We start from the raw sequence: 72,089 nt of genomic DNA on the forward strand, positions 1-72,089 counted from the left end.
ATATAAACTATTTTACTACTGCTTACTTCTAAACATAATTTCTTGTTATCGCTTCTGATTTATAAATAACTAGATATAACCCCTCGATGTCGTTTGGACATTATAACGGCATATAAAATAGGTCGATAATATTTTATTACTACATATTTTCATGTGGGCATTATTATGACATTTAATTAATGTCTTAAATATATATAAATCAGAACAAACATTATAATAGCATTAATATGCTAAAAGTGTAATATTCTTTTTATGAAAATAACAATCACAATTCCATTAATAGAAATAATGTCCATAGTATTTTTAAAATATACGAGGGGCATAACGACATAGCAATAAAATAATTCTTATTTTATCCTTCCAAAAAATTGGGCAGAATAATGGCATTTTATATCAAATACCTAATAATATATTAAAATATTTGGGCGGCGTAATAGCGATTTTGTAAAATGTTCATTTTTACTCAGGCATCATAACGGCGTGTTTTATTAATTAAATAAGCCACTTGAAAAGCCCTATTTAAAACACAGTACCAAACATTAAAATAATATAATAACTTATAAAATGAAAGCTATAAAAGTATTAATCACAAGTACTGTAAACCGAGTTTTAAGAAGCTTACTAAAATATCCCAAATGAGAAGAGATATCAAGCTCCCTATATGGTCCGGCCAAGAGAGTGAGAAAGAGGAACTTCTTATTTTTCTGTTTCTGCTGAGGGGGTAAGAAGAGTTTTCTTCTTCTATTGCTCCGATAGAAAGAGAGGAAAGTCCTGTTTCTTTTGTAACAATCCCTCTGCTGGCCGAACAAGTGACAGAGAGAAAGAGAGAGTTTTATTTCCTTTTTAGAGCTACTGACCGTGACAGGGGAAGATAACTGTCTTCTGTTTTCTTTTTTCCTTTCTCTTTGCCGAGAAGAAGAAAGAAGAAGGGATACTACTATAAACAGAGAAGAAAGAGAGCTACTGGTGTTAGTCTAAACTGAGAAAGAGAAGAGAAGAGAAAAGAGAGAGAGTTGTTGTCATTCTTTTTTCTGCTGTTTTGTTTCTCTAAGAGCAACATGAATTACTGTCCAAAGAAAGAATCAGAAAGAGGAAAAGTGTGAGAGAAATCACAGAGAAAAAGAAGGAAGAGGGTTGTGCGTGAACCGAAGGGGGTGCTCCTCTATTTATTCACAAATGGAGGGTTGAGATCAATTGGATCAAAATTGATCCAATGGCTGGGGAAGCAACGTCGGTAGCAAGTGTTGTGCTAGAGGGGGTGAGTCATGAGAGAAATCATGACTTCAGAAAATATCAGGGATAGCTGGTGCATGAATCTACTCTCTACAAAACAATGGCGATTAAGCGGCAGGTTAATCAAGCGTCAGTTTTGACGATCGAGCTCCAGGTCGATTGATCATTAGATGGCAAGGATCGATCGTCGCGTAGACCGAGCATCGGACAATAAGTATCAATCAATAAGTCGATCGATCGTCTATTTGTGGGGATCGATCGCACTCGCAGTTATTTCTAAATCTGACCCTCTATAGTTTTAGAGTCCCATAATCTAATTTAGTCAATTAAAACTATAAATGTGTCTCGATTGTTAACAAATATTTATTCTCATAAATATTCATAAATTCATATATATCATTTTGCCTTATTATTCAGTCTTAAATTTATATTTAAAACGTTATATTTTATGTCTGAAAATATGGGGCGCTACACCTTTACTCAGCATAGTTCTTTCATTCTCAAGATGATAAGTACTTATTACCGAAAATTCTCCACTGATGTACCCACCCAAATTAATTTTTCTTGTTATTGATTGGAACTTATTACCAAACTGCATATGCTCATGACTTCATATTCATTAAATATCTCTTCTTATAGAGGAACATTCCACAACTTTGTATATTCGTCAATTAATTCCTTAACACTTGCTTTCCTCTCAAGAACCCTTTTTGATGACTGAATAGCATAAGTTATGGGAGTCAATAGCCATTTGTCTTTCCAGATTTTTATAGAAGCCCCCTCCTCTACTCTCCACACTGATTTCACTTTTAAAAGGTCTTTGGAACACCATATACTTTTCCAAGCATAAGATGGGTGATAACCCAATTTAGACTTCATAAAAGAATGCTGCATATAGTATTTCTCCTTGTATATTCGCTTCACCAAAGTATCAGAATTTCGAATTAGACTCTATCATTGCTTTGCTAGCAATGCCAAATTAAAGCATTCGAACTAAATCTTGGAAACCAATCCACCCCTAGCCTTCCATCGTCCCATTTTGGACCAATTCATTCATGCAACCTTTGATTCATTTTTTTATGGCCCCACCAAAAGATAAGCATCATGAAATTTATTTCTTTGCAGAAAGACTTTGGCCTTTGAAAAAAGGCTCATACTGTATGTGGGTATGGCTTGAATGATTGCTTTTAGAAGAATTTTCTTACCTGATTGAGAAATTTTTTTTTACTTAAGCCATTAAGTCTACTCCATATCTCCTCCTTTATGTTCTTAATTAAATGCTCTTGTTTTTTTACTTTCCTACTAACTCCAGCAACTCCAAATACCCCTCAAAACACTGAGTCAATTGCACCCTTGCCATGGAGATAATGTAATCTTGTACCTCCTTTCTTGTATTTTTGTTGAAAAAATAGAGGTATTTTCTTTGTTAATTTTTTTGCCCCGAAGCGTTTCCATAGATGTTCCCAAACTTAATTTATGTGCCTAAAATGATATATCTGGCCATAACAATATTGCTCTTTATCAATTTGTCTCATCAAGCCAAAATAATCCCAACGAAACACAATTTAATGCTTTTTTTTTTTTTTTTTAATGAAACATCATATATCATACCCTAAGATACTCAAAGAATAATGCTCCACGAAATAAAAATCACTTATCCCAATCATATCTCTTCTCATAAGGGTCAACCTCTTTTATACATATATAAAAGGACAGAATTAAAAATTTAATTTAAGAACGTGCACGGACAACATTGCAAAGTAAAAAATATACACTTAAAAAACTTTGTTTAATAAATTTTTGAAGAGGTTGAGGGGCCGAGGTCATGATCCCTTAATTGATATATATACACACACAAAAACAATATATCATTTGCAAGGGGTAAACACGTTCATTTCAACCTAAAATTTCCATTTAAAATCAACTGATATTGAAGGACAAGACATGAATAACGAGGTGGTAATTAGAATATATTCAAAATATATTTTAAATAGATTTCGATATTTGTCTTATTTGTCCAATAGGTTATTATTATTATTACTATTATTATTTTTGTAGAGGGTGATTTTATTCGTTAATATTATCCATTATTTTCTTGATTATATTTCTAATTTTAATTACCTTATTCAACTATAAATAGGCTTTCAGTACACACCTTGTACACAGTTTAAAACACACAGAAATACAGTATTCAGTTCATACTTATTTTCTCTAATTATTTTAACATATTTTTAATACTATTTTAAATTATTACTTATTCCAATGTAATCGAAAAATGGGTATTGGGGCCATAAGTCAAGATTGCCGGGGCGAGTTTTGGTTAGTTTGACTGCTCCGAAGGACTATATTACTGAAGCCACAACTGCTTGGAAATGCACTATATTTTGTAGTGAGTTGTGGCACTAATGGGTGAAGTTGGAAGGTGACGCTCTTCGAGTAGAGTAGGCTCTACGGAAGGAAGATAGTAATTTGAGTAAATATGACCATCTTATTAAGGAGGCTCGCGGGGTCTTAAGCTGTCTCCAACAGTGGAAGATCACTTATGTCAGGCAAATTGCCAATATCGCTGCTCACCGTTTTGCGAAGGAAGCCTTTTTTTTTTTTAAACAAGGAACGAGTTTTCTTTGAATAAGTTTCCCATTGTGTTGTTGCTGTTACTTTTGTAGAGCGTTGTACTTAATTTGCTTTCATTAAAATATTATGCTCAACCACTACCAAAAAAGAAAAAAAAATCATCAATTATCTTAAAAAATTAAATTTAAATAAACAATAAAAAAATTAATCTGTTGGAGAAATAATTAGCTCCAAAGACATGTGGGCCAAGCCCATCGGGTCGGCCCAGCAAGATTAGACCCAATTTATAAGACCATTCGTTATTTCCAAAAAGACGTATATCCCGAGTATATCAAGATAGACTTCTATCCCATCAAATATGGGATAAGGTACCTAATAGAATGACATTAGCTAAAGAGAGTGTCATATCCAGTTTGGACTCTACTACCCAATTTGAATTCTATGAAGATAAGACTCAAGACTATGTGATCTAGGACTCAGACTCCTAATTAGAAAGATAAAATTAAAGACTATGTGATCTAGGACTCATACTCCTAATCAGATTATGCTCCAAGTATTTTAGCAGTTTTATAACTGTGAGCCTATAAATAAGACTACTACGCCAGGTATTAAAAAGCAGATTCTCTGAACTCTTGAGATTACTGATATTTTCCAGAAAATAAGTTTGAACTGACTTAGGCATCGGAGTGGGGGTCCGGTCGGCACCCCCGACGAGCCGTTTGTTATTTTGCAGATTACGAGGAGAACGAACATCGAGGAAGGCAACAAATCACAAGGCGACACGTCACCGTACCGGAAACTGTACCAACAGTTTGGCGCCGTCTGTGGGAACGATGAATCGTTCTTACGAAAAAATAAATCCGCAACGGTGACTGCGCGATCAAGTCAAGTTTGAAATCACGGATCGGAACCTAATTGCTCGGTGATGATGGATTCAGCTTATTTTTGAAACAACAAAAAAGTACAAAATTCACAATGATGACTTCACGACAATTCATGGCTGAAACCGGCCGATGGTTTCCTTCATGAAGACCCCCAATCTGCGTCCACCGACACAAAATCAAAACTCTTCACTGCGGATGCGCAAGATAAGTCCATACCTTTCTTTTCATTATGATTTGTTAAATTGTGGAAAGAAATTCATTGTGTGGATAACTATATGTGCTATGATGAAATCCAATGATGAGAAATTTTGGAGTGTCAGATCTGAAACTCTCTTCAACAAGAGGCAAAGATCAATAATTATTGTGCTCTTGTCCGTTTACAAGCGCTTCGTAAAAAAAAAAAATGAAGCCTTTCAACTATACTATGAGTTTTGGTTGGAATGGTGCTTCTCTTCTAATACTTGTTGATTTTTGATATTTTTTATTGGCACTACAAGACAGATAATTGGGTTTATAAAAGAAGAAAAAGATTATTGTGATGATAAATCGGAATTTAAATCACACCAAATCGGTGTTGAGAATATACTAAATCTACGCACAGACATAACGAATTACACAGGTGTACAGTTGTAAATTCGTATGACTTGCTTCATGATGGGTTTGATTTGTTTCAGAAAAACAAGGTTAGAAAAAGTGGCTACATCAACAAGAAGATATTCGGGCCCCTTCTTTCTGGACTGTAAAGTCCAGACCCAACTCAAATGGACCAGCAACCTGACAGCATTTTGGAACCGAGCTCTAGCTGTGACCCGCCGAAGCCTGAACCAGATCTGGAACCAAGCTCTAGCTGTGACCCGCCGAAGCCTGAACCAGATCTGGAACCGGGCACCATAGACAAAGTTTGATCCGAACCCGAGACCACCTCAGTGACCCAGACACCCGAGACAATGGTGAAAGAGCGACTCCACTTCTAAACCTCCGGGACAGCAGCAACATGGAAGACACACACCTACTTCCCTCTTCCATCAGCCCCTCCCAAAACGAACCCAGAGAGAACGTGTTCAGATTGGGCTCCATGTGACGCGGGTCGGTATTGAACACAGGATGTCCTTGAGCGCCGACCTGTCATGAATCCACAAAAATCTCTCTACCTTGTAGAGAAAGACCTGAAAAGGTAAGAAGAGAGGAGTCGGCACAAAAAGGAGAAGCCAACCAGATCCAAATTCTGGCTTCTTCTCCGGATCTCCACCAAAGAGGAGAAGACCAGATGGAGACCCTCGGCTCATCTCAATTCAAGTTCAGACCCTCGCCGGTGATGCGTGAAGAAGGATCTGCCACCGCAAAGGTCCAGCTCTAGATCCACTACCACCGACTCCGAAACCATCAAGAGCCCCAGTGACACGAACCACATGATGCCAAAGATCGCGACCCTTGTCTTTCCAGGCTACTGAGCCGTAGCTCCTGACCTCCAAGGCAGCGGTGACACAGTGTAATCTAAGACTCCACTCAGAATCCACCGAGTCGTGTTTTCTATGCGTGAAGATCAGAGAAATTGAAGGTGGCCAGTGCCCAAAAACTCAGTTTATGAGGGTCGGATTGGACCGGAATGGCCCAATCGGGGCAGTCCCAGGACCTGCAATCGCAATCGGAGATCAAGATCTGCGTGGACTATGCTTAAAAGAGCCCGCAGTGGGCATCGGCGTCTCCATGTGCTCAGAGCGCTCCGAAAAGTACCGCGGTCTCGATGTCCTCCTTCATCCAATATGTTGTCGTGGACTCATGGTTCAAAAAAAAAAAAAAAAAAAAAAAAAAAAAAAAAAAAAAAAGAGATAGACTTGGGGCCCAACCGATCCGGATCCTCCCCTCCGAACCTGAGAGCACCTTCGTGAACCTCTAAGGTAGCAGTGAAGGAGAGACTCCACCTTTGAACCTCCGAGGCAGCGGCGACAGGAAGATCCAAACCGAGTCACCTCGGTTCAAACAAGATCCACACAGGTGACGCCGAGTCAGGTGACGAAGGACCCACAACCGAGAAGGTCCAGCTCGGGATCCTCCCCTCTGACTCCGAGACCATCGACCAGCGCCGTGACCACCAGATTTGTTGCGGGTAGACTGCACATCGGATCTCCCCGAACAGGTGATATCGAGAGCCGCAACGATGCGATCCATAGGACATCAAAACAGAAATCCCGGGGCTCTGTTTTTCGTAGCTTAGATACCGTGAACTTTCGAGGCTCCCAGAGTTCCGACGCGACGGGGAAGAAGAAATTCGAGTCTCTGTGATGGAGGGACATCGTTAGATATGGTTCCCTCTCTGTCAGTTTCAATTAGATTTTCGGAGCTCGGCAGTACAATCATCTACTGTGGCTGTTGAACAAGCACACAGGGAAGAGGACGCTTCGGGTTTTGCCTAGTGAGACGTCGGAGCCCCGAGCGGAGAGGCTGTCTTTTTCAAGAATTGGACCACCGAGGCGCCACCGAAACTCCATTCCACCCAGAACCTACCGAGAATCTGTAAACAAGAAAAACAAATCGACAGGTATGTCCAACCCATTCCGGTTCTGATTTCTTCCCCGAAGAACGTATGGAAGAACCCTCGGCTGGTCGGCTCCAGAAGTGCTACCCGATCTGGATTCAACGTGATGCACTGCAGATAAGAGGGCTTTGTAGAGGTCTTCACAGTGCGCATTGGGCAGTTTGATCCTCACTAAAAGATGCAGACCCACTACCGATTGCATATAGAGCCCATGAACAGGTGATGAGTACATGAAGTGGGTTGAGGATTGCTTTGCTAGAAATACCTGCAGGTTCACCGAGACACACTGGTACGTGTTTTGCTTCCTCGGATGATCTTTGGGTCGCCCATCACCAAAATTTTCCAAAGTCCTGGGTTCGATCTCGAGGATGAAAAGAATGGAAGGAGATGTGGACACCGAGGCCCATTACAGGTTCTTAAAGTTTTTGCTTTTCAAAAAACTGGATCACGCCCAATGATCGGTACTGTGGCTGGGTTCCTCTGTTTAGTGTTGTTCCAGATGTTTTTAAAAGGTTCTTCGGTACCAAAGGGAATTGAAAAGGATGTGGAACAGAATTAGGGTGACGTCAAGCTTTTGAAAGAGGTGCCAGAAAAGTTGAAAACGCTGTTGTAGCCACAGTCATTGGATCCGTTCAGTGCAAATCCACGATACTTCGGGTTTCACCCACTGAGACGTTGGAGCCCCAAACGATCTAGAGATTTTCAGTCAAGGACGACGTTGCTGGTGATGAAGGATCCGAGCGGTTCGGCCTTGACTCGGTCAGAAGAAAGAAGAGAGATTTTGGCTAATTTCAAAGCGAAGTTCAGTTGTCTGTGGACCTCACATAAGCTACTTAATGAGATTCCCCAACCAGACATGGTTTTATTGAAATATATTGCTTACGGATTATTCTTCAAAAGGGCTTAATTAATGAAGGAAGCCCTTGGGATTTCCAGACAGATTCTCGTGATGGGTTTGAAGCCCAATTTTTTAGGTGTAGGCTATGTCAACAATATAGTTGGCACGGCCTCAGCAGTGGGTATGATCTATTTGACCACCGAGCCTGAAAACCTGTATGCCAAATATGGATTTACTAAGACTGCAAGCAAGACTCTTAGTACCGATCTGGTTGTTTGAGGCGAGATTTGCTAGTTCGGTCATTCTCTTATTCAAAAGCCGGTTAATCCAATCCTATTTATGATGTTCTCTGTGTTCAATATCTGAATTCTAGAAATGTCAAAAAAGAAAAAAGAAAAAAGAGAGGAATATGAGGAAAGTTAGATCCGAGGTGTTTTATTGAGGCTGAAAGTTAAATCCGAGGTGATTTATTGAGGCTGAAAGTTAAATCCGAGGTGATTTATTGAGGCTGAAAGTTAGATCCGAGGTGTTTTATTGAGGCGAAAAGTTAGATCCGAGGTGATATACCGAGAAGAAAGTATAATCCGAGAAGTTTGATCCGAGGGTATTCTACCGAGGCGAAAAGTATGTACCGAGATAACACATACCGAGAGTATTATTCCGAGGGTACTATCCCGAGGAGACTATGCCCGAGCTCCTAGTTCCAAATAGCACACTTTGAGGACCCCTCCAAATTTGCCATCCTCTGAAGTGCACAGTCACATGCCGAGGGACCGATCCGAACTGGAGGTCCAGCTTGAGGAACTCTCCCAAAAAGCCCCATATCGAGTGGCGTGCAAGATAAGGAACTCCAAGTAAGACGGTTCATCTTCATTGAATTCACCAGATAAGTTCATACTCTTCTTTTACAACTATGATTTATGGATAAATGTTGGTTTTTACCAACCAGGAAAAAATATATATATGCATGCACTTGTACACTGTGCCGAAATGTATATATATTTTGATAAAATAGACTCATATGTTGAGGCTTCACTCCTGTCGTGAGTGAAAGGATCACAAAATCATCCCGACGGATGAAAAGAATATATGGTGCTACTGTGCATTCTGCTATTTTGTTTTAGTATATGCAGTGCTTCGTTAACCCTTTTTGCAGAAAAGATACGGGGAGACAACCCCTACAACAAATTAAACAAAGAAAGTCTCTCGGTCAGTCAACACCGAGAGCAGGAAAAGTCTCTCGGTCATTCAACACCGAGAGCAGGAAAAGTCTCTCGGTCATTCAACACCGAGAGCAGGAAAAGTCTTTCGGTTATTCAACACCGAGAGCAGGAAAAGTCTCTCGGTCATTCAACACCGAGAGCAGGAAAAGTCTCTCGGTCAGTCAACACCGAGAGCAGGAAAAGTCTCTCGGTCAGTCAACACCGAGAGCAGGAAAAGTCTCTCGGTCAGTCAACACCGAGAGCAGGAAAAGTCTCTCGGTCATTCAACATCGAGAGCAGGAAAAGTCTCTCGGTCACTCAACACCGAGAGCAGGAAAAGTCTCTCGGTCACTCAACACCGAGAGCAAGAAAAATCTCTCGGTTTGTTAACACCGAGAGCAGGAAAAGTCTCTCGGTCACTCAACACCGAGAGCAGGAAAAGTCTCTCGGTCATTCAACACCGAGAGCAGGAAAAGTCTCTCGGTCATTCAACACCGAGAGCAGGAAAAGTCTCTCGGTTTGTCAACACCGAGAGCAGGAAAAGTCTCTCGGTCATTCAACACCGAGAGTAGGAAAAGTCTCTCGGTTTGTCAACACCGAGAGCAGAAAAAGAAAAAGCCTCTCGGTTAGTCCAACACCGAGAGCAAGAAAAACCTAACGGTTAGTCCAACAAAGGATACAACGGCAGGATTGCAGGTTTTCGGAAGGACAAGAACATCCAAGATAGAATTGGCCCGAGTCCTTTCCTCGAACAACCCGAAATGGTTATGGAAAGGACACCAAGACAAGAAAACCTCTCGGTTGGAGGTCTCCAGACGTTAAAAGATTGGAGCGTTCGGAGATAAAGAAATTAAAAGGGTACAAAGATTTCCGAAAAGAAAGGTAAAGCTCAGCGACCTGACTACCCACCTCGAACGACTTAACCTGCTGTCGCAGACTAAAGTTATGGGGGGTAGCTCATTAAGACAAACATGAAGGTAAAGGTTTAGAAAGACAGAGTTTCAGGAATGAAAAGCTTCAGGAAGGTATGAGGATAAAACCTCTTTAAAAAATCATCAATTCAAGTATTTACAGGTTGAAGCCCTGAGACTCACTCCGAACTCCGAGATCTCTTTTACACCATCGTCCAGGATACTAAGAGGACTTGACTATCCGCCTCGAACGACTTAGCCCGCGGTCGCGGACTAAAGTTATGGGGGGTAGCTCAACAAAGTTAAAGCTTCTACAAAGGCAAAATCACCGAAGCTACACCAAACTCTCAAATTAAGATCTCTCAGGAGCAACTCGAACAAAGATACGGGGAGACAACCCCTATAACAAACCATACGGGGATATCACCTCTACAAAAAATAACCAAGTAAGTTCATCACTTCTAAAAGATTTTTTCATATCCTCCTCGGAGTTAACTTACGCAAACCGATTGTTTGTTCAAGTTATTAGAGGATAAGTGAGAATTGATTTGTCATGGAAAGTTTTTCCATAACAAAGAATTCAAACATTACAAAGTTCGAAAATAAAGATATTCACAGGTGAGACCAAGTTAGATGGTATTCAGATTAGAAGATTCAGTACGCCAAGCACAAAACCTCGGGCCACCAGAAGCCCCTAGTCGTTATAAGTCTCGGACAACCAAAGCCTCAGTGCTAGTCTGGGCCTCCGAAGCCCCCAAGAGAGATTTTTGTGGAAGCGGTCTACGAAGCGCTGCCAATGAAGAAGCTTCGGGTATGTTAAGCCTTTTCTTCAACGGTTTACCATTTTTGTCAGACAGAACCTTGATCTCAGGAAAGTCGTACGCAAAGTGTTATCTCAGAGTGGCATTTCACCACAATCTTGGTGAAATCAACTACATTAGTCCGACCCATCTCCTACCGAGAGTAGAAGATCATCTTCACAACTTTGGCCTGACCGACAATATTATGTGGAGGCATTTATGAAGAAGATATCTATGAGAAGTTGCTATTAGTACTATGACAGATTACAAGTTGGATCCACTCAACCCGATCCAAGGAGGAGATAAACATTTAGCAACTACTTTAGGGAAATCAGGTATTAGTTATCCCTGGTAGAATTGGGATAGGACTTATGGTCCAATCAGATAAGAAGAATGATCAGATCAGAAGTCTAAGAAGATATCAGATTAGAAGTCTAATAAAGGGTCAGAGTCCAATTAGAACTTTGACAGCAGTTCTAGATCGACAAGGAGCAGGAATTCTAATCCTTCCAGAGATTCGAGGCATTATTCGTCATAATTACTTTGAAAGAGGCGGCAATTGTCAGATACAGATTATGGAAGATCCAGATTCAGAAACTGAGGTATTTAATTCTCTTACATTCTAAATTCAAATAAGAGAATTAGGGGGGTAACTGTTGGAGAAATAATTAGCTCCAAAGACATGTGGGCCAAGCCCATCGGGTCGGCCCAGCAAGATTAGACCCAATTTATAAGACCATTCGTTATTTCCAAAAAGACGTATATCCCGAGTATATCAAGATAGACTTCTATCCCATCAAATATGGGATAAGGTACCTAATAGAATGACATTAGCTAAAGAGAGTGTCATATCCAGTTTGGACTCTACTACCCAATTTGAATTCTATGAAGATAAGACTCAAGACTATGTGATCTAGGACTCAGACTCCTAATTAGAAAGATAAAATTAAAGACTATGTGATCTAGGACTCATACTCCTAATCAGATTATGCTCCAAGTATTTTAGCAGTTTTATAACTGTGAGCCTATAAATAAGACTACTACGCCAGGTATTAAAAAGCAGATTCTCTGAACTCTTGAGATTACTGATATTTTCCAGAAAATAAGTTTGAACTGACTTAGGCATCGGAGTGGGGGTCCGGTCGGCACCCCCGACGAGCCGTTTGTTATTTTGCAGATTACGAGGAGAACGAACATCGAGGAAGGCAACAAATCACAAGGCGACACGTCACCGTACCGGAAACTGTACCAACATAATCGTTTAATTTATATTCTGACTGTGATTTCGGATACTTGGGAATGGAACATCTCGTCTTTGCACTTTTTTAGTCACAACTTAGGCCTCATTTTGGTATGCAAAATGGGTATTCCATTAAAAAAAAAAGAATAGTTATTACTGGAATGAAGAAGGTCGTTGTAATCGAATAATTATTCTAATTCTTTAGTTTGGTGACAACACATATACCACAATTGGAATTGAACCAAAATTACTAAAAAAACCCTACATAATTTCTTATTTTTCTAAAAAACTCAAATCTTTTCAAAAATAAAAATTGAAGATGCTCAATCTGTGGGTGGCCGACCACCCAAAGCAAACCCCAAGGGTGGTGCGGTCACTCCCGGTGCCATCGGGGGTGGCCAAGACCATCCCTGACAAGCATCAAGAGTGGCTGCGACCACCCCCGATGCAGATCAGGTGCAGTCTTAGCCACTCTCAATGGCACTGGGGGTGGCCGCACCACCCCTGGAAAGCCTCATAGCTCCACCACGAGGCACTCTAGAGATGGTGCAACCACCCTCAACCCAGTAGGCGTGGACGGAAGGGGAGTCGAGAGGGGGCAACCCCTCCCCCCCTAATATTTTTTTTTAATTCCTAAGAAAAGTTCTTCAGATGTCTTGTTTAATTTGCCCACCCTCAGCCACTTTATTAGGGGCATCGGCATTACCAAGGAATTCTTTTCGGATGAAGATGACGCCGTCATACGAGAGTTTTTGTATTTTTCTTGTTTTACAATTACTGTTCCAAACATTTAAGTTAAAAGAAGAAAACACGGCGTGTAAGTGGTTTTTGTATAGTATTTAAATGATGCCGACGTTTTAACTTTGACTTTCTTTTAAATTAACTAACGGCGACTTAAATACCTGTTGGCTGAGGTGCCACGTGCCAGGATGGTGATTTCTTCTTTTTGCATTGATGAAGGCCAACGGTCCCCACCCCAATTTCTCAATGACTGGAAAGCAAAGTTGTGGGTCCGATTCTTATTATGGGACATTTTCTAATGCAATGTAGGGTGCTATTAAGATAAGATGTCTAAGAAATTAAATCTAGGATATGAATTCATTCCACACTTTTCCTTCCCACTGAATCTACATATAAAGAAACATATTGAGTTCCTAATGTTGCCCCGGGTCTAAAGCTTTATTATAATGTTATAGACATGCAAATTCAAAAACTTAATAGTTGTTTTGATAAGGTAAATTTCAAATTATTACTATGTTTTGCGTGCTTGAATCAGATGACTTATTTGCCGCTTTTAACAAGGAGAAATTACTTCACTTTTTTATCTGAATTATTTTTCACCAGGAGAATGACTTGAGACATACATCATTGACATGTGTACCCATTGGTTTATTAATTGTGACATTGTTATTGATTTTGTCAGTTGCAGCAACTATTGTAGAAAGAGCCGTTTCAACAATTAATATCTTTCAAAATCGTTAACATGGCTGAATGTGATTAATGGATGCATGATTTTTTGGTTACATACATTGAGAAAGATATATTCAAGACTATCATAAATGAAGAAATCATGCAACAATTTTAAAATATGAAAACACATCGAGGACAATTGAACAAATTAACACGACGTGAAAAAATAAATTGTAAGTTACATTTATATGTTTTAAACAATAATTATTTTATTATTGAATTATTTTAGTTAATTCAATAGCCACATTTTTTAATTAACTTTTGTTCATCTTTATTTTTTAATTTTATTTCATCTGAAATTCTAGCTTCGTCTTCCAAAATTTGCTGCGGTAGCCGGCCTCCCATTTAGGGTGGTCAGCCGCCCACAAATCTAAAAAGATTAAAATAACGACAAAATTGAAAAAGGAAAAAGATTGAGATTGGACATGATATTTTAAATCATTGATGATTGATATGAATGTTCGTTGTCACGTGTACAAGTGCTGACAGCGTGCCAATTTAGTTAAGCCAAATATATATATATAAATAATAAGATTTGGATGAGGTGGTGGATCCAATGCGGACAAAAATGACCCATTCTCTAAACGGATTCACCCACATCTTAATTTAAATATAGTATCCCTCCCTTTTATTGTTTAATAAAAGATAATTTAGTTAACAATCGTGTCTTTTTCCAAGGTTACATGATTTAATGATTTTAAATTCAGTTTGGACATTCTTGAATTCATATGAAGATTTCAAATTTTCGACACCCATTGATTTAATTTTCTAAAAAACTAAACTAAAAAAACCTATAACTTTGAAGTTGAGTTGAGATTTTAAAAAAGAGTTACATAATTGGTGATAGTAAAGTGATACAAAGGTCTATTTAAAATGAAACTATAAATTCAATAGCTAAATTTAAGTCAAATGAAAACTTAAAGGATTTAATATGATTTTTCCCTAAATAATTCAATAAAAAGATTTAAACATAAATTGTCATATTATTTAGGTAAACTAAAACTAATTTACATCTAAATTACTTTTTATTTTATTTTATTTTATTTTGAAACCGACTAGTCCAATCTAGGATCGTATGGACCGAATTCGGATTGAAATGCCTATTGTGATTTGACCCGACAAGAGTCGGATTTTTGGCTTCCGATGTCAACTTGTGCCACATGTTTTTCGGAATTCGGCTTAGGTGCTATTTAAAAAATTCAACATGTGTTGTTTCAACTTTCCAAACTTCTTCTCTCAATGAGGATAGAAGTTCGAATTGGAGGTATGAATTTTACTGCAAGGTAGAGATCAGAGAGGGAGGTGTGGCTGAGAGCAGAAGCTAAGGGACAAAGAGAAAGATCAACTCACAGATTGCAATTGTGGTTATTTCCTTATAACCGTAACAGCACCAGGGTATCTGGTTATTCTCATTTAAATAACCGCAACCGCAATTGGTACCCGTTGCAATTATTACCAATCGATGGTTCTCTGGTTATTAACCAGGTAATCGATTCTCATGCATTATTGTTTTTTTTTTTTTTTTTAATTCAATATCCAACCATTCAATATTCAATGATAAATAATAAATAAATACTGCTAGACGTGCATAATTTCATTTACTATTCATATTCACCATTCATTCATCTTAATGAGCTCATAACCAAGTCCATAGATTAAATAAAATGAGTGCAAAAAAAGCCAAGCAAACAAACAACATTACAAACTCAAAATCAATCTAAGATTAGTTTCCTCTATTAGGAATTAAAAAAAGTACAAATCCAAAACATTAAAAAAAAAAAAAAATACAAAACAAAACAAAAGGTTTAAATGGATGGCTAGCCACGGCCCACGGGCCACCAATTCCCATTTATGTGATAATAGGATTTTTGTTTATGTTCTCCAAAGCGATAGTTTAGAATAGGCATGCATCAAGCAGTGATGTATTAATGCACAAGAATGGGACTTCAAGAGACACTTCCAAAAATAAGTGGTAATGAAATAAAATTGGAGAGGAATTTTTTTTAACCACAAACCATTCTCCATTGGAGGACAGAAAGTAAACATAATCCAAAGTAGTGATGAACTTCTTCACAAGCACGAAGTGCTTACGCTGGCATGACATCCTCCACTGTTGATGTAATTGGTCCAAGAATTTCTACAATCCCATAATCCCGTATTCCACTTTTCATTAAGAGTGAAACATGTTTAGGATGGATATAAGAATTCATTCAATTTTTTGCTGACGTTGCTTGTTTGGGTGTTGGGATATTCATTCATTCAATAGATTTTTTTTTTTTTTTTTTTTAAATTATTGTTTTTATAAAAATATATAAACTGGTTACCAGTTATCTAGTTATTAACCGGTTTTCTAAGACTCTATATTTGAAAATTGCAACCGAAGTACCTGGTTTTTCAGTTAGCGGTTGTTGACAATTATTCACAGTTATCGATTATTAACAATTAATAACTGTGCCACTTGTACACTCTTATATGTAACCGCTATAATAAAAATTGTGAAATGTAGGACTTAAAGTGATGATGATGAAATATGCGCAACCAAAATTCTATGATGAGGAGGACTTGTAGACTTAGGGTCTGTTTGGGTTTGCGATTTCAAAAAGTGCGATTTAAAATAACGATTTTAAAATGTGCGATTTGAAAAAAGTGATTTTTAAAAACGCAGTTAAGCGTTTGGCAAAATCACAGTTTAGCCTTTAAAATCGCAAATTTACCTTTTAAAATTCTGCGTTTTCAAAAAAGTACCATCTTATCTGCGATTTGAAAAAGCAGATTTTCTGCGTTTTCAAATCGCAATTTTTAAAAACACAGTTCCCAAACGATCTATGTTCTGCGATTTGGTTTAAAATCGCACTTATTGTCTATGAAATCGCAATCCCAAACGCACCTTTATAGTCATTGAAAAGATTGGCTTAAAGGCCTACTGAGGTAAGCCGGTAAAAGATATCTTCTATGCCTAAGTCAATTGAGATCTTAAGAAAAAAACCCTTCTTCCATAAGAGAAAAAGATTATGGAATTAGTTTGTGTTTTTTTATTGAATAAATAAAGTGCTTATCTTCTCTTTTGAACCATGTTCCTTCCAGTCGAAAGAAACTCATCCCTCATATGACCCTGCCATGTGTCACCTTCTGATTGGGTTGTGTGTGATTCGTCCATGAATCAAGATCATCAACTCTGACAAGGGGTGTCCTTAATAACCCATCCTTTGTCACATGCCAAGTGGCATTAAATGGCAACTGCTCCAGCGATTGGAGGAGAATAGTACTCCCATACTATCTCCGACATGGGTTCTTCAGGAAAGCTACTGATTCATCGAAGTTTGAACCATTTTATGTGAGGGGAGCGAGTGGGTACAACAACAAGGCTATTAACTATAATTCTACAGCCATTTTATTTGAACTGATTTATATGAAAAATGATAGAAATTATAATTCTATTTCGACATTCATCCAACAAGGCTAATCTAACACTTCCAACTAACCCTTAGATTAATTATTATTAAATTAAAAAAATCAAGAATTAATTTGAAGTACCATATCAACATTATTAGACAATTATAAAATAAAAATAAAAATGCTCTTACAATCCGAAGCATTCAAAGAAGAGGAACGCTAGACGTCAAAATACTTTTTTTTATAATTTATTTTCAATTTGATGTGTAACAATTAGGCTTGATAATTCGGGTTGCCGTGTTAACCCATTTAGTTGGCGTGTCAACCCATTTAACTAATTTGGTAAAAAATATGTAATTATTACATCATAAATATGTTATAAACGGGTTGATAGGTCATAAACGAGTTATAAACAGGTTGGTACATGGGTCATAAATGAGTCATAAACGGGTCATAAACGGGTTATAGCCTAAACTCAAACCTTATATATTTGTGTCGTGTTCTTGTCGAATTCGTAAGTCGTGTCAAAATTGTCAAGCTAGTAATAATCCTATAAAATTTATCATTTAAAAAAATATACTACAATTTCATAAGATTATGACATTTCAATTCAAAGAAATGGTCACCAATAGAAAAGGGGAAAAAGTGATAAAAGTCATAAAACGAAGGGGAAAAAGCCAAAAGGCCTTTTGATCCGTTGCCCTCTGATACGAATACCCTTTGCTATCATCATATAAATATTAATATTACAGTTTGAGATCTTTACTCAGAAGTGAGCTCTGTCAAATAGCTGATTGCCCTCTTTAGCGGATCTCTCTCTCTCTCTCTCTCTATACATTTTCACGTTCTCACTGTGCTGTATATATTCTCGAGGGAACCAAAAGCGCATCATCACATCCTCTTGCTCTCTCAACGTTCTCAGATCTCTCTCTCAAATCCCAAATCCAAGTTCGTTCATCTCTCTCTCTCTCTATGTTATAAACTTTTTTTGATGAATATAAACTTATAATTCAATCGTAAATCACTGATCACTGTCTTTGATTAATCTACGACGCACTAATCTCCAACTAAAACGAACATCCTTTTGGGGTCAACTCTTTTGCGTCCCTCTGCACTCTTATCCGATCACTTCCTTCTATTTCCGATGCCTGTGTTTGATCTTCCAATTCTTCTTTTGTTTATTTTGTTTTAGATTGTTTCATTTTCTCTCAGCTTTACTTTCTGGTGGAGACAGGTGAAAAATGGCGCACATTTTGCTACATGGGACGCTTCACGCTACGATCTACGAGGTGGACAACCTTCACAAAGGCGGTGTTGGCGGCCTTAAGATCTTCCGCAAGGTATATTTTTCTTTTCATTTTTATTCTTTGTCCACAAAAATTTCACACATTTCTGGATCTTGCCCAATTTTGCCGATTTGTATTGTTGGATTTTTTTTCGGATAATCTTGTTCTTTTTGTGTATTTATTTTGATACCCATTTGGTATTCATACTTAAATATAAGAAGAAAAAAAAATCAGGTAATGGATCGATAAGATTTATTAAAAAGGATTAATGCGAGTCTCTATAAAACTTTGCAAATAACACACTTCATTTTAATGAAACACACTCTTTTTAGCATGCTTTTATATGAACTAAGAAAATTGTGTTCAAACTTTTTAGAAAAATGAGATTTAAATTTTGAGAAAATATGGTTTCAGATTTAAGGATTAATATGGAAAATCAAATGGATTTATACTTCCAAATTTTAGAAACTTTCATTTACTTTGGCCAACTGAAAAAGGAAAGCACATAATCTTTTGTAGAATGAAGTACTAAAATAAAAAGTTTTTTTTTTTTTTGATGAATAAAACCCTTTATAAAGCTCAAACTCAACATCCTTACACTCCAGTTAAAACTGGAAACAAATCCTGCATAGGACAAACCCCTAGCTAGGAACACCACCAGCAGAAGACCTGCTAAAGCACTACTGCAAACAATAAACAGTACACAATTACACTGCAAAACCACCTACAACAACCAGAAAGAACCGTAACACTGAAAGAAGTTTGAAAATATAGAGGAAAAAGTTTGAATGAAATTGGAAGCTCTTTCATTGATTTTCTGCAGAGGTGTATGTCACCTTTATATACAACAAGTTTAAGAATAAAAAAGTGTAGTCTACAAAATACAGGGGAAGGTGCACCTATCCCTGCTACCGTAAGTCAGTAAAACAGTATGGGAAATCTGAACAGTATGGCATGTCTTGGTATTGGTGGACTTGTACAGATCTGAACAGTATGGGCATCTGCAACTCTGCAAGATGAAGCTTGAGGATCAAAACTTGGGCAGTCTTGACAGCATGTCTTAGGCAGTGAGTATGGAGTCTTGTGCAGCAGAATTGGAGTGTAAAGTGTGGTCAGTACGAGCTGAGTTTGTTGAAAAGATCCACCATTAGGAGGCTGTGACGGGCCTCTGGAAGGATACCTTTGAAATTGTTGCTTGGGCTTGAGGAAGTGCTGCTGTCGAGTGCCTGACTTGGGAGTACCTGGTTTGTGAGAAAATAGAGCAAAAGTAGAAGTGTCAGGGGCTGCAAGCTGTTGCTGATTCAGCAACATTTCATGGCTAAGAAGCTCATTTTGAAAATCATCAAAGGAACTCTTGTCTCGAGAGAGTAAAAGTGTGAAGGTAGTGATAAAAGCATTAAAGGTGGGGTTGAGTCCACTCATAACAAAGTTGATGAGATCATCATCACAATTGGTTTGCCGATAACAGCAAGTTGGTCAGCCAAAGAGTTTGCATCAGTGATGTATTCTGAGCATGTCTTGGAGCCTTGGCGCAATCATTGAAGCTGTCGCTTGATATGAGAGATACGAGACTGTGACTGTGAAGCAAATTTGTTTTGCAGAGCAACCCAAATTAGTCTGGAGGTATCCAAGCCATAGACTTGGGATAACACCTTCTCAGAGAGTGTAAAGATGATCCAGCTTAGTAAAAACTGGTCCTTCCTAATCCATAAGATATAATTTGGATTAGGAACATTCTGTCCATTTTCATCAGACAGAAGTTGTGGAGGGCAAGTTTCCTCTCCATCAATAAATCCCATAAGGTCATTGCTCCGAATGACAGGGACAACACGAGACAGCCATGAGATGTAGTTTGGTCCTTCTAATTTCAAGGAGATTGGTTGAGTGAAGTTGGGAAAGAAGACAGCTAAGGGAGTGGGAGAATTTGCAGAGGAATCTGCTGAATCCATTGAAGAGAATTTGAGTGAAGAGAGGATCTTGGGATGGCGTTGGCCTTCTAATGCTCTGATACCATGAAAGAAGTTTGAAAATATAGAGGAAAAAGTTTGAATGAAATTGGAAGCTCTTTCATTGATTTTCTACAGAGGTGGATGTCACCTTTATATACAACAAGTTTAAGAATAAAAAAGTGTAGTCTACAAAATACAGGGGAAGGTGCACCTATCCCGGCTACCGTAAGTCAGTAAAACAGTATGGGAAATCTGAACAGTATGGCATGTCTTGGTATTGGTGGACTTGTACAGATCTGAACAGTATGGGCATCTGCAACTCTGCATGATGAAGCTTGAGGATCAAAACTTGGGCAGTCTTGACAGCATGTCTTAGGCAGTGAGTATGGAGTCTTGTGCAGCAGAATTGGAGTGTAAAGTGTGGTCAGTACGAGCTGAGTTTGGTGAGGGATGTACTGTATTGTCAACTGGTTTAACAAACACTACATAGCAGCAGAAGACCAACACAAAACACTATGAAGCACAAAACAGAGCAACAGAAAAAATAAAAAAAAATAAAAAAAAGTTTTAAGATGACTAAATACATTTTTCTTTTACCTAAGAACAGAGTGTAGCCCAGGTACAGTACGAATATGTCACTTGGTTTAGTTTTCCATTTCTCATTCAGTTTCGTTGTGATAATGGGAATCTCACAATACATCAATGCATCAGTATCAATTTAAGTAGCAAAGTCATCTAAAAGTCCTCTATTTGCTCGTCTTTTCCTCTCACTGGCCTTGATGCTTAGTGGAAGGGTAGTTTTGTGATCTTTAGTACTTTTGGAACTACCTTCACATAGCATAGATGGCTATCTTAAAACTATGTTAGTTCTTGGCCGTAATATCTACACACCCACAAGAATGTCATCTTGGATGCTAAAAAAAGAAAGAAAGAAAGATAGAAAGAATTTGGGATAATTAGAATTGTTGTTTTCCCATGTATCTCTGGTAATCATGTACTACTATTGATTCTCATTGTTGGGAAAATGAAAATTTGTTTTTGTGTGTTCAGTTAATTGGGTCTAGCCCTAAGTACAATTGAAACTGGCATATGTTACCAAAGGTTGACTTTCTCTTTCACATTTGGGAAACAATTTTATGGTGATTTTGTAATTCATCATCCGCCGTTCTTTTGAGTGATATTGGTTCAGAAGTCATTATTTGGTTCTCACTTGTTTATGGAGGTAGCTAGAAGCAAACAATTGAGTACACATTTATTTTAACTTGTGTTCTGACTTCTGAGTCATATCTCTCTTGAATTGAACTTTTGATATGTATGCAAAGCGTGGTCCTTGAACCATGAAAAGATCATACAAACAAAGGCTTGATGCTATATGAAAAGCATATGGTAATTTCAGCATTTAAGAATAAGAAACTGATTTTGTAGTCTCTAGTCTATCTGCTTCAATACTTATTTTCATAAAACACAGCCTATTGTGAAAATTTTCCTTTTATATTTGTTCTTTCTTGTAATGAAATGAAATGAGGTTGAAGAAATTGAAATGGAATAAAGCTATGAAAATGGAATGGAGCTAATTCAACGTAGCTCATTCCTCCTTCGTTCATTAAATAGAAAAGCCAAATTACAGGGATATCCTGTACAGCTATAGAAGACAGCTCACTAGGACACCTGGCCTTCTAGAAGGCTTACATAGTACACCCTATACTATTAGGAAGTTACATATTATTCCTCAAATATTCATATATTCACTTTAACATTTCTTTTATCAAAGTAGTTTCCATTGTCATTGTTAGCATCATTTACATTGTATGAATAATCATTTCGGGGTGCATCTTTAAACTTTAAATAGAACCATTTTTATCATGTGTGTCTATTGTCTCTATTTATTCTCTTTAGAAACATGATGCTTGCATGCTGGAGTACAGTTGTTCCAGTTGAAGGTTGTTATTCTTATGAAATATTAGAATTTAATTATCGAATTATTGGTTTGTTTTTGTTTTTAATTTAAATCTATTGATTATAATTATAATTATTTCTGCTTTTCCTTTTTGTATCTCATTAGTAATTTGATATTTTGTAGCTTAAGGAGAACTTTGAAGAAACTGTTGGTTTTGGCAAAGGAGTTACTAAACTCTATGCAACTATTGATCTAGAAAAGGCTAGAGTTGGGAGGACCAGAATAATAGAAAATGAGTATAAGAACCCCAGGTGGTATGAGTCTTTTCATATTTACTGTGCCCATATGGCCTCAAATGTTATATTCACTGTCAAAGATGATAATCCTATTGGGGCAACCTTAATTGGAAGGGCTTATGTACCTGTTCAAGAACTCTTGGGTGGGGAAGAAGTGGATAAATGGGTTGAAATCCTGGATGAAAACAAAAACCCTATAAATGGAGATTCTAAGATCCATGTGAAGCTACAATATTTTGATGTTACAAACGACCGTACTTGGTCTCGGGGTATCAGAAGTCATAAATTTCCTGGAGTGCCATACACTTTCTTCTCACAGAGACAAGGATGTAGGGTTTCTCTGTACCAAGATGCTCATGTCCCAGATAAATTTGTTCCTAAAATACCCCTTGCTGGAGGCACATACTACGAACCCCACAGATGTTGGGAAGATATTTTTGATGCGATCACTAATGCAAAACACTTGATCTACATTACTGGATGGTCTGTTTATGCTGAAATTTCCTTGGTAAGGGACTCGAGGAGGCCGAAGCCTGGAGGAGACATCACCCTTGGTGAACTGCTCAAGAAAAAGGCAAGCGAAGGTGTTAGGGTTCTTATGCTTGTTTGGGATGACAGGACTTCGGTTGGTTTACTGAAAAAGGATGGATTGATGGCCACTCATGATGAAGAAACTGAACATTACTTCCAGAATACTGATGTGCACTGTGTCTTATGCCCCCGAAATCCGGACGATGGTGGAAGCTTTGTTCAGGATTTACAGATCTCCACCATGTTCACCCATCACCAGAAGATTGTCGTGGTGGACAGCGAGCTGCCTGCTGAAGGATCACAAAAGCGGAGAATTGTGAGTTTTGTTGGGGGTATTGATCTTTGTGATGGGAGATACGATACTGCCTTTCATTCACTTTTCAGAACATTAGACACTGCACATCATGAAGATTTTCATCAGCCAAATTTTGCTGGTGCTTCAATCACAAAAGGTGGTCCTAGGGAACCATGGCATGATATCCACTCCCGGCTTGAAGGACCCATTGCTTGGGATGTCTTATTTAATTTTGAGCAGAGGTGGAGAAAGCAAGGTGGTAAGGATCTCCTTGTTCAGCTAAGAGAACTTGATGAGATCATTATTTCCCCATCTCCAGTTATGTTCCCGGATGACCATGAGACATGGAATGTGCAGTTGTTTAGATCCATTGATGGTGGGGCTGCTTTTGGCTTCCCAGAGACACCTGAAGATGCTGCTAGAGCTGGGCTTGTCAGTGGCAAGGATAATATCATTGACCGAAGCATTCAGGATGCATATATTAATGCTATTCGACGTGCAAAGAATTTCATTTATATTGAAAATCAGTATTTCCTTGGAAGCTGCTTTGCCTGGAGTGCTGATGGTATTAAGCCTGAGGATGTCGGTGCTCTGCATCTGATTCCAAAGGAGCTTTCTCTTAAGATTGTTAGTAAGATAGAAGCAGGGGAGAGGTTCACTGTCTATGTCGTTGTCCCAATGTGGCCCGAGGGTATGCCGGAGAGTGGATCAGTTCAGGCAATATTAGATTGGCAGAAGAGGACGATGGAGATGATGTATAAAGATGTTATTCAGGCTCTGAGAGCCAAGGGTATTGAGGAGGATCCTCGGAACTATTTGACATTTTTCTGCCTTGGGAATCGGGAGGTAAAGAAGCAAGGAGAGTATGAACCTTCAGAAAAACCCGAAGCTGATTCAGATTACTGTAGAGCCCAGGAGGCCAGGCGCTTCATGATCTATGTTCATGCCAAGATGATGATTGGTAAGATATGCCACCTCCACTATTTGAACCCCTTTTTTTCTTTTTCAAATTTTCCATCTAACTTAAGAGCTTTTGTATACTGGTAATATACTTGAACCCCATTCAATCTCAAAAAAAGGATTTATTCAATTTTGATGACATTTCTCTTGCCTCGATGTAAATATTTCATCCCAAGTCATTGAGTGAGCTAATGCCTTTGTACAGTTGATGACGAATACATAATAATTGGATCTGCCAACATCAACCAGCGATCAATGGATGGGGCTAGGGACTCTGAGTTAGCAATGGGAGCCTACCAGCCATATCATCTGGCAGCCAGGCAGCCAGCACGTGGCCAGATCCACGGTTTCCGTATGGCTCTGTGGTACGAGCACCTTGGCATGATTGATGATTCAATTCTTCATCCTGAAAACGAGGAGTGTATCAGGAAGGTGAACCAGATTGCTGACAAATATTGGGATTTATATTCAAGTGAGACACTTGAACACGACCTGCCTGGTCACCTGCTGCGTTACCCGGTTGGGGTTGCCAGTGAAGGAGAAATCACAGAGCTGCCTGGATTTGAGTTCTTCCCCGACACTAAGGCTCGTATTCTGGGTACTAAATCCGACTACATGCCCCCAATCCTTACTACTTAATGGTATTCCCACTTGGTTCATGAAAATAATAACCTTTTACCTCATCCTTACTTTTACAGTATTAGTTATAGTGGCCGTGCAATAAAAACGTTTTCTATGATAACCTGCAGAGATTATATTTCTGTCAGGATGATGTTTATAGCACAGGATCTATAGGGATGTGGTAATTCCGTGTGAGTTTGATGCTGACTGCTGTAACTTATGAGTGTTGTTTATTTGGCCTGTGATTGTTTTTCTTTATATTAAAAAAATATATAAAATGTGTGGTTGAGTTAAAGAAATCTTGGCAACTCTCTTTTGAACTTGCCCGATACTATTGGTACACCATATAGTAAACCTCTCCAGTAGCAGGCTTTCATAATTATTGGACCAGCCCACTTTGATATAATCTTCAACTAGGCCCAGCCCGACAGTATAAAAGCTGGCCAAGCCTAAATTGGTTAGGGCAGTGGTTGGTCGAACCGAACCCATAAAAAATAAGCGAGCACAGGAAAACACCAAGAAGAGTAGTTTCTAGAAGACCCAAACCCATTATACTTGGACTACTGACCTTGTTACAACTAGAGAAAGACTAGGCTTGGCAATTCGGGTCAGCGGGTCGGGTTCGTGTCGACCCGGCTGACCCAATTACATAATCGGGTTCAACACGAACCCGACCCAATTATTAATCGGGTCATAACTTCAAACCCGAACATGACCCAATAATGAATCGGGTTACACGACATGAACCCGACGAACACGTTTCTGCTCACTGCTCACCGGCACCGCCTCATCCCACAGGCGGCACAGGCCACGAGGACGAAGGACATGAGGTAGAGCAGGTTGGATTGGGCTGTCCAAACTGGGCTTGGATAGTTGGATCCGAGAACGAATCCGAGAACTGATCCGGCGGTCGCAGATTTTGACGAATTCGCCATGTTTGATCAACAGCACCGCCCAGTCGATCACCGAGGGTGGGCTGTAGTTCACGTCAATGGCGTGCCTGCCGCTGATGATCTCCAACAGCAAGACTGCAAGATCCCGAAGCTCAGATCCCCGATGCATCCCCAGTGCAAGAAAAATCGTGAAGTGAAGGAGTCTAGACAGAGGACACTGGACAGTCTCTTGGAGGCTTGGAGCAAGTAGGCGTGTCGCGTGATTCAGCGTGAAGAAGGTGAAGGCACTGAAGGGAAAAGAAAAGTGATGCGGGCATCTGCGGACTGCGGCTAGGGTTTTGCATTTTTGCTGTTTTGGAGACTTTTTTTTTTAATATAATTGGGTCTAATCGTGTCATAATCGGGTTGATCCGATTATGACCCGAACCCGATTATGATAAACTCAAAACCTATTTTCCCGTGTCGTGTTCGTGTCGAGTTCGCTGGTCGTGTCAAAAATTGTCAACTCTAAGAAAGATAGAATCGTAAGCTTAGGGAGTGGGGACCCATAGAATCAAATTCTATTAAGCCCCAAATCTTCTCTAATAATTATGCGCGGGAGACACTAAGAGGAAGGGAAGCTCAATCGTTAAAAGGTACGTTCATTCTATTCTAGCCAAACACACTCATTTTTTCAGTTTACTTTCCAAAGATTCATTTCTCACTTAGGCATCAGAGTGACTCCCTGTTGGACCACCAACAGGTCTCTATGATCATTTTTTGTTCTCCTCCTTGCAAGCAACATAGATCCGGAGCTCAGAGTGCGAACTGACATCTTCAACTATTAAGAAAAAATTCTTGAGTGATTTGCTCTCCTTTTCCTCTTAGTTGTGGGCATGCATTAGTTTCTTAACCCTATTTAAGTTTTCTGATTATATGTCTGACTGTTCATATTCTCAAATTTCTCTTTTAAGTTCCCATTTGTTTCAACATAAATCTTCTGTCAAAAAATATTTCAACAAAATCATTTTCATTATTTTTCTAGAAAATACTTTTCAGCATCTGGCTTATACAGAAAATGAGTGACGACAAAAAACGGTCGGCAACCAATGGTGCACTCCAGTGACCGGTGGCAAATTTCGGCGAACTCCGGTGATTTGACAAGAAGCTCTCTTCATTGGTTAGCCGGTTTATCAAAATTGAAGATTGATTGCTATCAGTAAGAGCTGAATACGAACCCAAGGGTGGAGGCCTCCTGCCAGCCTCAAGGGCGCTAATACAGACATGCGAATGGATTCTCCTCAACCAATTCTTCGTTAAAATGTAAAATTTCACTTTTACAAGTTGATATATGAATAACAACTCAAAGTAGTAAAAACATTTTGACCTTAATGCGTATGATGTGAGACCCATTTCCCTTCAAAAATTTCTCGGTCTATTGCTTGTAAAGCAGCTATTACCATGCATAGTATAATAAACAACCTCACCATCGTTAGCCAGAAATTCTTGACCTACACCAAAACCCAAATCCTCACTGGGAATCCAATCCCCTCCACCCAACTCTCTTTCTCTCCTCTCTATCACGGGCACCATGGATGCGGTTCTCAAAAATTTAGATATAATAAAGTACTAGCAGCAACTTCCCTTCGATTTTTTCTAAATTTAGCAAGTGACTTTTTGTGATTTTTTTTTTTTTTTGTTTTGAAAATTATCTTATATTTAAATAAGGAAAGAGGTTATATAAAAGCTGTTACTAATGCTTTTACTAGAAGTGGCATCGCCTCAAACCCTAACACAGGATCACAAGACCCGTACAATGGTGCTCGATGTTGTTTTGAACTTGTCGTGGAAATCAAACCCTCACTCTCACTACCATGCTTCCCAAGAGCTTCGACTTGAATGGGGAGGCTCGGAGCCCGCGCATAGTGGAGCATAGCAAGTCGAATTCGAAGGTGAACGGCATGGACTTCGATGCGAGCTTGAGCGATGAGGAGGGGGATCATGAGGAGCCGTTTGATTGGTTGAAGGAAATGTAGAGGAGAGTGAAGGAGATCGACGAGAGGGGAGGGAGATGGAGAAGAAAGCTACCCTCTAGCTTATGAATAGTGGGGGCTTCATTCTAATTTGGGAGCTATTTTTTGAAGAGTGTTTTGTCGATTGTTATTTCAAATGTTACGTGACTTTTGAAATTATCATTAAATTTAATATAATAATTATTAAATTTTGATTTAATAATAATATTTAGAATGACAGAAAAAAGTCTTATTTACTCATTTTATTTAATAAAAAGATAGATTAAGATCTAAAGATATGGTGGTTGGAATTATGTGTCGGTTATTTTATTTTAGGATTAGAGACGAAGGATTCAACGTTCCATCATTACTCATTAGTCTTAATCTAATTATGGCAACCGCTACAGGAAGCAAGCGGCAAAGCCTTGGTTGCCCACAAGCCACAAACTTCGTCCTCGTTTTGTTGAGTGGACACGTGGCTCGGTTGATAGTGCCCCCAAAGTAGCTGTCTCATCTCTTTACTACGAAGCTTACACGTATGACGCGCTTGATGTTATGTTGAACTGTTGAAACTTCTATCCCCTGTAAATCACCCCTTTTATGGGCCTTTCTTGTGACCAATTAAATATCACTTCCACGTACCCAAAAGAGATTTTTTTTTTTTTTTTATTAGAAATTATAATTTCAAAAAAAAAAAAAAAAATTTATAAGAAATTAAAGGCACATTATGGCTTACAACCCCCCCCCCCCCTCCTTTTTTTTAAAAAGAAAAAAAAATTATTAGACATCTATCGTGAGAGAACTAACCGCTGCTTCTATAAACTCTTTTTTTCCTTAAATATTATAAAAAAATCTCAAAAATAAAAAACTATCTGCATCAACTTTTCTAAACATTGAGAATGCTGCAATGCTACTTAATGTATTAATAGCACTTTAGCTTTCTTATACATTCATTTTTTTAACATAAAATATTCCTCTCTTTTCTTATTTCTTTTCTATTTTTGCCTTTCATTGAGAATTGTGTTAGGATTTTGTAAAAAATGTAAAGGTAGGTAGAAAACTTGTATTTTGTAAATAAATAATATTTTAATGGTATAAAGAAATATAAAGGAAGGTATTGTGAAGTGTATTTGATAGGGAAGCTGATGAGCATTCCCAACAGCTTCCCTATAGGCTATAGCCCATTCATTTCCTTATATATATGAAAAATGTTAAAAACAATCACAAAAAATCACCTACAGTAGATACCCTAATGATTCCTTCAGCATTGAGAATGCTACCGTTCTACCAATTGTGTAAAAAATCAAAAGAGCTTCCATATCTATTATTTTAATATAAAATATTTATCTCTCATCTTTTTGCCTTTTTACTGGGGATTGTGTTGAAATTTTGTGAAAAATGTGAGAGTATGTAGGAACTTATATTTTTAAAGAAAAAATATTTAATTGATATATAGAAATATAATTGAAGCTAATGTGGAATGTATTTAGATAGGAAAACAAAAAGTAGTTTTATTCCCTTAAAATTAGGAAAAATCAAAGGGAAGCTGTTGTCAATGCTTAGATTTGTTCCCTAACAGTAGCTTCCTTTTGATTTTCCTTAAATTTAAGAAAACAAAGCTACTTTTTATTTCCTTATCTAAATGCATTTCACAATAGCTTTTCTTACATTTCCTTATATTAATTAAATATTATTTCTTTAAAAATATAATTTTCTACATACCCTTACATTTTTTCACAAAATTTCAACACATTCCTGAACAAAAAGCAAAGAGATGAGAAATAAAAGAGAAATATTTTGTATTAAAATAATGAATAGAAAAAGCTCTTTTGGTTCCCTATACATTGGATAGAATGGTAGCATTTTCAATGCTTAGGGAATTGATAAGTTATCTGTTGTGGATTTTTTTTTTTTTTTTTTTACATATATATATATATATATATATATATATATATATATATATATATATATATATATATATATATATATATATATTATTATTGTTTTTTTTTTCCCCTATATATAATGCTCTTAGCTTGTTGAAAATTTTGGATTTACAAGCAATGAGAAGACCAAAGGACATTGATTTTTGGGAATGATTTACGTAATTTCGTATTGGACATTAGTTTGGCTCTCTACACCCAATTTAGATTAAAAAATTAAATTGGGATGCACCAAAAATTGGATAAATTATGCATATCTAGAACATTACTGACTTAGATTAATTTAATTGCATCAAATTTAAGTGTGATTGAATTCTATTCACCTCTTAATTGATTAAATCTCATTATTTCGATGAAGAATTTTATTTTATTTTTTAACGAAAGATTTGAGTATTTTATTGATCAAAGATCACGAGCATAAATCTCTACAAATTCATAACCACAAGCTATAAAGTTACATAGTTATAAATACAAACAAAATTCTTACAATAAAGTGCTATCTATGACTTTTATTTTCTGCTAACCCGTGTGCAAAAATAGTTAAAGAGCAGATCTGCTCCGAGCAGACTAGATCTAAGCTAAGCGTAGCCAAAAATCTTAAAATTTTATTTAAACTGGCTATGAAAGATAACCCTTCACACCAAACTATCTAGGCCGTGAGAGATAACCCTTTACACTTAACTAACTTACATCCTATAAATCGTCTATAATGGCAAATCTAAATAGAGAGAAAAAAAAAAAAAAAAAAAAAAAAAAAAAAACTCTTATTTAAAGTAAAAACACAACCAGCAAACAACAGTAGTAGCAAAAAATGAGATGGATTGCACAGCATTGAAGTAGATGATCGGATGCATAACAGAGATGTCAAAATTGCTAATCTGGTCGAAGAACACTTACCAAAAAAAAAAAGAAAGAAAGAAAGAAACGAGAGAAATGAGAATAAAAGCAGAGAGTAAAAAAGAAAAATGAGGCAGTAGGTCTTCGACGAAGAACTTTAAGCAAACTAAGTACAATGAATGTTGAAAAAAAACAGTAGAAATTCGCCTTAAGATTAATCAAGAATAACAAATATAATAGACAAAGTTCAAATCTTATATATAAATATCATTAAGTCAATATAATGACAGTCAAGGCTCTAAATTTATTATATTTGACTTTGAACATTCTCCTTTAATTTGAACTGATTCGTCGTGTGTAGTTGTATACTTGTATACCTTGAAATATAAGGTTATTAGATTATATCAGATTAGACTTTTTTTTTCTTTTTTTTTTAACACTAGATCAGATTAGACTGATAAGACCCTTAGACCCACAAGCTCATACAAGTAGCAAGGATGAAAGCTCACTGTTTTTGAAAAATTGTTGGATTTGACTTTTTTTTTTTTTTCTTTTTTTGAAGGAAGATTTGACTTAAATGCTTAAAGGTTTGTGTGGATGTACGATTTATTTATATTATGTTTTATTATTTTGTATTATATTTAAAATTATAAATATTGAAAAATTTGTTTTTTGAAATTATATTTTTAAGACAAAATTAAAAAAAGTTTGATAAAACTTAAGTAGAATTTTAATTTAGAAAACAGTCTAAACATATTTTTGAAAAATAATAAAACATAATAAAAAAAACAATTGTTACCTCAACATGCCCTTTTAATTTTTTTTTTACGGTTCACCAAAATTTATAGCAGGGGTAATTATATTTTCCCTTCGTCAACTATTATTCATTGTTAACATGTCACCACGAACTGACACATCGACCAAAAGAGAACATGAAACTACCATTTTCATACTGTTACCATCCTTCCGTTAGGGAATCTTGTTAAATCAGACGGAATATTTCATTTTTAGACGTTAAATTTTATTTAAAGACATAAATATCCTCAAACATTAATTTAATAAAAAATATTAAACCTATATATATATATATATATATATATATATATATATATATTAAAAAAGAAAAAGAAAGAAAGGGAGTGGCTGCCTTTCCTTTTTTTTTTTTTTTTTTTGCTTTTTTTTTTTAATTTGTTTACTTTTGAAGGGATTTTATGTAAATTTTGATTTTAAGTTAAGGTATTTGAGTCTTTTCACGGATTTGACTGACGGGATGGGGTAACAGTATGAAAATGGTAGTTTCATACTCATTTTAGCCGCAGTGTCAATTCGTGGTGGCATGTTAACAATGACCGGTAGTTGATGGGGAAAAATGTAATTACCCCTTCATACTATATTTTATTATTTTTTAAAAACATTTTGTTTTTTAGAATTCAAATTCTACTAAGGTTTTATCTAACTGTTTCTAATTTTGTCTAATATTTTATAAACTATCCAAACATAATTTAAAAAAACAAGTTATCTCCATATCCACAATTTTGAATATTATAGAATATAGTAGAATATAATACAAAAAATAAAAAATCGAAAACTCAAACTTACCCTTGGATTTAATTTCACAATTAATTTTTCGTATAAAAAAACTTAAAATTAAATTTAGACCGTTGAAAAAACTCATAAAAAAAAATGTGTTTGATGAGAATAGCTTCTATCAGGATGAGCTGTAAATTACTCATTTTACAGCAACAATTATATGTGGACAAATCATCAAAACCCACAAAATATAATAAACATGAAAATACCCAATCCTTTGAAACAAACTAAACTCACCTGGTTTAAGCGTTGCCCGCCAGCCTTTGAAACAAGCCACCTACAGAAATCTCTTCATTTTCTTCATCTTCCGCTCCATCTTCTTCCCTTTATATTCCCACCCAACCCATTGAAAGCCATTTTGAATAGGGTCATTAACAAATTGTTCAAAATGGTGATACAAAGGGTCTTTGCACCTCTTCCCAAAATGGTGAAAGCAAGATGCATAAAGAAATCAAGGATCTGAAGAGAATCTTAACATACACACCTCAATCAAGGAAAGTCACTCAAGAATCTCGAGAGAAACCTTAAATCACTCTTTGTGCAAGCAATATACACACAGAAATCCAGAGAAAAGACATGAAAATCTAGAAAGAGAAAGAGGATTAGAGAGAGAAGCTCCCCCTACTCATTCGTTTGAGCAAGTTTACCATCTTTGGTGTTTTTACTCTCTTTGTGGCAGCAAGTCGAGGAACCTTTGCCTGTCTCCAATGAACTTTTGGTGGAATCCGACTATTAATGGTGGTTTTCATAATGACTGGTGTTGTGGTTTGCGTGGATTTCAGCATCGTTTGGTTTTTTGGCAGTAGTAGTTGGAGCCGCGGGCTAGCTCTGAGTTCCTGACGGCCTTTCATAGTGTTTTACGTCGCTGACTGAACGTCTCAGGCGTGTAGTGGTCGTTTTTCGGCAAGCAAGTTGTTGAGTTGTTGGAGACGAAGGTTTTCGTTTGGCTGAAAAATATGATGTTTTCATCCAATTATTCTATATAGTGTTTTTTTTGATGTGTCAAATTTTTATTGGAAGCTGTAAAAATGGTGTTTTACAGCCCATACATATAGCAAAGTCTCTCATATTTTTAATGTTTATGCTCCGTTTGTTTCGACGTAAAATGGTTTCCGTCGTAAAATATTTTCGACGAAATCAATTTCAAAAAAAATTATTTTCTCGAAAATATTTTTCGGCGTTTGGTTCGCACGAAAAAATTACGAAAAGGGAAAATGCAACTGTCGCCGGAATCCGGCGACGACCGGTCGCCGTCGCCGGAATCCGGCGAACATGTTTGGCCGGATCCGGCCAAAATTGCCGGATTCCGGCAGGACACCTCCTGGACCGGTCAGATCCGGCCTGATCCGGTCATTTTGGCCGGATCTCGGCAGGATCAGTGGCCGGATCCGGTCAGATCCCGCCGGATTCCGGCCATTTGGGCCGGATCCGGTCAGATCCGGCCGGATTCCGTCCATTTGGGCCAGATCCGGCCGGATCAGTAGCCGGATCCGGTCAGATCCCGCCGGATTCCGGCCATTCTGGCCGGATCCTGCGGGGTCAGTGGCCGGATCCGGTCAGATCCGGCCGGATCCCGGCCGGATCAGTGGCCGGATCCGGTCAGATCAGGCCGGGTTCTGGCATGTTTCTGTCCATGGCCGGATTCCAGCGGCCGGCGGTATTCCGGCAACCGAATTCCGGCGGCTGGCGGTATTCGGGCAACCGGATTCCGGCAGCCGGCAGGATTCCGGTGGTCGGATTCCGACGCCGGCATTATTCCAGTGACTTGATGATGCCGGATACCGGTGCTGCCTATTTTCGAACGACCGACTATTATAGGATTTGGACAGTCAGATATCAAACGTGCGTGCAAGGACGAAGAATATAATTTTGGAAAACGATTTACGGTTTTAAAAACCGTAAATCGTTTTCTAAAAATTAAAGAAGGTTTTACGGTCAAACCGAAAATGATTTTCGTTGACCGTTATTTTCGCCCCTACCAAACACCGTAAAATACCGAAATCATTTTTCGGAAATCATTTTACGCCGAAACAAACGGAGCATTAATGAAACCTATTTTCCTATTTGATTTGAAATATAAGCCAAGAAAAATAATATAGCTACTTCTTCTAAATTCATTATTAGATTTATAGGACAAATTTAATGATAAATTCAAAACTTAATTTATAGAGATGCGTAAAAAATCAATGCGTACCATTTTTTTTAAGAGAAATCCTCGATTTTGGAGAAGGGACTCATAATAAATAAATCAGTAGGTGCCCACACCTTATCAAAACTCGAGATTGACCAGTTCCCATCCTCTAGAAGTCCCCCTCCCAAAGTTGACTGCTGACGTCACCCAAAAACGAAGAAAAAGCCCCTCCAAATTTGCCTAAAAATTATAAAACAGAAAACAGAAGCCAACCCAAACACCAAGTCTTCTTCCTCCCGACCTCTCCTTCTCCCAGATTCTCACGCCTATTATTATTATTATTTTCACCCAATTCCCTCCTTTTTCTTTTCATACAATAATTCTTTTTTTTTTTTTTTTCTTTTTTATTTCTTCTAAAGCTTTCATCTTTGAGGTTTTGATTCACCATGTCTTCCATCTCGCAAGGCCTGGTCTTGGCCACCGCCATGGTCGTCTCCAGCACCGCTCTTTTCCTTGCTTATTGCCGGCAAAAGTCTTTTACGGCACCCCATCTTCCGGAGAATCAAAATTCGCAGCCGCCTGAAGAGAAAATTCTACGCTCTTGCTTATTATGTTCAGGTACTGTTTTTTCCTTTTTCCCATTTCAGCTTTTTTATATTCTTGTGTCCAATCTTTCGATCGGTTAGTAAGTGTTTGGGTGCTTAATTTCTCTTGTTGTTGCAGAGGACAAGAAAAGGGACAGAAAGAAGAAGAAAGTGCAATTTGCTGAGAATGTGAAGGAGCCGAGTGGAAATGGCGAGGAATACAGGAAGGGGCACATGAAGCCGAGCGAGGTTGAAAGAATTTGCAGAATCGAAATCCGGGAAGTTCGTCGAATGCCGGATAATCGGACTGCTTTGTACAGTGGAATTCTCAAGAACCGTGTCCAACGTATGCAGTGCTCGTATTGATCATTAGAATTTTCAAAAAAAATTCTTCTTGCTTTTCTTGTTGACTGACCAGAAAAACAAAAACAAATCTTGGGTTTAATTTCTGTGGTTGTAAATACTTGGGCTTGGGGCTTCTTCTTCTTCTCTAAAATGAGAAAATATTGGGCAAAGATTTGTTTCTGATCTAAATTTCTGTTGATTCTATAGATTTCAGAGGTTGAATTTTAATAACTCAGTTTTAATTTGTTCTTTTATTAATTTTCTGGAAATTAAGGATTTTGGTGGACCACAATAAATTATTTATTTATTTATTAATTAAATAAAGCAGGTCATTTTCTGGGAATTTTTGGATTACTCTAGGGAGTCAATTCTCGGAAGTAGTTCCTGAAACTCTTGTTTAAAACATTCGAAAGAAAAAACATGGGTCAAAATATTCCTTCCAAATTCAATTTCAACACGTAAATTCAAATTGCTTTGTCAATTTGATTGCATCACGATTCTTCATGAACAATCGCTAATTATTGGAGAATATAAATGAGAGCATCCCGATATAATCAATTTGTTGTCAAGTGAGTTGTAATTGTTTGAGTGCCCCATTTTTTGAAAAATTATGAATACATAGAGATTTTGTTTTTTGAAATTATGTTTAGATAATTTAAAAAATTTGAGACAAAATTAAAAAAAATTATATAAAATCTAAGTAGAATTTGATATTTGAAATTTTTTTCTCACCCAAACATGCTATTAAGAGTCTATTAGTTACTAGCTACTTACCAGAGGAATCTTGTAAAGATATTACACATAGCCACTCCCAACAACTTCGGTTTTGGCCATGCGTAAGATCTACGTCTTTTTCTCTATTTTTCTTCGAGATCTCTATAGTTGGTAAGTAATGATTGAATATCACCTAAAGATACAACTTTTCACCACCTTGCTTATGTGGCAAGGTAGTCTTCTACTACTTTTTGATTTTTTTTTTTGATTTTTTAAAAATAAATCAAGGTAGGGGACCACCTTGCCTATGTGGCAAGGTAGTGTAAAATTATATCTTTGGGTGGTATTCGATCATTACTCATAATTGATACCCTCTTTTTTTTTTTCTTTTTTTTTTTTTTTTTTGGATGAATTGATACCCTCTTTTTGTTTATAGAGAACCTTAGATCTTGTTGCAGACCTTGTCGCGATGTCCCATTTGCCTACATCTTTGGGCATATCTCTTGCCGGACATCGAGAGTGTTACTCTGCTCAAGCAACTCCGATCCAGTCAATTTCAGTGTGCTCTCCCCCGTTGTACATGGCTTCCAAGCTCACTTGTTTATGCAATTGGTGACTTGGACTGCCGCATTAAACCACTGATTATGGTGGCTTTTTTCTTGGCCGGTGGGCCAAGATTCAAATGGGTCTATCCAATCTTTTGACCCATTCTTAGTAGTCTTTAGAATCTGTTTACACTATACTTGTTGTTCGTTGGCCTTCCAAACATCTTTCATTTCGTTTTGTTAGGTCTCTTGAGTAATTTTTTGTGGTGGTAAAATCACTTTATGCCAACTAGTTTACTACGTGAGTAATTACCAACCCGTGGCCAGTGAGAAAAATATACGATTTTTACTATTTTAAGTGAAACGAAGAAACATCATTTCATTTGAGGATCAAAATTTAATGTTATTATATTTAATGATTTAAATGATATTATGTAATAAATATGTTTATACGTTATTAAAAATAAATAAAATAGTATTATTTACAATGTTAGATACAATAATATTAAATCTAAACTATATAACGGTTCTAAATTGTTGTTGGCAAGAAGTGTGATAGGTTAATGGATTTAAAGCGGCACTACACGGTGAATTAAAAATATGAACCATATGTAGAACGACAAACAGATGGAGGATTCCTGCTTCAGTGCTGTAGTTATAAATTACAGCAGATCTACTGTAAATTAATGAATGGTTCAAATTTTTTCAAATTCTCTTTGACTGAAACGTAGTCGTTTTTAACTCAAAGTTGTCTAAAGCAAACGTTTCTTGTGGTTTCCTGTTTGAAAACGTTTAAGGGTATTGGGAGCATATGACATGATTGAAAAGATGTGTGTTTTAAGGATGAACATAAACTGCTTCCAAGTTGCAATTAAGTTCTTCAATTATTGAGTCACAGTTGTCTGCAAGGAAGATGTCAAAGCAGCCCAACTAAATTGACCAAACCAACTGTAACAGACAATAACATTTATTTGAATGTTTATTTATTTTTCTATTATATGTTGATCTCTCTCTTTCTTTCTTTCTTCTTTTCATTTTTTTATTTTTGGAAATTGAATATTTAGTAAATGGGGTGCAAATTAAATGCATGGAGTGGCAGACAATAGAGAGCGGTAGTGGTAGTATCCAATTGCGATGGGCCATGGCCAACTGAAAATTTGGAAGGTAATGCTTTTGATTTGGACCAAAAGCTAATAATTCAATAAATTTATAAAGTTGGTTGCCAACTTACCCACATACATACACGTAGTGGTAATCCATTAATTTGATTTAATTGATTATTAACTTCTTGGTGACCTTTAATGCTTTTTCTTTGACTCTTGCATTATAATATTTATATATATACACACGTTTGATTGGTTAAGAAAGCAAGCAAGAGATTAGAAAATGGAATCCTTAAGAAATAGTGTAATATACCCCACCGCTCTTTATTTTAAGTGAAAGGTATAAGAGTTATTTTATGGTCAAGATTTAATATATATTGGCATGCAAATAAAAAAAATTTAAATGATGTGGCCTCATTTATACCGGTACATATAACAACATTATATTTTGACCATGAAATAACTTTCAATTTCAAGTGAAATAAAGAGGATCCTTGTCAGTTAGGATTAAGTTTGTTGGATCTGACTTCAATGTTGTAGAGAAAAGTACTGTAAAAAAAAAATTGACTGTTGAGATTCAATTTTTATGTTTTAACGCGAAGGACGTCGTAGGAAAAGTTTAAGAAAAAAAACACGTTAACACTGTTTCAAAGGAAAAATACCAACGAGTACCTCTGTTCTCCCCTATTCTACATGTGTCGACAAGAAAAATGATGATGAGTCCGAAGTAATTGCATTTAAAAGACAATTAGTATCAAACCCAGGTTCAATTAATGGGTACTTTTGATAAAATGGATGAAAAATGGAGGAATGTGAAAATAGAAGGGAAATTGTATTGATAATGAACTCCAATTAGGGTTGGAGACAAGCTACAAATGAATTCAATTAAGGCTGAAAACAAACCACAAGACAATAGTCTATATCAATTCTCAATAATCCTCATTAACAACCAACTGACTTTTAAATAGAAATACAAGTAGATAAAGCCTAAAGTAATAACACTTAAAGTTCTAATATATATTCAAATTTAAATAAACTCTAGTCCTAATACTAACTAATCTAATTCTAATAAGTTGAAATTTCATTTCGGCCAACTCCACCTCTTATCCTAATCTGACCCCTATCAGTAACATTTGTCTAATGTCAAAAGTAAATATAAAAGAAAAATGATAGATGTACTAAATTTTTTACTAAGAGATGGATATTAAGATGATGTGGAGCTTATTCATTAGTACCCGCAGCATTTCTTTTTATTAATTGTTTTAATCATCTCCAATAAATAAGCTCCACATCATCTTAGTAAAAGATTTAGTACCTTTAGTATTTCTCAACATAAAATGTAAACCACAGAAATGGACGTGCGGGATGAATTTGGAGAATGAGGGTATTGGGGTCTACAAGGAAAGAGGAGAGAAAAAGGTACCAAAATTCTGTGTACAGATGCTAGCAATTGAAAAAACTTGGTCATTTTCCATTGCTTCGTCCATGCTTGCCCCCAAACACAAGCTTGAACCAAGACAAAGGTTGTGTCTCGTCAAACAAAAGAGTTTTCGGACAACAACCTATTGGACCATCGGATGCCAGCCATTTTGACAACGACAATCTTTCTATTATTTCAATGGTGTAGATTTCATCCAAAACAACGACTAAAAAAGAAGCAAGCAAATCGATCAGACGAGGATTTTTTCTACTATCTTTCTATCGGGAGTGTAGGAGATTGTGAGATGTCTTTGATGAAGCTCATACACCTAATTTGATAGGCGGACTTCTTGTTTGGACAAGAAATCCCATTGCCGTATGAAAAAAGATTAAGAATTTAACTCTAATTCAAATTATTATTATTTTTTGAAGTGGGCGATTATAATAAGATTAAAAAATACCCTAAATATGCTAAAAACAAATTTAAGGATTCCCAATGCATGCAACCCATATGGTCAAAGACGAAGCCATTTGGCTACTTAATTATTTAGCTAATTTGAAATATTATAGAAAAATAAAACTTTAAAAACTTATTTTGGGCCTAGAGGGTGATCATGGATCTGAATACCAAACATGCTCTTTCTACTCAACCAGTGGGTCGAACATGATTTGTGATAAAAATTGAGGCCTGGGGCGATGATAAACTTTAGATCCATTTCTGACTTCGATGATGAGTGAAACCACCAAAAACATACAATGAGTCTTGAAAACAATCAAATATTTTCTTACTTACAATATATATATATGGCAAAGAAGGAAGAAACGCATCATATTTTCTCTATCAGCTTCGGCTACAATTGCTCCTATCAATTTTTTTTAAAAAAATCATTGATTCAACATCTGTACTTAAGTCATAACCAAATACAATCTGTATTTACCTTTTAAAAAAATTGATCTATACTTTTTTTTTTTAAAAAGGAATCGAGCAAAACTTTTATTAGGAAAACATCATAAGCACAACACTCAACAGAGATAATATCAAAAATACAATGAGGGACTTTCTTAATTAGAACAAGTTTCTCCCTCATAAATAACGCTTCATTCGCAAGACAGTGGGCCACTCCATTTAAATTTCGGCTGACATGGTTGACATTCTATTTATACAGACAGTTCAATTCCCATCTAGTGTCCTCAACACCGCCGTAGCTTCTGCATTATTAGGTTCAGTGATATAATCTTTTGGCACTAACAATGTTGCCAACACCTCTCCTATGCTATCTTGACTATAACACCATTACTCATATTTTTGTTGTCTTCATCAACGGCTGCATCCCAATTGACCTTGAAGAAACCATTCATAGGGGCTTCCCAACTTATATTCCTAGTAATTGCCGATTCTTTCTCTGAATATTTCCGAGCATTGGCACTTCGAAAAGCCTCCAATGATTCAAATGCTTTGCTTACCACTGTGGAAGGAGGGCTAACAAGTCGTCTATAGACCATTGCACTCTGTCATAGCTACAAGTTTCGTGCCACAACCGCTATGAGTTCCACGCCATTGTTGTCCAAATGTCGATGAAACTCTTCCACAATAAATACAAACTCCTCATGCTCAATCCAACTTTTTTGGATCTTCTTACCACACATGCTCCATGTAGCCTTTGTAGCCGAACAACCCCATAGAACATTCTCGATAGTCTCCGCCTCTACTCCGCATAAGGGACATAATGGATCTTCAGTTAATTTTCTACTAAGAAGATCAACTTTGGTAGCCAAGTCATCATGGCAAGCCCTCCACATAAGCAGCTTCACCACATGAGGAGTATTCATCTTCTAAATCCTTTTTCATAGTATTCTATGCAGGCCAATACATGAACATTCGCCTTTATCAGTTGCTAGTATATCCTTTTGTAAATGGTATGCACTTCTATTATAAGCTCACCATTTGTTGTGGCACTCTAAATTTGCTTGTCACTCCTATGGTTAAAACCAATAGGGATTTGGCACATAACATTGCCATTATCCATTTTGAACAACGCACGAATCATATTTATTTTCCACCATTTAGTTCCTGGATCATTGAGATTCGCTACCCTTGCGTCGTTGCTGAGTCCTCCTTTACAAGTTAGATCATTATGTGCAATAGTTTGCATAGCCACTTATCCTTCCAAATTCGAATTTTTCCTCCATTTATAGCTCGCCACAGTAGTTCAGCCTTTAAAAGCTCTCTTGCTGAGTAATATAACTTTCCGCCACAACTCGCTACGATCGTGTAGATGTTGATGCTTTGGTTGCAGGTACTACAAACATCGATGAGGACCCTGTGGCGTTATACTTGGGATACTACGATTGATGCTCTTCACATTTGGTTGTAGTTGTGTTGGACTCAGATAGTCCACCTTTTGTGTAGACTTTATGTACATGGCTTGTGTCGAATGTGACACATATTTTGTATAGCCATTTTTTTATGTATAATATTTTGTTTAAGCTTTAAACAGATAGATAAATGTATGGCTCTGTTATTGTAATTAATATTTGTCAGTTTTATGATATTAGTTTCCGCTGCGTAATTGTTTATTTCTGTTGTATCAGGTACATATTATAGGATGTGTACATTGTGGTTGCTTCATGGCTAATCGTTATGCCATTTTGGTTATTTCATTTTGTATTAAAAAAAAAAAAGGTTAATCACATTACGTGTCTTTGCACATGGGCCTCACCCCGTACACCTTCCACCTAATTCACTTAACCCCATCCCATGAGTGCCACGCATCCCTAAAGTCTCTCTCTCTCTCTCTCTCACTAATCTAGACTAGTCTGGTTTGCGATCTTTAAAATATTATAAAACCATTTAGGTTAGGCGTTGGTCTTCTAAAATACTTTAACCCCTCTGAATTTCAATTTTTTTTTGCCTGTGACCTTCCCACAAAAATAATTTTTTTTTAGGTTTTAGTCAAATTGGGCTAGTTGGAATGAGGCCCACTTTCTATGACTTTATAAAGGTCTAACAATACTAAATTTACTTTGTAACACCCCACTCAAACACGTGACAAATATTTTATAATCACTAGTTTAGGCATACGTACGTGTGTGTGTGTGTGTGTGTGTGTCTATATATATATATCCTACTTTATACACAAACTAGAAGATAATGTTGTGTTTTATAAAACACTAAAATGAGATTTAAGGTTTTGCAAATGCTTAGTTTAAAGGCATGGAAAAATTGGGGTTTTCAAAACACTTGGATTTTCAAGTTTTTTTAGCAATGTTCAAACAGTCCGTACATTGTCCCAACGGTGCCACATTATAACGTTAGAACGGTGTGTAGTAGTAGGAAACGAAATTTTAAGAATGTTGTTCGAATGGTTGTGGATAACCGTTCGAACGGTTACACTGTGAATGCAATTATAATATGTCCAAACTTAAAGAAAACATGGAGGATGACTTATATACGCCTAATGAAACCCTAGGGTAGCCATTTAGGCTCGCCTACAGCAGCCTAAGAGAGAGAGAGAGAGAGAGAGAGAGAAGGGCTTTTCTTTAGGTTTTTATGCTATTCGAGCATAAAACCCTTAAGCTTGAACTAGTCTTGATTGATGTGTTTTGTTTATGCTAGAGCCTTGATTTTCATAGTAGTTTGTATACTTATTGAATTTCCTTAATATTGTTAGAAAATTAGGTCTTTTAGGTAGATATGATTGGCTTTTACATGAAAGGTTGGAACTTTGGGGAGTGATTTTTGTTTTGACCATAAGGTGGTGCTTCACCACTTACCTTTCAACACATCTAGAACATTCCTAGATTGTTTAACAAGGGATTGTGAGAAATGTGAAGAAAGTTATATTCTTGAGGGTTTTGAGATATATTTGTAAGCATGGTTGTTTTCAACAATGGTTCATGTAGTATGATCCCCTTAGAAGTGTTGTAACATTTTGGGGTCAAGAGAAAGTGATAGATCATGTTCTGGTTGGGTGAAACTTAGGGAAAACATGTCCTGAAACAAAAGTATTCGCACGGTGTTGAGCACCATTCCAACAGTATGGACCGTTTCAACGATCCTCGAGGAATGGTTGAACGTTTTTAGGACAGAATGTGTAAATCGAATTTTTAAGTATAAATTAGGGCTTTTCTTAAAATCTTGACTAATATTAGAGTGTAATGCAAAATAAAGATGTAATGCAAATTACACCCCTAACGGTGAATATAAATACGTTTCAAAGCAACCTTTATAAGATATTAGGCCTCACTACACCTCACAAGAAGCTCGTGTGTGGAGTTGTAGAGCTTGAGGTAAGTATTGCCCATGAAAATGCCAAAATAAATTATCATTCAAGCATGTATATTTTCACCTTATAAACTGTGCATTTTTTAACGTACACGTTCCTCTTGAAAACATATAGTGAGCCTTCATATCTTATAAAGGTTGGTTTGAAACCTATTTATATTCACCCTTAGGGATGTAAATGAACAAAGCTACTCGTGAACATAATCGGGCTTGACTCGACTAAACGCAAATCGATTATTAAATAGGTCGTTCATGAATACGAAATTAGGCTTGATTATTAAACGACATATACTCGTATAAACTTAGTTTAACTCATTTAATGTTCGTGAACAAGCTCGTATATGGATTGACTCGTTTATTAGGGCTCGACTCGTACATATTCACTAAGATGTACATATATTAGTTAATTAGTTACCAATATTTTAGTACTTTACTAAAACATATAACTAATTAACATATAATTATATAAAATAACTACTTGTGGTTCTTAGAAAAAAAGATTGTAACTACCATATAATAAATACTTTTCTATAATACCCCTCTATATTATTTTTATTAAACCGAAAACAATGATAGCTGGCATCCGCTTTAGTCCTTTACTAACCGTATCTTCAAGAAATCTAGAAAACCACTCTTAGTACACCCCATGGAGATAAGCTTACATGAAATGCCATTTTGGACAAATGGAATAAGGCCACTCTAACATAACACCTCTCATTAAAAGATATTCAAAGAAGACTCGTTACACACATAGAGTTTAGGGGCCGAGGCAGCAACGTGCACATCATTGGCCACCGCACGACATTGTGGCTGCATGCTTCTGTTTGCAGCCTGGGGGGACCGTTGATTTGAGAGAGAAATCAAGAGAGAAGGGTGTTTGTTCGTTGGCTTTCGGGGCTGGTGTTGCGGCTGCGCCGCTCGCGGTGGTCTCTGGCCATTGACCACGTCGGGGCAGCCATGACATGCAGTTACTAGCCTTTGGGCAATGGTCTTGTGCTGTTTTAGTGTTGGAATTTTTGTTTGATATTTTAAACTTAACTCGAGCCGAATACTCAAGCTAGATTCCGCTAAAAATGTGAGCTTGAGCTCGAACTTGCACGAGGTTCAACCCTTGACAAGCTCGATTCGAGATTCTCGACTCATCACGAGCTCGAGCTTGAGCTCAAGCCCCAGCAAATATTTCACGAGCCGAGCTCGAGCAAACACTACTCGCTTAAGCTTGGCTCATATACACCCATAGAATCATTGTGATACTAATGAAATAAATTATGTTCTCATTTGGAAATATCTTGTTGTGTGATGTACCACCGTTGGAAAAGAAAGTGAAGAATCTTGAGAAGGGAGGGTGTATACTAATATAGAGAATTGACCCTATGACCTATGTTTATTTTTAATGTTAATTACCTTGAAAAAAATGGTTGGAAGTGACCAGCACAACCATGTATGGATGTCAGTCATGCCCTATAGTATCGCTAGTTATAGTTTTTAATTCAAAATAACGGTGATACTTAACACATAAAACAACTCGAAAACTACCTTTCGACATATAATGAGTAGTGGTTTGAAGATGAAGTTCAATTGGGATGATGGTTGTGGGTACAAAGAACTCAACTCTTGTCCATTCCTCTATTATTACTATAAATCTAATTAACTTTCAAATCTTTACCGAGAATATCAAAATTAACAACTCAAGTAAAAACATGCATGCCTACAATTTGTAGCACTTGTGACATAGATGTTTGGTTGTATAAAACATAAATAGTAGCCTAAATAGTGAAATACATCATGAGCATCCGTTGTCAAGTGAATTTGGTCCGGAAAACACACAAAAAAAAAAAAGAAAAAAAAAAAAACAGAAAAAGTGATCCATCCGTGATTCACTGATTCAGACACTTTTGGGTTGATGTGTCGAAATCATTGCAACCGAAAAGGAGCCACTTGACAGTGGAAAACCGTAGGGTAGCGAAACTCCCTTTGTATTACGTATATATTCTTTTCCAGTTCTGCCCATCGTCTTCTTTATTCTTTTTGCCAATAATTGCTAGAGGAAAAGAAGAAGAAGCAATCCAAAAGGCCATCCTTTAGATTGGGCTTTGGGTTCCAGGAAAGAGAAAGAGAGAGTGAGTGTTCTATTTCTCAATCTTGCAGGTCGCTTTCTTTTCATTGATTACATTTTTTAATTTTTTTTCTTTTACAATTTTATTTTAATTTTTCTCTGATACCCTTCTTTTTTTGGCATCCAGGAGGGCTCTCTGATGTTTCTTTCCTGGAATCGGTTTCCCATCGAGCTTTGACTTTCCCAGAAAATTTCTAAGCAGATCTGATAAGGCTTTTGTGGGTCTTTCTTATATTGCATATGGGGTACGTTTTTTCTGATTCCCAATTGAGGTTTGGAATTGTCTGGGGATTTTGTGGTTGAATGAGTTTTCAAGCTTGTAACTTTCGTGGGTTTTTGTTGTTGTTGTTGTTGTTTGGTGTTTGAATTGGAATCTCTTGTGGTTTTAGTTATTTGGTTGCGGAGGAATCCAGGGAAGAGAAAAGAGTTATGATTTTGAATAAAGGCAATGAATGGGCATTGCTGACATATATATCCTGTAGCGTCGTTCGTTAAGAAATTGGCAAACTCAATTTAGCTCGGTAATATGATCCTATATAACTCGGGAAGTTGATTGTTCTTTAAGAACATAGCAATTTTTTTTTTTTTTTTCTGTGTCTTGGGGGGTGGGTGGTGGGGGTTGTATATTCTGTTAGACTGTTAGATTAAATTTGATGAAAGAAATTGAAAACTTCAATTGAACTAGATGAGACACCTTGATGACCCTCTGCTGATTAGGGTTTCAAAATTTCCCATTTCCCAAGCAATTAAAGTTAATACTTACCGTTAAAAAGAAATAAGAGAAGAAAGTTTAACATTTTCTTGGCAATCTAACGGGAAAATAGAAGCCTTTAGTTATCACCCATGATACGAATTTTTTTTTTTTTTTTTTTTTTTTTTTTTTTTTTTTTTTTTTTTTTATCTCCATTATTGCTTTTGTTCAGTTCGGTTATATCACTTGTTTTTGGAGTTGGTATAAATTTTCTGGTAATGTCATGCATATTTTTAAAAGCGTGCCTTAAAGCGCTAAGTGCCTCATACCCCTGCAAAGGGTATGTAATTGAGTTCACCTAAAGCTCAAAAAGCTAGCTTATAAAGCCTTGGATTTGTAGGTTCAAATGAGAAAGATGTGATGCATAATTAATGGTTTCACTGCGTCCTGCTTACATTACCATCCTCGCTTCTCAGTGCTTCAAATATATACATGCAGTTGAAGTGACTTTAAAAATTTCTCATAAGTATCCAATTACCTTTTGATTGTTGATAGGTGAAAAGAAAGCACTTTACAGTGAGTCACACCTACCTAAAAAAATCTGAATAATGACAAGTTAGGACTATTGAGTATTTTGGGCCATTAAGTCTTTTTATTTAGCTATTGACATAATTTCTAAATAGCATTTGTAAAATTTGTTTAAATTAGAATGTCCAGAATCATCCAAGTTCACCCCTTTGGAATTTTGGGCTTACGCAATTTCCTTGGTTAGGGTAATCTAATTGTGGGTCTGTACCATAGTCATGTTCCCATGGCCTCTGAGAGCACCTAAGGACCATGGTAGCTAAATACTGAGGTGCCACTACTTTGCTATTAAGTCTCCTTCGTGCATTTTCTATTATGGCTGCTTGCTACACCTGCCTTAGGCTTAGTGTGGTGCACAGATGGTTTGGCTCAATGGCCTGAGTTACTCTTGTTGAAGGTTATAACTGTCACTGAAGAAAGTTTTCAAAAGGTTGTTCAAATTGTGAAAGCTAAATTGTTGTTTTCAGTCTAATGTTTGGCATGCATATTCTCATTGGTGTTTAATCAGCTTTGAGGCTTTGGTAGGCTAAATGTTTAGTGTGCCAACAGTCACATGCAAAATATCCCACATATCAAGAGCTCAAGTTCAAACTGAGAACTGAGCCCCTCAAATTATAGCTTTAAAATATTTGTAGAGAAGATTAAATTATCTTGAATATAATCGGAGATCAGTATCGTTCAATTAAAATTATAGGATAGCTCCCTATAGTTTGCCTTATAGATCAAAATGAAAGCGTAAGAACAAAGGTCCCAGTTTCTTGTCATTACTTGGGAGTTGGCCATAATGTATAAAGTGTTACTGTTGGCTTGAACTTGCGTTTAAATGCATCTTTTGTTGGCTGCCAAAGAAATAAAAAAAAAAAAAATTGAAAAAAATAAAATGAAAAACTTTTTAGCAAGTTGAGGTTTTGGGTATTGAGGTTTTATTGTCTAGCTGTCTTATATACTTCATTATTTTGAATATTGGATTCTAGGTCTATGCTAATAATGATTCTTTTAGCTCCTCTCCAGCCTATTTTCCCATACAGTTGTTGGGGGGGTACTTCCCTCTCAACAAAATTGCTTGCTTGATTCGTAGTTGGCTATTTTCTTCTTCTCTATCTGTTGATTTAACTGTATGTAATTCTCTTTAGATTCCACACGAGAACATTGTGATACTTGTAAAATGATGTTGTCTTTCGTTTCCGATTTGAGTGAGAGAGAGAGATAGCAGGTTCTGTGTGGACTAATTTATATAGGTGGTTGCAGTTTGTTGGTATGTGGTGGCTGCTATTTGTCAGCCATATGACTATATGTGAGATTTGTAACAGAACCAAATGGGATTTGTAACAGAGCAGTGGTTGTCTTGGATGCTATAACAAGCCCACAGTCACTACCTCAGTGGATGCTCTATCAAAAGGATTAACGACTCAAGGTCAGACGGTTAAGAAACCTTGCATATCAGAGGATTTCTGGACCACCAGCACGGGTGATATGGACAACAGTGCAGTTCAGTCACAGGGAAGCATCTCATCAATCAGTACAACCAACCAAATTTTAGATCCCCATGGCATTGCTGGGAGTGCTAACACCCCTTCTGAATTTGTAAATCATGGTAAGTTTTCATTTCTCCTTGGACGTTCAGTAACTTGATAGGATTTGGCATATCCATACATCTGATGCAGCTGTGGGTCTTGATTTTATTTTATTTTTCTTTTGGGGAGAGTAAACTTATGAATCAGTAGGAACCCCAATTAATATTTTGAAGGGTGGTGTCACCAAGTTAACACATTACCCCTCTTAATTTTCCTGTTTTTCCTTCTTGATCTTTCCAGTCTGATGTATGGTGTCTTTAGTCGTTAGCATATGCTTTATGGTTGAAGTTGGTGATTTATATGATGTTGTAGGCAGTATTTCATGTTGCTCTTCCATTTATCTCATGTTCAGTTTGTGTTTCTGTTTCTCTATGTTAACTCATACTTTTCTATCTTAAATGGGGTACAGGTCTTCTTCTCTGGAATCAGAATAGGCAGCGTTGGGTAGGAAATAAAAGGTCTGAGAACCGGGCCCAACCAACACGAGAACCCAAATTAAAGTGAGTTGCTTTAAAAAAATTCTGAATTTGTCAAATTAAATATGGCCTCCTATTTGAAGATCTGAGAGCAGAAACCTTCAACCTATAATTAGTTTTGCAAGTTGACCTGTTATCAGATTCATCTGCCATTTATCAATTATCATAATATTGACTAGCAATGACTTTATTTCACACCTTTAAGGCCCACAGAACACCTTAAGGGGGAGGAGGTTGATTTTTATTATATTATATTATTTCTCTTTGGGATAGCTCATTGAAATGGAGATATTTCATATTTCTTCTAGTTTGGACCAAGTTCTCCTGTTACCATAGAATCTGAGTCTTGGTCATGATTTTATATCAAGAATAAAGAGAAATAACATCATTTCAAGAAACCCCAAGAGGTAGCATTATTGGTGAGGAGTCACTTTTCATGAAGCAGAGTTCATTGGTTCAAAGACTGTTCGGCCTTGTTTGTTAAGTTACAGAACAGTACACAGTAATGCGTGGACTGTTCATATACTTTTTTTTTTTTTTTACTTTTCCATATTTCCTACTACCAATCAAACATCAAAACATTCTCACTTTTTTCACTTTTTATATCACATCAATAATTTTTTATTACTATTCAAATAAAAAAATTCACTTCAAAACAAAACTTTTTCACATTTTTATATCACATCATCACTTTTTACTAATTCCAAAATTAACAACCTACTACTCTGTTCTGTACATGTCTTTGCCAAACAAGCCCTTCATTCCCCTCTCATTGGGACTAAACTCACTCGCCCAAAAAGGAAAAGAACAAAACAAAAAGACATCATTGCAAGATATAGTCATAAATTTTGTGAAGAATTTCTTTCCCTTTATCGTATTAAATGCATGTACTTCTTTGTATTATATGAATATGTGGCATCCAATCTTGTGGAACAAATTCATTTCCATGTTGGGGCCAAGTTTGGCCCTCAAAAGTTGATGAGTGCTACAAAACCAAAAAGAGAATATTCAAAATTTGGTATTACATTTTACTTGCAATCTGCACGTCTGACAGTCATGAATGATGAATGTTGCGAAGTATCCAAATTTTTTGGCTTGTTGTTTAGGCTTTCTATATTAAGAGTAGGAATGAGTGAAGGATGTAGGAATGTAGGAAAACCGCTTCTGGAATATGCAGCACCTTTTTGTTTGTAAAGTAGGTGTTGAATATTCATGAATTCGTTTCTTGTATCTTGTCAGCACTCATTGTCTATGCATTGGTAAAAAATTCTGGCTTTGCAGTTGGAATGCATCGTATGAAAGCTTGCTTGGGAGCAACAAGCCATTCCCTCAGCCTATCCCACTTCCTGTAAGTCGATCTCTGCCCTCAAAAGCTGGTCTAATGCCGATAGTGTGCTTTAGGTAATTCTTTGTTGTCTTGAACTCAGGAAATGGTAGATTTCCTTGTGGACATCTGGGAGCAGGAGGGGTTGTATGATTGAGCAGCTGAAATATGAGATGCTTAAAGGTTGTTAAGAAGTCAAAACCCATCTTTGCTGTTGTAGTCATTCATTTCGGTTTGCTTCCACAGCAAGAGCGGGTGGATTGAGCAAACCGCGGCTTGTAATCAACTGTAACATTATCTGTCACATGCCAATGCTGGGATTTTCATTATTCAGGCCTTTTAGATTTGCTTGTATTACATTTATAATTGATTTATGGCACCGGCTGCCTGTGTCGTTCGTGGCGGCAAGTTTTGCAAAATTTCTTTGACCTTGGTTTAAGAATAACTATGTCTTCAAATAATTAGAGAACATGCAAATCTGTATTCAAATTCAAAATGTTGTTCGTCTCTTAAAAAATACTCAACTTAAAATAATAATCAATCATCTACTATAGACGTTCGGATTTTTGTCTAAATTTGGTGAAGAAATCATGTTTTCCAAATGAAGAGATCATGTCTTGGTGATAGCCAAAAATCAGAAACATGCCGAAAACAAAACAACTGCAATATACGCTCTAGCACATGTATAGCTAAGCGTTCTGCCTTTAGCTTGGCTATGCTTGAACAAATGTCCAGCGGATGTCTAACAGATTGACTTGGCTTGAGCAGATGTCTAGCTGAGTGTCCTTTGCTCCCCGTTTGTCCCACATCAAGTTGTTTAGAGCCAGATTATGACGGTAGCGGATTAGGATTCTCAGCAATTTACAATCTAGGCAGCACATATTGTGAGAGAGTACATAATGGATTTACTTGCTCAAATGAATTTTGAGTTGCACGACTATTTATTCGTGGACAAGTGAAGCCCATGTAGGCTTTCTTACATTTGCTATCTAGATTAGACAACAAATTATTAGAGATCCTAATCCGACGACAGCTATACATAATTTGTATTTTTTTTAAAACAAAAAAGGCAGGAGGGAGTAGCCAAAGTTGTTACTCTACCTGCGTGTGACTATCGTAGCCGCTACCTGCTGGAAACCAATGATAGGAGGGGCCTAAACAGTGAGAAAATTGCAGGCGTTCCCTCAAGTCCGATTGAGCCATAACCTGACCCGACCCCATCAAAATATCAGTGAAACTCAAAGCAAATTCTCATTAGGAAAGTCAAACTCATGTACCTAATCACATGGAGATTGCCTTGAGGCTACGCCACTGGACAACCACCATTCATGGTATCATTTGTATATTTGACTATGAAAATGATAGGATTTTCAAAACTTAAAAAAAAAAAAAAAAAAAAAAAAAAAATGGTCAAATTGTCACCATTCTATGTGATCTATTGTATTAATAAATAATGGTACATGCTAATGGTATGGTGACACGTTTTGAAACAAGTTTATGAAAGTCTGCATTTGAGTGATACTGTGATATATAGTAACAGAAGAAAGATTTTGAAAGTAAAAGACGTGGCATCCGATGCATTTTCCCCTGGAACACTGTTTGCACTCGTTGTAGTACACTTTAGAAGGACCAAGAACATTCTCAAAAAAGAAAAAAAAAAAAAAAGAAAAAGAAATAGTAGGACCAAGAACATAATATAATTTTCTGACGTGTCATCACCACCTCCCAGAACCTCTAAGAAACTTCTCCAAACGTCGAAATCAAAGCGCACAGCGTAGCCACAAGGTCCACAACGTTCTTTAAATTCCTATCCTCTTTCTCTAGCTACCAACCAGAACAACCCACATACCCACATACTTCTTTCTCAATTCTCACCAAGTTTTATAACACAAAGCTCATCAATGGCTTTGACTCGTTTGGCTTTGAAAAGTCTGGAACAAAGGGTGCCGGCTTCCTGTTCTGCTTCTTTGCTTGGCCAAGGTGTTAGTGGTCTTCAGAACCAGAGGTTTGTGAACAGGTTTACTGCATCAGCTAGTGATAAGGTGGCTGGTGAGAAGACAACAGATGGCAAACAGGTTGCTGTTTCTGAACGTGGGAAGAAGTACTCCAAGTTGTTCCCAAGGAGGCAACGCAGGTGGCAGCCTTGGAGGAACGACGACCGTGACTTTGTTCTTGCCCTTTATGGTATTCTCTCCTTCTCGCTCAATCTCTCTTTCACACACACACAGAAACAAACACCTGACGTGGGCGGCTTAATTTGTTGACTCGTCCCTTTTTGTTTCCCTAGAGTACTTTCCATCGGGGCTTGGAAATGCGCTGATGCAAGCAACGGAGAACATAAACAATCTGTTCGAGAAACTAAACATATCGCCCTGGACACTCAGTTGCCGCGTAAAAGAGAAGGACGGGTGCTACATGTTGCGGTTTGATGCGCCGGGGGTAGCCAAAGAAGACCTGAAGGTGACCATCGACGACGGGGTTTTGACAGTGAAGGGAGAGCACAAGGAGGAGAAGGAAGAAGCGTCCGATGAAGAGTTTTGGTATGGCTACTACAACACAAGCCTGATGCTGCCCGATGATGCCAAGGTTGACGAGGTTAAGGCGGAGTTGAAGGATGGAGTGCTAACCATTACCATTCCTAGAACTGAGAAGCCCAAGAAGGATGTGAAGGAGGTTAAAGTCGATTGATCTGAGCATATATATATATATATATATATCTGATGTGTGTGAATGTGGAGGATGGAACTTGGAAGAAAGGATACGTGTCGCTTTTGAACAACTTTGTGTGTTTTTTATCATGACAATAAGATCGATCTTTATCACTTTTTCAACTGCCCATGACAATATTATGGGCTTGTTTGTCTAGCAAGTAGCAACAATACAGAATAACTGTTTATGTACTTTTTTTTCTTTTTTCTTTTTTTTTTTTTTCTTTTTTTTAATATTTTTCACTACTAATCAATATCAAAACATTTCCACTTTTTATATCATATCATTAATTTTTTGTTACTATTCAAATAAAAAAATTCACTACAATACAAAATTTTTTCACTTTTTTATACAAATTCTTTTTATTTTATATCACATCATTACTTTTTACTAATTTCAAAACTAACAACCTACTGCTCTGTTCTGTACATGTTTTTGCCAAACAAGCCCATAATTCAGGGTACGAGTCTTGGTCTTAACTTCAATCAAATTGAAAATGGAGATCTCAATGTACAAAAGTGTAAAAGCTCGAGCGAGTTGCGTTGTAACATAATTTTCCTTTTTTTTCTTTTTTCTTTTTCTGTAGGTACATAAATTTATAATGGAACATAAATTTAAGAGGGGTGAACTCTTTAACAACAAATTCATAAAAGTGCTCAAATCGGGCCTATAAATGATTCAAAAGGGTCTATAAACTATTCAGTCACAGTCATCTATATTTTTAGCCAAAGTCAAGAAATGAGTCGCATAAAATAGTGTAACAACAAAGCAGAGGATGGCAGAGCATGATTCTTGTGTGAATTTTCAATCATACTCAAAATTTTCAAGTAAGGGAAAAATACAATTTAGCCTCCCAAACTACCACCATTTCTTCGGATGGCTCCCCAAACTACTAAAGCTTGTACTCTGGCCTTTCAAACTACCAAAACTTTTGAAAAATACTCATTTTGGCGAAATATTCCCATAATACCCTTGTTACGTGTCATTTTTCAATTAAAAAATTTTAAAAAATAAAAAATAAAGTAAAATTTTATTTCTTTTTATTATTATTATTATTATTTTTTTTTTTAAAAAAATGTGTGTTTGGGGTGGCGTTATTTCCCAACCGCGACCCAATCTTCCCGACACCCCTCCGTTCACAGTCCGTTTGCAACGCCGTGATAACTGATTTTATAGCCCGGCTCGGCAAGTTCCAATTCGCAATCATCAGCTCGTTGATCTCGGTCGAGCTCAAGCTCGCCCCGCTCTGAAAAATATCCTCCACCTAAGAGAAAAACTTGTGATCCTTGAGCTCCATGTAGCTATTGGTCAACATTTTAAATGCCAAAAAATTACAGAAAGGAAAATGGATATGAACATCAACGAACAAGCTCACGGCCGTTGATTTCTCCGTCAGAAACCGATCAAGGTCTTCCACAACGATGATGGACTTGCTCGTCGTTTATAACAAAACAAAATTTAAATTGAAATCATTTATAACCTTCGAAAGATCAATATCATAGACATCGAAGGATAAAAAATTAGCCATGTCCGCGTTCGGAGAGGCAGGGATGAGTTCGCCGAGCTGTAGATGTGCATCGTGCCCAACGACGATGTTGGATAGAAGCAGTACGTGTCCTCTGGTTTATCGCAATATTTTTTTAAAAATAAAAATAAAATTTTAGTTTTTTTTAGTTTTTAATATTTTTTTTTTAAAAAAAATGAATTTGTTTTTAAAATTTTTAAATTGAAAAATGACACTTAGCAGAGGTATTATGGGATATTTCGTCAAGATTGACATTTTTCAAAGGTTTTGGTAGTTTGGAGAGCTAGAGTGCAACCAATAGTAGTTTGGGGGGCCATTCGGAAAAAGTGTGATAATTTGAGGGGCTAAATTGTATTTTTCCCTTCAAATAAAGAGACACGGACAGGGACACGACATTCGAAAGACTCTTTAACAACACTGTCACAAGGAGCAGCAGTGACGGAGGCAAGCGAAATTTGGCCGGAACGTGCAAGCCACGCCATGCATCAGAGCGTGAGGCCTGTTAAAGTCGCGGAGCGGCCGGTGGGGACAATGACAAGGTGCGTCGAAGGGCTGGACAAGCAGGGAATAACAAATCTGGTTCTTAGAAAACCATATCTAAAATACACAGCAAACTTGTGGTAGAGGGCAGTGGTTAGGAGGAAAGGGGTTGAGGGCAAACTGAGAACGAGGTAAAAAAGGTAGAGGGTGGGGAGAAACCAAAAAGACCAATCGAAGAGGGTGCCGACGCTGTGCTGAGACATAGAACAACAAAAAAAGTGAAAAACAAGAGAAAACAAAGGAAAAAGGAAGTAAAGAAGTGGAGAGGGGAGGAGGTACTCCCCAAAAAGCATTCCATGAAGAGGCAGCAATTCTCAAAAAGAGACAGAAAGAAACCCAAGGAGAGAAGCCGAGATTTTTTTTTTTTTTTTCACCAATGCTATATATCAACTTATGTCACCTCATGTCCCTCGTAGCTTTGTCAATAAGTACTTGTGGCAACTTCTTACTTCTACAAAAGTGCTCTGGTGATTGGCGATTTTGGAGAAGACCTTGGTTGAGTACCCAGTTTGAGGCGGAGGGAAGCCCTGTGCTTCCCTCCTCCCCTATTTTGCTTTTGTTGTTTTTTGCTTTGTTGTTTCAATAAAGGTTTCTTCTTCTTCGGCGTCTCGGCACTGAAGGTGAAGAAGTGGTTGTTCTCTCGCCTTGTCCTGGGGTGGAGTGGGGTTTTTATGGATGCCATGGCGGACGATCTCTCCCATTCCCCCGCCTGAGGTTTCATTCAGGGATCTACTGGTTTTGATCTGCAGAGACCGGTGCTGATTGTGGGTGTAGCGCCGGCCGATGTCTCAACTTCTAAGATTTGGACTCCTTTCATGGATCTACCGGCTAAGTCGAGGAGTCCCATGGTTTTACCGGTTTTTCTTTCGTGAAGGCCGTTGCAGATCTTAAATCTGAGGCTATCTGATCTTCACGGTTATGGCGCTAGCTGATATGATGGACGTGTCGGAGATGCTTGCAGCGGAGATGGCCACTGGATCTCTATTGGTACGGCGGTTTGGGTTGTGAGCAGTTATTTTGGGTAACCATTTCTTTGGTAGGCAGGGCGACGTGTGGTTGAGATCGAGGGCGGGTCCGGATTTTTCTGGAGTCTTCGTGCTTCGTTTGCGGTTCGGATGGCCGATTGTCTCACCCCTTCCGATCTTCAAGGAACGGTTTCTAGTTCACCCAAACCGTCGAGGAAAAAGGGGGTAGGGAGTGGTGCTTATGGTCCGACATGTGCATTCATAGTGGTTTTTATTTTTTGTGTCTTGTTGTTGTTATGTAATGCAACTGCTCTGTTTGTTTCAACCTAGGTTATAAAAGCTATTTTATAGCTCAGATTGCATGTCCTCTCCTTGTTCTAGCAACAGATCATGCACCAGTAGAGGAATTTTTCTGTTGTCTAGGTTATCTTTAGTAGCTGTGGTCTATTATGGTCCGAATTTGACTTTGCCTGGTGTAGAGAAAACTCTACCCAGAGTGCCTCTGATTTGGTTTATTAGGGATTCTTTGTAATTCTGGACATTTGACCAATTGGTCTTTTTCTATATATTGGAAGGGATCTTTAACTCAAAAAAAAAAAAAAAAATGTCCCTCGTAGCTTTTAAAATATCATTAGATTTTAATTTAATTTGATTTTAAATACAACATCAACTTTGGGATAAAATTGGCCATATGTGACATTTATAATTAATCAATCTTATAAGTATTATTTTAACTATTATGAATGGAACCAAGTGAAACCCAAAATTTTAAAGACTCGCTTATAATATAAAATTTTGACATCGTAAAAATAAAAATAAAAATTAACTTGTTCATCTTGGGGGTTTACAAGGTTTCCCCATCCCTATCGTCTAATCTTTATTCTTCCTCTCTTCTTCGTTTTTTTTAAAAGATAAATGTTATTTTGCATTCTTTTTTAGCATACTCAGCTAATGTGACATGCTCAATTCATTTTTAGATCAATCTTAACTAAAAATTCAAGAGTCGATTAAGCATGCCACTTCAGCTAAGTATTTCTCCATTCAAAATGGAACGATTTTTCACCATGCACTAATTTTTCGTCTTGTGACGCGGTCCGTTACATTGGAAAAAAATATATATAAAAAGAAAAAGAAAAAAAAAAAAAAAAAAGAAGACGGATTAACTTAGTTGCAATTCTAGCTGGCCCCAAAAAAAGAAAAAAAAAAGTTGTGCAATTTGTCAGGGGTAATATTATTTAGTAAATTCCAATACAATTGGATGACGTGACAGTAAAAATTAGCCATTGGATCGGCACTTATAATTTTCTTTCTAAAAAAATAAAGAAAAAACAATTGTTGATCAAAGGATTAATTTTTACTGTCATGTCATCTATGTAGTTGTACAAGAGTCTACTAAATAGAATTCTTCATTTGTCATACCTCTATCACACTCTCATTCTACTAAACTGATGCAGTAGTACTCATTTTTTCTACCAGTTTAGCTATAGGTTTTTTCTTTTAACGGACCTCTTATGCAATATCCTTGGGCTGATGTGGCAGTGCTATTTTTTTATTTTTTGTGGTATTTTGGTCATCAAGGAGCCAAGCTGAGCTTACCTCGTTTTGCAACTTCCATGGGCAAGACTTACTATACATGCCTTAGCTCAACTCTTCATGGAGACTGACCCAGCATTCTTACAGTCCACTTGGGCCCAAGGCCAAGGCCAAGCCCATACCTTTTTTCTTCCCAACTTTCCCAAGTTTTGCTTAATCTCTTATGCATATGAGGAACTGTTGGCAATTAGATTGATAAACGTCTATAAAGTTAAATATTACTTATAGAGCCTTGAATAATCTTAGATTTTAAAAAATAAAATGATGTATTAAGTATTTGGAAAAAGTACACATACTCCCATCAAACTAACACACAATTTGCAATGTCCCGCCAAACCAAAGATTGCATCAATGTCTTCCCAAACTACTAAAAATTTGCAATGTACCCATTTTGTCCCACAAAAAGACAAAAACGACCCTAAAATTGTTTTAATCAAACAAAAATACTCCTATAAATTCAAAAAATAGTAAGGAAACAAAATGGTAGATGAGGTTTTTTTATTTTTTATTTTATTTTTATTACTGGTATTTTTTGTTATATGGGGGGACATTACAAATTGGTAGTTTTGAGGATACATTAATGCAATCTTGTTTGGAAAACATTGCAAATTAAGTGTTAGTTTTAGGGGATATGTATATTTTCCCAAAGTATCTATTACACTAATATCTCATTGTGGAATTCATGTATGTTCTAAAAACTTTAGGTTCTATTTGTTAATATGTTGTGAGATGTGTGTTTTATTTTTTATTTGATAAAATTTTCTAGCATGGCATTAAGATAAAAATTGTTTTTTGTAATTTTAGAAAGGACGGAAATTTCCTACAACCCACATATAAAAAGGATATGTGTCCTTTAAACATGTGAGAAACACATGTTTTTTTATTAATGCTATTAAAAAAGCATGTAAGAAGCACATGCTATTTAAATAACATGTGATTCTCACATGTCAATGAACACATGTCAATCTTATATGTGGATTGTAGGAAATTCCCTACAAACCGGTTTGTAGGAAATTTCTGTCATTTTAAAAATATTTGGGGAAACTTCACAAAACCCTTTGAACTTCCATTCGTTTCGAAATGATCATTTTAAAGTTTAAAAACTCTCAATTTCACACCTTGAACTTCTAATTTGGTGCAATGTCCTCCGTCTATTAAGGCGTGGTGTTAAATCTTAACGGCACCCTTGAAAATGACGAAAATACCCTCATTTTTTTTGTTTTATTATTATTTAAAAATAAAAAATTGGGTATGAGAACTCGTGGGTCCGGTGGTGACCCAATGTGACCCACACTGGGTCACAAGCCAAGTGACTCATGACGGGGTCTGGCAATGACCCACGACGGGATCTGGTAATGGTTCAAGTTGGGTCACCGTGTGACCCAACCATGGGTCTTGTAATTTTTTTTTTTTTTTTAACTTTTTATTTTTAAAAAGAAAAAATTCTTAAGTTTTTTTTTTTAAAAAAAAAATTAATTTGAAATTTTATAAAATTTTTAGGAGTATAAATGTCATTTTACTTTTTTTATTGTTTTATTTAATCCTAAACCCTAACAAATGGAAACCATTGCACCAAATTAAAAATTTAAAGTGTGAAACTAAAAGTCTTTTAACTTTAAAATGATCATTTCGAAACAAATGAAAGTTCATTGGGTTTTGTAAAGTCTTTTTTTCGAAATATTTTGTATTTTAATTAGTTGTTAATATTTTTATTGTGAAAAAAAAAAAAAAAAAAAACGGTATCTATGCATGAGAGCTACTAGAATTGAGTAGAGTAGGTACTAGGGAGAACCTTTAGTGACAGAGAAGGGAAATGGGTGGGCGTTGCTTTTTGTCTAAAAATGAAGACCAGCAGCGACTCAGAGACTCTGACACCACTCGGTTGCAGCGTGACGTAATACTTATGATTCCAACACTTTCTTTATTTTTACACCCAACACATGAATTGCTATGTCCAATCCTGCTCAGGATTCAGGAACACACTCCTATTCAGCCGTCCGATTGGAGGACCAAAAACATCTCCCCCGTTGGTGTGCTCTTCAAAATTCGTGTACGAGCGTGGATGCTTCTTTTTTGTTTTTTTAGCTGTTGTGAAATGAAGAACCTTTAATTTGTGCCTACTCCTCGTTTTCTCTTCCCAAATTGCATTCACATTATATTATTTGCTTACATACAATACATTTTTTATAAAATTTTAACACAATTTTCAATAAGAAAAAAAAAAAAATTATTAGTTAAATTAATAAATAGAAAGTTAAAATGCTATTCAAATCATTAGATAGTGCATAGCTTATAGCTTACGAGAAAGATTAACCGATAATAATCGCAATCGATTAATTGATTAGGCCGGTTGTAGTTATCAGTTATAGGAATTTATAAATCCAGTTAATAACTAAGTAATCGGTAACCAATAACCAGTTTGTTATATTATGATATCTACATATATTAAAAATAGAAATAATTAAAAAATAATTCTAGCCTCTAAACCACAATCCATTTAATACGGCAGGATATGACTCTCCCCGCACCACCTGGTACTGGTAATCAAAATAACCCTCTGATTTCACTGAGCAGAAGACAGCTACAAGCTGTCAATGAGAGTGAAGTTCAGCTTACAGAATGCATAAATACCAAAGTTGCAGGACATGGGGTTGTTCACTTTGGTCATTGGGTTTTATAAGAGAGGATTCCATCATCTTTACTCTGCATTGCTCATTAATAAAAAAGGGACCTTTAATTGCAAAGTCAATTTTTTTGTATGGATTTAAAAGGAAAAAAAAGAAAAAAAATCAACAATTTTTAAAAAGCGGTTACTGGTTAATAACCGGTTTTTAATAATCATATAACCGCTGGTGGCTAATAACCATAGACCGGTTGCGGTTGCAGTTACAGTTATTTAAAAGTAAATAACCGGCTACTTCGGTTGCGGTTGTGGTTATGAGGAAATAACAACAACCGCAACTGGTTGTACATCCTTAACTACCTAATGTTTAAAAAATATATAAAGTACAATCTATGTTTCATGTGACTTTTTTTGAAAAAATTGAATGTTTTTCTTATATTTAGAGAATAAAAAAAATGCTTTAAAGAAGCTACTGAGAGTACCCTTATGGCCGGAATGGGCATTCATCAACAAAAAGGAGGCACTCATCCACAAAAGTTAAATAAGTCTTTGAATTTGTTAAAAATAATATTTTAGGTCCTTTTCTTCACTTGGGCCCAACTTTGCATTGTCTCTCAAACTATTAAATGTGTCAATGTCCCACCTTAAACTACCAAAAAAAGTCAATGTCCCCCTTAAGCCAACAAAAAGACAAAGAATAATCCTGAAAAAGTTTCAATAAGACAAATATATCCTTAAAAATTTAAAAAAAAAATTAAAAAATCTAAAACTAAAAAAAATGATTTTTTTTTTTTGAAAGATTGCAAAAAACAATTTAAAAAAAAAAAAAAAAAGAAGAGGAAAATGAAAATTCAAGGAGTGGCCTAAACTAAAATTATATAAAACAAAATCTAAAAAATAATTTTTTCGGGTTTTTTTAATTTTTTTTTTAAATATATATATATATATATATATATATATATATATATATATATATATATATATATATATATATATATATATATTTTGTTTGTTTTTAAGATTTTTTATAATTTCATGAGTATTTTTGTTATTGTGAGGCACATTGACATTGTTTGATAGTTTAGGGAGGTACATTGATACAATTGATAATTTGGAAGGTACGTTGATAATTGAGTGGTAATTTAAAGAGAGTATGTGTATTTTTCCTTTATTTTAATTTAATTTTTTCAATTAAATGGTAGATGCACCATCTTTGAGTTGGAATATAGTGAGGTTGGCCCTTCTTTCTTTTTTTTTTTTTTAATCCTCATATTTTATTTAAATGATATAGCCTATTTTAAGTAGTTTATGAGAGAAAATAGAAATAAATTAATTAGAGGTGAGCAGTGAGCTGCTCCCGACAGGAAGAGACGGTGGTGGATTTGTACTATGGTACCATTTATTTTCAAAGATTGAGAATCTGAGAGAGTACGTTACTCAAGACAGCAAGAAAAGGAATATTTAAAAAAAAAAAAAAAAAAAAATCAGAAATACGGTTATGAAAAAGGTCGAATATATTATATATGATGTTCTGCAAGAGAGAGAAAAAGTAAACTAATTAATGTGGAAAAATTTTATTTATTGTCGACTTTTATTATATTACTTTTTACAATTTTAAAAAATTTTAATTTAGTGTATTTATATTTTATTTTATTTTTAAATTCACCTATTCGTTAGAATTTTTCGAGCACTTCTAACAGAAGACGTCAAAATTCTAAAAAAAACATAAGTTTTTTTTTAACAATAAAATAAAATTACAATGACTTAAGTATTAGTCAAAATTTAACGAAATTTGTAAAAATAATCACGCCTGACTTTTTGAAAAAAGTTTAATAATTTTTTAAAAGAAAAATTTGGGTATATTGAAAATTTTGGATTGGTGAAATTGAACAAAATTAAAAAATTGATGCACTAAATTAAAATTTTTTAAAGTTCAAAAAAATAATTACAAAATTATCAACAATTAAAAAATTAAGTGAAGCTTCTCCTAACGTTATTTTGACTTTTCAAAATGTGATTTGCTAGTATATTTTTTTTTATATCACATTTTTTCAGGTAAGACCCAAAAAAACAAAAAAAAAAAAAAAAGTAAAAAAAATAAAGAGATCGAAACAATGATATATTATTATTTATTAGTGGTTGTTGGAGAGGAGAGGAGGACAATTGAAACTATTAGTTCACATGGAGAACGTTGGACTTATGATGGGGTAGGGCGAAGGCAATCTGAGCCTTCTTTTTATGACCTTATCCACTATACTTGTCATGTATTATATTAACTATTAAGCACCTGAAAAGACACACCTGCTGACCGGCAATGTCGGACTATTCCACTCACACATGGAGTAGGTGTAGGTTCCACTAGACAGACACTAGAAAAACACACAAATCCAAAACTATTCAATCAATTAGTGTCAAATGAATGAATAGAGAAGGATTTGCTTTAACTGACTCATCCATATCTGGAGAAAAAGGATGTATCAATTGTTTCATCCTTGTATACAATTATCCCATTATGTAAATGTTGTAGTTTTAATTAAATCTTGGTTTTTTTTTTTTTTTAAAAAAAAAAATAAGAATTGATTCAATAGTTAATTTAAACTTCTACGTCAACACTATACGATAATTATAAAATAAAGATAATAATATGTATTTATTTTAGCTACTCACTCTTTCATAGCACTTAGATTCGACTTTTTATTTTAATTATTCAGTTTTACTATTTGATTTAAATATTATTTTTCAATGATTTCTTTATTCTTTATTTGAGACGAGAGAGGATGTTAGATATTTTGTAATGCTTTTTCACATTTGGTAGGTGAATAGTACAGCAACTTGATATAAACTTTAGATAGAACTTATCATTGAAAATCGCCTTACAAGGAGAGGGTGCTCAAAAGCTTATATACACATAGTTAAGATTAAACTTAAACCATGTGGGACATAAAGATCGTAACATACTACCACGCTTCTGCATCCGACGTCTACGGTGGCTTACTCTATTGGTATTGCCCCGGTGGCAAAGTCAAAAAATCGTTGTTGTAGGGGCCAAACTAAAAGATGATAAAGAAAATTAGAAGAACTTCACAAAAGGTTATCGAACTATACCGCGTTTTTGCAGAAGGGTATTGAATTATCATTCATCTCGAACCCGGGGTTTTAACTATCAAAATGAATCCCAGAAGGGCATTCCGTCTGTTCTCGGCGTTAAAACGCGACGGAAGTCGATTCACGTGACTTCCACGTGACTTTTTTTAATGAGTTTGGTCTTCTTTGCCCCTAACTTCAACGGATACAATTTCGAACTTAAAATTCCGCCATCGTATCATATTTTCCTATTTTCCCCCAAATTGCTTTATAAGTCTCCGGAAACCCTAGAGCTCCCCATCTGTACTCGTGCGCTAAGAACCCTAACCGTGCTGTTACACTGTGGCTTGTTTCGACAGTATACACAAGAATCAAGCATCAAAGGCTGATTTTGACTAAAGGTAATGAACTTTTTTGCTCTTTTTTTTTTCAATGTAAATGGATATTTATTTAACCATATTTGTTTATTTGCGGATTACTTGGTTTTTTTTTTTTTTTTTTTTTTTTTTTTTTTTTTTTTTCCGAAATGCTGGGCGTTATTTGGGGTTTAGGGACACTTTTCCCGTTGTTTAGGGTTTAGGTTGTTACGGGACCATGTGTTTGGTCATCAGCAATATTTGGGTCTTATTGAAGTTGCTGAGATGGTGTATTTTATATATTCTTTAGTTTATGGTCCTATTTTGTTTGGGTTTGTGGTCCCATTTGTTCCTGTCATTATCTTGTTTCAGGTTTGTTGTTCCCTTTTCTTTTCTTTTTTGGTTTGTGGTCCTATTTCGGGTTTGTTGCTTAGGGTAGGGCTGTGCAGCGGTTCGGAAGTCGGTTAATCGGTCAAGTCGGTTCGGTTAACCGACCAAGTCGGTTAAATCGGTTAATTACCCAACATTTAACCGACAAGAAAAATTTCCGAAATTTTCGGTTAAGGCGGTTTAGGCGGTTAGGGCGGTCGGTTAAAGTTTCGGTTAACGGTCGGTTAATCGGTTTTGGGCCTCATTTTTTTTTTTGGGCCTCATTTTTTTTATGGGCCAAAATTCAAAAAGACTCAAAAAAAAAATCAAAATAATTTTAAAGCCTTTAATCTTTATGCAATTATGCTTGAAGCTTGATTTGTTTCCAAATTGATTCTGAATTCAATATTTCAATCATTCAAATTTCAGATTTGTTGTCTTGTTGATTTGTTTCCAAATTGAAATATTGGTCTGTCACTGTCAGTGGTTTTTCTTTTTGCGTTTTGTGGATCATTTCTAAATTATTTGACAGAAAATGATATATGTGCATAAATGATTAAGAATGGTCTTAGCATTGGTCTTAGCATTCCCTGTGGCTGTATTAGAGCTGCAAGCCTGTAAGTGAAAAATGGGAAAACCGAAAACGTGCTGTGGTCCAGTGGTCCTATTTTCACACAACAAAATGGTCTTGAAACAAACAATAGCCAAGTCAAAAAAATTCTAATGACAGGCTTTGACAACTGAAAAATCAAACAGAAATATGAGTAAGTTAACATATATTATTCGTGTACAGAAGATGGTGACATAGGCTCCATCAAGTCAGGCTTATAACAGTAGAATAAAACCTAATAGCTGAAAAAAATCCTAAACACAAGCAAGATTTGACAGGTAATGCAATCAATGATTTTTTTTTTTTTTTTTCCCTCAAGATCTAAACAAAACAATTATAAATTGATAATTCATGAACCAAATCAACAACTGGGTTTAGGGAGATAAAGAGTTTGGGAGAGAAATTTAAAAAACAGAGACTTGAAGAGTGAATGGAATATAGTTATTAGTCAGCCATACGAGTGAAGCTGTCTCCTGGGCACAAAAAATAAGACCAAAAGTGAAACAATAAAACCAAAAAACTATCTGTAATTCTGTATCAATGTATCATCCTAAAAAATGCAAGAAAATAAAATTAAAAATGCATGAAAGTATGAAACATTGAAACTAATGAAAGACAGTCTGCATTCATTTGCTCAGAAATCCTTTGCATATTCTGGTAAATCAGAATCATCAGATTATCAAAATATTAAATTCAGGATTCATCATAGCACACATCAAACCAAAAGAATATCTTCTGACTTCTATCTCTATCTCTATCTCTATCTCTATCTCAATACCAACTCACAATAATAAGTATAAACTTATCACTTATCAAGTTTCCACCAACAGGCAACCACTCCAGAATTCCAAACATTACCAGTTCCAAAAGCTCCAGAAATTCAAACAAAAGTTACAAAACCATAATTTAATAGTAACAAGCTAAAAATTACAGTTCTAAGTCTCCAACAAAAACTCCAAAAGAGAAGGGAAATAAAAACTTCCTCCAACAGACATGTGATGAGTTTGATGACTTTCAATTTGCTTCCTTGATCAGTTGATCCTTCAATGATCAAATAAATCAAAAAACATAAGTTATAAATATAGACTATATAGTGATCAATAAAAAAGAGTAAAAGACCATTAGATCACAAACAAGTAAATGTCAAGAAATTGAAGAAAATAATAAGATGAAAAAACATACCACTTACTTTCAACGTGACAAAGTACATCCTTCAAGCCTCATTGTCAAATGTAATGGAGTCAGACATAATTTCTACCACAAGAAAATTTTAAAAGAATTAATAAAAATCAATTCAATCGAATAATTGGAACAATGAACAAATATGATTCACAAATATTACCTGAGTCAAGCTTATAGCTATCTTCATCTTCAAAAGAAGGAAGATGTAACTCATCATTCTCACTGACATAAGAAGATCTCAACCAACTCTGAGTACATATAAGAGCCTCAACTGTTTTCGGAGCTAAAGAACTCCGAAAAGGATCTATGACACGACCCCCAGTGCTAAATGCGGACTCGGAAGCAACAGTGGTGATCGGAATTGCCAAGACATCTCGTGCAACATCAGCTAGAACCGGAAACTTTGATGAATTTATCTTCCACCATGTCAAAGCATCAAAACTTTTACTTGGTGGCTCAACATCTTTCGTAAAATATCTTTCTATCTCTGTCCGACACAATGCTAAATTTTTGGATGCCCGAAATGAATGGAAGTCTGTTAAAGCATTTTTTTACTTCTAGAAGTAGTAGAAGCACCCGCACCCATGCCACCCACTGAGGCTGAATTTCCGCAACTCTGCTCTTCATTTGACTTGTTTGCACTTCCTCCAATGTTCGTTACATTCTTAGCATAGTGATTATACAACTGCTACAATGTATTCTTCAATTTGGTGATAATCCTCTCTGTTTTTTCTTCACCTACATTACTTCTAAACCAAAATTCTAAAATAATTATCTTGTAACGCGGATCAAGCACAGCAGCAACAAACAACAAATAGTTAATTTTCTCAAAGTCTCCCTTATACTTGTTGTATTTTATTTTCATCCTGATCGCCATAGAACTCAACAAATCATCATCACTCTCACAATACTCAATCAAAGCATTATAAACATTTTGGAGTACATTGAAATAATTGTTAGAAGTTGAGTATGAGGAACCCGATATCTCAATTGTCACCTCATAAAACACTTGCAAAAATTTAGCAAAGTTCCTAACATTTTTCCAATCTTCATCAATCGAAACCCCCAACCCCCTTCTCCCTCCACCATCCTCACACAAGTAGTTCCCAAAACTAACATCTTCATCTAACATTAGTTCAAATGCACTTTCATACTTTTCTGCCACATCCAACATCATATAAGTGGAGTTCCATCGAGTTGGAACATCAAGAACCAATGAAGCATGATACCCAACTGTCTTCCTTTCCGCACAAGACTTGAAGATGGCCAATCTTTGAGGGGATCCCTTTACATATTTCACCATATTTCGGATCTTTACGATTGAATCATCTACATCTTTCAATCCTTCATGCACAATTAAATTGATAATATTTGCACAACACCTTACATGAATAAACTCATGGCGACAAATAACTCTATTATTGGCCATAGTTCGCTTTTTAAAACAATCAATCGCAGTATCATTTGCACTTGCATTGTCAAGTGATATTGTCAATAACCTTGAAATCCCCCATTCTTCCAAACATTGCTCCAATTCTTTCGCAATCGTTAACCCCTTGTGATCCGACACTTGGCGAAATGCCAATATTCTTTTTTGATATTTCCAACTAGGATCAATGAAATGTCCAGCGATGCATATGTAATTCATATTTTGAATCGAAGTCCATGTGTCAGTGGTTAAACAAACCCTTTGACTAGTTTTCAAAAACTTGGTCTTCATTGTTTCCTTAGTCCGCATATACAACTTGATACAATCCCTCATCAATGTATAGCGAGAAGGAAGCTTAAATCGTGGCTCAAGAACCTTGAACAATTTCTTAAACCCCATCTTATCCACAGTTGAAAAAGGCATTTCATCCACAATAATCATCTCACAAAGCGTCTCCCTAATGATTTTTTCAGAGTACTTCGCAATCATTAGGTTCTTACAACTACTAGTATCACCATCACTCTCACTTGGCATAGACTCAAAAGTGAACTTAGATTGAGATACATCTTGATTAGCTAATAATGCTTTGTACTGTTGGCATGCTTTGATATGGTACAACATGTTAGAGGTTCCATTGCTCTTTCCGTGACATTTATACTCAGCCCCACAATAATTACAATGCGCCACATGTTTATCTGCAGGACTTTCTGGATCCTTAGTAAAATGTTGTCACGCTATGGATGTTTTCCTAACATTTCTTTTTCTTTTGTTCTTAGGGAGTGGTGGTCGTCCACCACGACTAGCACATCTAATCCCTTGTGTATCTGCCTCTAACTCTTCAGAATCACTGTCAACATCAATGCTTTCTTCAATACCTATTGAACTATCAATAGGAGGAGATGGATAACAAGATGCAGCTACTAATGATGCAGGTGCAGGTGCAGGTGCAGGTGTAGGTGCAGAGGTACCAATAACCATAGGTGTAGGTGTAGGTGTAGGTGCATCCATCTGACCATCTGAATTATGAAAAAAAAAAATAATGATCAAAATTTTTTATTGAAAGGATCACATCAACTAATTGGTGTTCGGTGTTCATACTTATTATAGTATTACTTCATAGTGATGTGGCTGATGCCTTTTGGTTTTATTTTTTATTTTTTGTCAAATTTAATATAAAGTAAAAGGTTCCAAAATTGAAAATAAATATTAAATAACCCAGTTAAAAAAAAAATCAATTTAACATCCAATGACATGAGAATTGCTAGAGAAACTGAAATTATTTACCAGTATATTATTTACTCTTTTCTACCATCAATATCATTTGTATTATAACTGTCAGACTTTGTGTTTGGTGGTGCTTAAGACTAGACAAATAGAACCCTCTTGCAAAAAGATGAAACAAAATGGTCTCCAAAAGTTCAAGCCAATAACAAATCAAGGATTCATAGATATACACTCATTTAAGTTCTGGAAAGAAAGTATATTGGTGTAATACTTCATCTATCTAAAGAGGTTTACCTTGGAAAATAGATTCATAGCCTAAAAGCCTAAAACGAGTTGGACATAGATCCTAAAAGTTTTAAGAAATAATATACCTAAAAAATGGTTCTTGTTCAATGTTCAGTACTTCAGTTCCTAACTTGCTCAATTGCTCTGCAGACTGCAATGGCCGACTCCCGACTGGCTGTTTCAAAAAAAATTAAAAATGATACATCAAAAACAATTAAAAATGATAGTATGATTATGATACATCAAAAAAAAAATTAAGACTAAGAGTCTAAGAGAAGAGAGAAAGAGCTTCTCAAGCCTGTTGATCACTAAGATAGGGATGGAGAAAATAGACATGAAAAAGTCTACTCAAAGTGAACTGTAGGGCTACCCTATGCTCTTTGACATATAAAGCATTTCCCATCCTACTAATCTTAATCTCCATTATAAATGAAAACTATTGGTTCCCAAATTAACCAATTTGTAGTGTGAAAATTATATGACACAATGAGAAATGTTCAATTTGTTCAAATGAATTAATGGTTGAGCTCATTCATTAGTCACACCATAAATCATATACCCATCAAAAGAATTACATCATAAACCATCTCATAACTATAAGAGAATTCAAGTTTGATAACCATCACTTCAATCCTCGAGTCATTCTTTTGAATTCCTTAAATTATTGCGACAATGTAAGAAACGGACTATTGGGAAACATCAAAACGTTTCCCTTTCAAAATTCTAATTTACCAACAAAAAGATTTTATCCCAATACAAGAATCCCAGAACCCTGCTGAAAAAAACAGATATTAATACCGAATCGGATGCAGGACCATTTGCTCAGAGCTACAAATTTCACATTTAAGGCTGTGATTTGAGTCATTTGACATTGAAAGGATTAGCAGTAATTTGGTAAGTAAATGAAAATCACTCTCGTATTCTGGAACAACTGCCGACATTTTTCTAATTACACAGAATGCCCCATAATTCCCAGATCCCAAATTAGTCCCTACACAATAAAGTCTTCACCTTTGCATTTATAAAGAATTTAAACAGTTACAATATTCAAGAAATCATAATCATATATAAGTAACATAATATTCAAGAAATTAAAAACCACTGAGTTCATTAGTTCAATAACTTGCTCTGCAATGGCTGGGCCCGTAGGGGAGAAGAGCCAAAGAGGGCAGTCAGCACTCGGCAGACTCGGCACGACGGCGCTGAGCAGTCGGCGACTCGGAGCTGGGCAGGTCACCGATTCATGGTGGCTAGGTGGGGTCGTTGGGACTCGGGGCAACGGGGAGTCGGGGAGGCCCGGAGGCACCGCAGGCAGGACTCACTGACTCAGGCGTCGACGTCGACGCCGTGAAGCACTAAAGGTTACTAGGTTAGCCTGGACCGCCTGGTTAGGTGACTTAGGTCAAGCGACTCAAGCCGTCAAGGCCTCAAGGTCAAGGAGGTTCACTGGTTCAGACTGAAGAAGTGAAGAGGGAAGAGGTTTGATGCGATTACTATATAGTCAGCCCAAAACGGCGTCGTTTCATCTATAACCAAACGACGCCGTTTTGAATTTTTTTTTTTTAAATGAATTGAAACGAGTACGACGTCGTTTCTTTATCATTAAAACAACGTCGTTTCTGCTTAGGCGGTCGGTTAACCGACCGGCTAATCAGTCGGTTAAATCTCGGTCAAATACCGGGTCGGGTCGGGTCGGAAAGTCGGTTAACCGACTAACCGACCGCCTACCGAACCGACCAGTTTTCGGTAAGAAATTCTCTTCCGACTACCGAACCGAATTTTGTCGGTTAAGTCGGTAGGCGGTCAATTTCGGTTCGGTCGCTGTTCGGTAGGCGGTTGGTAGGCGGTAATCTGTAATCGGTTAATCTACACACCCCTAGCTTAGGGTTGCAGAAAAGTTCGATTTTTTTAACACTATTTGTTGTAGTTAGTGGGTCTTGATGTGTTTGCCATTATGGGGTGACTTTTGTTTTGGTTTGCTGGCTGATGCCTTTATTATGCATGCTGTATCCAGAATTGCTTTACTCTACTTGTGGACCCAATGCCTTTACTCTTTTTTTGTTTTTGTCTGCTCACTAGGACGTGTCATTGTTTTGTCAACTTGTCTATTTGTAGGACACGTAATGTATCCAGAATTGCTAATGTTTGAGGTGCACCATAGTGGCCGATTTAATAGGGATCATAGGGTCATATATGTTGGTGGGGACATATCATATTACCCTGACCCATATGATAGAGACGAGTTGTCATTTATTGAGATAGAGAAGGTAGTTAGGACTTATGGGTATGGTCATGGTGACCTAATTTACTATAATCTACCTACCAAGAGTCTAGATGAAGGGCTACGACTTATTTCTTCTGATCATGATGTCATTCAAATGGTGGAGCACCATAGGGAGCATGAATTGTAGAGTTATATTTGGTTGCCTTTGGTGTAGTAGTTGTAGATGTAGAAGTAGAAGTACATGGAGAAGAGGGTATTGTTGATGAGGAAGAGGAAGAAGAATATGAGAGAGTGTCTGTAGACAGAAGTGACCCATTCTGGGATCAGGTTCTAACTGATGACTCTGATGCTTATGATTTAGATGCAGAGGTGGGATTAGAATATGATGATGTTGGAGTAGATGAAGGGTTTGGACTACAACCAGAAGATGTTGTGGATCAGGAGATTGGAGTAGAAGCAGCAGTTGGTGAAGCAAAAGAGGGTGAGGGTGAGGGTGAAGGTGAAGGTGTGGGTGGGGGTCAGGGTGGGGGCCAGGGTGAGGGTTATTCAGATATTTCCGGTAGTGATGAACTGATCTCACCTAGTGCTAGTGATGAAGAGGGTGCGCCTGAGGCTGAGTCTTCAAGACAGCCCTGTGTCACCAAGAGGGTTCCATTTAGTAAGGATGATTTGAAAGATCCGATTTTGCAGCAAGGTAATACTTTTCAGGATGTGTATGAGTTTAGAAAAGCCATTAAGCAGGCCTCTGTATTGAAAGGGAAGGACTTGATTTACCAAAAGAATTCTATGACTAAATGCATTGCAGTGTGTGCAGACAAGAATTGTAAATACAGAGTTTATGGGAGGCAGTTGAAAGATGAGTCCACGTTCATTCTAATTTCAATTTGGCCTAGACATATATGCCCTAGGAGGTACAAGAATCACTTGATCACTTCGAATTGGGTTGCCGAGGAGTGCATGGACTGTTTTAGGGATCAGCCGAACATGCCTATAGATGTCCTGAAGAAAAAGGTGAAGAAGAAGTGGAATGTTGAAATCCACGATAGTTCCTTATATAGGGCTAGGAAGAAGGCACAACAGACCATTTATGGAAAGTTGGGTGAGCAATACTATCGATTATGGGACTACTGTGCAGCAATTAGAAGCACAAATGTTGGGAGTTGTGTTATTCTGATGGTTGAGAGACCTATGCCCGAAGTGCCTTGTAGATTCCAGAGGATGTACATGTCATTGGCAGCCATGAAAAATAGATTCAGAGATGAATGTAGGCCTATCATAGGCCTTGATGCATGTTTCTTAAAGGGAGTTT

The 72,089-nt window shown here is 36.6% G+C and overlaps 4 protein-coding genes across 12 annotated transcripts; all 4 read left to right on the top strand.

Moving 5' to 3' along the window:
* Positions 1-17,851: 17,851 nt before the first annotated feature.
* On the top strand, positions 17,852-25,215 carry LOC133864763 (phospholipase D alpha 1). The gene is made up of 4 exons (XM_062301177.1): positions 17,852-18,029; positions 18,316-18,421; positions 22,397-24,296; positions 24,501-25,215. Exons 2-4 carry the CDS (start codon positions 18,323-18,325, stop codon positions 24,932-24,934), a joined length of 2,433 nt encoding a protein of 810 aa, XP_062157161.1. The 5' UTR covers positions 17,852-18,029; positions 18,316-18,322; the 3' UTR covers positions 24,935-25,215.
* Positions 25,216-34,569: 9,354 nt separating this feature from the next.
* LOC133864396 (uncharacterized) lies at positions 34,570-35,474 on the top strand. Its single transcript, XM_062300722.1, has 2 exons — positions 34,570-34,919; positions 35,025-35,474. The coding sequence occupies exons 1-2, from the start codon at positions 34,748-34,750 to the stop codon at positions 35,249-35,251; spliced, it is 399 nt and encodes a 132-aa protein (XP_062156706.1). The 5' UTR covers positions 34,570-34,747; the 3' UTR covers positions 35,252-35,474.
* A 9,785-nt stretch (positions 35,475-45,259) lies between these two features.
* LOC133864380 (uncharacterized) lies at positions 45,260-50,481 on the top strand. 9 transcript variants are annotated; one of them, XM_062300696.1, is made up of 6 exons: positions 45,260-45,416; positions 45,540-45,657; positions 47,937-48,282; positions 48,672-48,762; positions 49,978-50,086; positions 50,166-50,481. In XM_062300696.1, exons 3-6 carry the CDS (start codon positions 48,162-48,164, stop codon positions 50,217-50,219), a joined length of 375 nt encoding a protein of 124 aa, XP_062156680.1. In that variant the 5' UTR covers positions 45,260-45,416; positions 45,540-45,657; positions 47,937-48,161; the 3' UTR covers positions 50,220-50,481. The 9 variants fall into 9 exon arrangements, with proteins under 9 accessions (XP_062156680.1, XP_062156679.1, XP_062156677.1 ...); XM_062300695.1 differs by having other exon boundaries at positions 47,999-48,282; XM_062300693.1 differs by having other exon boundaries at positions 48,021-48,282.
* A 1,325-nt stretch (positions 50,482-51,806) lies between these two features.
* Positions 51,807-52,884, top strand: LOC133864473 (26.5 kDa heat shock protein, mitochondrial). Its single transcript, XM_062300815.1, has 2 exons — positions 51,807-52,246; positions 52,350-52,884. Exons 1-2 carry the CDS (start codon positions 51,964-51,966, stop codon positions 52,748-52,750), a joined length of 684 nt encoding a protein of 227 aa, XP_062156799.1. The 5' UTR covers positions 51,807-51,963; the 3' UTR covers positions 52,751-52,884.
* Positions 52,885-72,089: the final 19,205 nt, after the last annotated feature.

Source organism: Alnus glutinosa, chromosome 3 (genome assembly GCF_958979055.1).
Source record: "Alnus glutinosa chromosome 3, dhAlnGlut1.1, whole genome shotgun sequence".
In the NCBI taxonomy this organism is placed as follows: domain Eukaryota; kingdom Viridiplantae; phylum Streptophyta; class Magnoliopsida; order Fagales; family Betulaceae; genus Alnus; species Alnus glutinosa.

What these genes read in the sequence shown, in the direction of transcription:
- LOC133864763 (XM_062301177.1), top strand. Translation starts at nt 18,323, where the DNA reads ATGGCGCACATTTTGCTACATGGGACGCTTCACGCTACGATCTACGAG. An exon ending in GCCTTAAGATCTTCCGCAAG is followed by an intron (nt 18,422 to 22,396) that starts GTATATTTTTCT and finishes GATATTTTGTAG; the next exon opens with CTTAAGGAGAACTTTGAAGA. An exon ending in TCATGCCAAGATGATGATTG is followed by an intron (nt 24,297 to 24,500) that starts GTAAGATATGCC and finishes GCCTTTGTACAG; the next exon opens with TTGATGACGAATACATAATA.
- LOC133864396 (XM_062300722.1), top strand. Translation starts at nt 34,748, where the DNA reads ATGTCTTCCATCTCGCAAGGCCTGGTCTTGGCCACCGCCATGGTCGTC. An exon ending in CTCTTGCTTATTATGTTCAG is followed by an intron (nt 34,920 to 35,024) that starts GTACTGTTTTTT and finishes TTGTTGTTGCAG; the next exon opens with AGGACAAGAAAAGGGACAGA.
- LOC133864380 (XM_062300691.1), top strand. An exon ending in TTCTGAATTTGTAAATCATG is followed by an intron (nt 48,283 to 48,671) that starts GTAAGTTTTCAT and finishes AATGGGGTACAG; the next exon opens with GTCTTCTTCTCTGGAATCAG. An exon ending in CTCAGCCTATCCCACTTCCT is followed by an intron (nt 50,087 to 50,165) that starts GTAAGTCGATCT and finishes TCTTGAACTCAG; the next exon opens with GAAATGGTAGATTTCCTTGT.
- LOC133864473 (XM_062300815.1), top strand. Translation starts at nt 51,964, where the DNA reads ATGGCTTTGACTCGTTTGGCTTTGAAAAGTCTGGAACAAAGGGTGCCG. An exon ending in CTTTGTTCTTGCCCTTTATG is followed by an intron (nt 52,247 to 52,349) that starts GTATTCTCTCCT and finishes TTGTTTCCCTAG; the next exon opens with AGTACTTTCCATCGGGGCTT.